At 38.4% G+C, this 72089-nt stretch overlaps 1 protein-coding gene across 7 annotated transcripts; it reads left to right on the top strand.

Annotated features, from left to right (window-relative positions):
• The first annotated feature begins 19331 nt into the window (after positions 1-19331).
• On the top strand, positions 19332-63884 carry MYSM1 (Myb like, SWIRM and MPN domains 1). Of its 7 annotated transcripts, none has more exons than XM_009209487.2 (21): positions 19332-19460; positions 23791-23869; positions 25763-25833; positions 28579-28656; positions 28747-28770; positions 29911-29989; positions 33735-33833; positions 35824-36584; positions 40984-41114; positions 42477-42580; positions 44687-44764; positions 46346-46434; positions 49266-49320; positions 49614-49664; positions 50371-50445; positions 51068-51256; positions 52666-52798; positions 56776-56881; positions 57063-57117; positions 58141-58295; positions 61103-63884. In XM_009209487.2, exons 1-21 carry the CDS (start codon positions 19393-19395, stop codon positions 61251-61253), a joined length of 2631 nt encoding a protein of 876 aa, XP_009207751.1. In that variant the 5' UTR covers positions 19332-19392; the 3' UTR covers positions 61254-63884. The 7 variants fall into 7 exon arrangements, 6 of the variants coding, with proteins under 6 accessions (XP_009207751.1, XP_009207747.1, XP_009207753.1 ...); XM_009209483.2 differs by having other exon boundaries at positions 57060-57117; XM_009209489.3 differs by lacking the exon at positions 29911-29989 and adding an exon at positions 29668-29737 and having other exon boundaries at positions 57060-57117.
• The last annotated feature ends 8205 nt before the right edge of the window (positions 63885-72089 follow it).

The raw sequence follows: 72089 nt of genomic DNA, 5'->3' as shown, positions 1-72089 counted from the left end.
GATGGCAGAAATTAAATCATTTAGAAATTGCTATAAGAAAGTAAGAAGTGTTAATATCTTTTCATATTAATCAATGTACGATTTGGTTCACAAAATATTTTTAACTGCCTTATTTTATTTAATTCTCGAAGCAACATTGTAAATGAAGCATTATTCTCCACTCTCCTGTTATGACCCAGTGTGTCAGGACCATATCTTCAGTTCAGGGCCTGGCATTCAAAGGTGTTACATGATTCATAAAAGAGTGAGCAAATGCTTGGATAAGTGGAAATATGGTTCCCAATTTTCAGGGTGCTAAAATCAGTTCAATGGAGTTAAGTGGCTTGATCCAGGAAATACAGTTTGTAAGTAATGAAGACAAACAGCTATGTCCTCTGAGTTGACACTTTGCTTTGGATTTTACCAAAAATGAAAGGAGGCAAGAGAAAGATGGAAGAAAAGAGAGAGAAAGCTAAAGGGAAATAAAGAAAAAGAAAAGAGTAAGCAGAGAGCTTGCCATTTTTCTGGGATATATCATTTGAAGGGAAGGAAACAAGTGCACACAGGATTTCCTCACCTCCAACTCCTCAGGGTGTAGCATGGCTGATACAGCAAAGGTTCTCAAAGACTTGGCGTCTTTCCAGAGGCAAAGCACACCAGAGTAGGCACTTGTACCCATGGCCATTTGAACTCCAGAGCTGCTTCACATCACTTTCCCACTGGCAAATTCCTGACGCTGATACTCTCTCTGGGGTCATGGATACTTCTGTAAATGCAGATCATTTAACAAACCCAGACCAGCAAAGCTGGTTGTGTTTATCAGGAGCAGAAAGGAGTGTTTTTTTCCCTCAAGTCATTCTTATGTGATTTTAAACTTTCCTGCTTGCACAACCTGAAGGGAAATCATTAGACTCAAGTTGTTATTTGGTTTTATTTATTTTTAAAATCATTCTGCAGCTTTAGAGTCCGTCTGTTCTACTCATGTAGCAGGGGAGGATGTGGGCAGGGCCAGATGATCTCAGATATAAAGTGAGACGCAAGAGTGTGATATTTATCTCAGGCTGAGGCTGACTGCAAAGGGCCATGATGGCCAGAAATGACAGAGCCCTCCTCCCTGGGCTACACAGCATGGGCTGGTCCCCTGTGACCTTCTTAGGCACAACTGACAGCAGAGCTGGACCCTCACTTGAGTGGGGGCTGCTATGAACACTGACCTACAATGGCTGTTAAGGTCAAAGCCAGAGGAGGTTTGTATGCAGCACTGCTGAGAAAGTCTTACCCAAGGCAGTGACATTTTTTAAGTGCCTACCATGCCCCAGACCCCTGGCAAGCCCTTTCCACTTAGGATATCATTATTTCATTTTGTCTCATACCATTTCATCTTTCCAACAGCCTTTTGAAGTAGAGGTTCTTACCTACCATTACAGATAGTGAAACTGAGGCTAGGGAAGATGAGGACCTTCTAAAGGCAGACTGCTAATAAATGGCACAGCCAGAACTGCCAGTTCACTTTCCACTCCAGCATTCACTGTTCATGCCAGCGAACATCACCTTTTTCCTTCTGAGAATCCACCTAAGTTCTTAAGTTAGAACAAGCCGTGATCAGACAAAATTGAAATAAAGATGAAATCCCTGCTGTGGAGTGTGAGGGTGGGTGTGGGTCTACAGGCTCTCCTGGGAAGGGCCTCAGATGACTCTGTGCTGCCTTCCCAGGCCCAGGCAGTCTCAACCCCAGGTCAGGATGGGAAGATGCAGAGGTCCAAGGGAAAAGGGGAAAGGGGCCCTTGCTCTGGGGCTAATGAGGTATAACCACTGCACCCCAGGCGACGGAGCCTTCCAAGGTCTCTGGCTCCTTTTATGCCAGATTCAAGCTAATGCTGAAGAATGCTAGTGGTCATACTATATTTTCAAAGGCTTAGCCAGATCAGTAAGAAGAATGCCCTGGAATCTTCACTGATGCAGTGAGGTCTGTTTCTAAGACATGGGGCTTAGAAGCCAAGAATCTTACTGAATATCATCTGGGCTGCTTAACAGGGGAAAATCACAGCAAGTTCAAGGTGTTGGTGACTGTGATGGAAATGGCTTTAGTGAGCATGAAATTAAATCAAATAAAAGAGTGGAAAACCTTGAAAAATCCCTTCCCTTCTTAAATGAAAACCACAGAAAATGTATATGAATAATTCCTTGATGTCCAATTTTTTCTTCCAAAGTAAATCCCTTCAAAGGGTTAGAACAGTTAGGGACAGCATGTGGCCTTCAAAACACACCCTCATATGTAAATAATTAACACAATATCTGACCTTTCAAAATTATTTTTACTATCATATTTACCTAAACAATGACTTTCTAAAAAGATTTCTTGGCTTTGTCATAAATGTGATAGAAAACAATACGTGGCATGGAGTTTATACGTAAAACACATTGTGGAAGATCTTCTACACTTTAAGTCCTCAAGTCAGAATAAACAAAAAGATGGCAATATGAGATTTTTGTTGATGCTCTTAGTAGATCTATTTTAGTATATTATGCAGAGTTCTAAAACAGATGATGAAATTCTCATCCTATGAAATGTCCTATGTCTGAGGTAGGATATTAGGAGCTGTGCCAAAATAGGTAAAGATAGAGACCTTGATGTGGCTTGGATGTGGTCTGTGTCCCCACCAAAATCTCATGTTCAATTGTAATCCTCAGTGTTGGAGGTGAGGCCTGGTGGGAGATGACTGGATCATGGGGGCAGTTTTTAATGGTTTAACACCATCCCCCGGGTGCTGTTCTCAGGCTGTTGACTGAATTCTCAAGAGATCTGGTTGTTTAAAAGTGTGCAACACCTTCCCACCCCCACCTTCCTCCTACTGCAGCCATGTAAGACGTGCCTGCTTCCCTTTCACTTTCCACCATGATTGTAAGTTTCCTGAGGCCTCACCATCCATGCTTCCTATACTGCCTGTGGAAATGTGAGCCAATTAAATCGCTTTTCTTCATACGTTATCCAGTCTCAAGTAGCTCTTTATTACAATGCAAGAGCAGACTAATACAGACCTGTTCAGTTTAATTCAACAAATATTTGTTGAACATATATGAATCGTATACGTATGAAGAATGGTACCAAGTGTTAGAAAGAGCCAAAGTTGAACAAGTCGGATCCCTGCCTTGAGAACCCATAATCAGGTGGGAGAAATAACTTTAAGCTACATATTTTCTCACATCTCTGAAACCAGGATGCATCTTACAATTGACACTGTGTCAAAATGTAATTGGCAGAGGTTTTTTCTCTTTCAGGGGCACATAAAATAATGGAATAACTTACAATCCATTACAATGGATTTAGGTTTGATTAAATATGGCGGTTATTACATAAGATAGGAGACAGACAATGCTAAAATAAAGAGGTTTGAAATTCCCTTTCAAACCTAAAAGCACCACCCTCCTTGTGAGAGTATCTGTAGTTAAGTCCTTATGAGTAAATAAGGTAGTGAAGTGAGGAATGATTATACAGAAGCTCTTATAAAATTTTTTGTTCACAATAATAAAACAATAAAAATGCACATTTTATAAATTTAATCAATAATAATGAATATTACACAATCCATTTCCATTTACTTTTCTTTATTTCCTTGAAATTTTTTAGGATCCCCCTCTTTTAGTCACACTAAGATGGTGGTAGTAAATTCGTTTTACTCACCGGTAGATAATATGCAGCTACGAGCAGTTTTATTTTCCAGAACCTGACCTCTCACTTAAATATTCCATCTTATTTTGACTGCATGGCTCAAAGTTATTGTCATAGGTCACTGATTTCCCAGAGATGAAGAACAATGTAGAAGCTCGAGAGGAGAGCAAACAACAAACATAATTTTGGGTGAACATTTTTCCAGTATTCTTAGCTCAGTATATCTGATAGGTATTTCTCAACCAACAAACCTTCCTACCAGTAATCTCCTCCTCGGGCTCTCCATATACTCCATGCTTCAGTCACAGTAGATTACTGCTAATCCCTAAACACATTCTGTACCATTCATGCCCACTGACCTTTGCTCATATTTCTCCCTTTGCCTGGAATGTTTCTCTATCTCTATTTCTCCACTTAAAAAACTCGTGCTCAACTTTCAAAACCCAGGTCAAACATTACTGTCTTAGCTTGGGACCTCCCCAGGAAAACAAAACCTGAGATAAGGCTTGAAGATCATGATTTATTTAGGAAATGATCGCAAGGTTTATGGAGGAGGTGGAAAACAGTGAAACGGTGAAGGGGAGAGAGTCAATATAAAATAAAATTACTGTTTTGTTCCCTTCTGTGGGCCACTGGAGCTCCACCCAACAGGGACCACTTGAGGATCTGCAAAGGATGGACTTCAGAATTGTTACTTGCAGGATAGATGAAGGGAACATTCATTCACCAGTTCCTGCTCCCCATTGGTCATCAGTTGCCTCATGGTACATTAACACCTTCATTTTTCCAGGTTGTGCATGAGCCTGAGGAGTCCTAGTGCAGAAAGGGAGAGATGCACAGTGCTGTCAGTTTGCACTTGTGTGAAGCTTGTTGCCATAGCAATAGCTAGAGTAAAAGGTGTGCTGAGATGATGAGAGGCAGTGCACAAGAGGTCACTTTCCTAACATGCACAGAGTTAACTGTGCCCCATAAGACCTCCATGCTGCCAAGTACAGACCTCTCTCACACAGCACTTGTCTTGTTGCATTGATGATAAATAGTTTATATATTGAGTATGAACTCCTTAGCACTGATGACAGGGTCTTGTTCACCTCAGTGGCATAGTAACTAACACACAGCTATAGTCTTAGGATCTCTCAATGGAATGAAAATTCAAGTTTTAAATGAGTGGGTAATGTTATAGCAGTGAGTCTATTTCTCAAGCAGTTGATTGACTGTTCAAATGAAACCTTATAATAGAAAGGAATGCAGTACAAATAAAAGGAAAATAAGTCAGACAGCTGAAAACAGTTGACATTGATAAAGATCTGATCATTCGTGATCATGCGGAAAAGGAACTATTTTAATAAAATTATCGGTTGTAGTTGGTGGGATTTTTTTCTTAAAAAACCAGACCTCCCCCCAAAATCACATATATATTACTGACCTCTCCATATATACAGCAATCGTAAGTAAATTTCAGTGAACTCACATTGCTAAAATCTATATTTAATCTCACTAGATATCTACAATAACTCCCCAATTCACTCAGAACAAAAGCTAATTGTCTTTACAATGACAGTAAAGCCCTAGCACATATGACCCTGTTGCCTGTCTGTCTTCCTCTACTACTGCCCCCGCTGTTGCGCACTTCTCTCCACTTCCCTGGCCTCCAATAGGCACATTCCAGCTTGCAGTCTTTGCACTGGCGGTTTTTTTTTTTTTCCACTTGGAGCTCTTTCTTCCATTATCAGCTTGGCAAACTCCTTCACCTTTTCTTTCCTTTCTTTTCTTTTCTTTCCTTTCCTTTCGTTTTCTTTCTTTTCTTCTTTTTTTTTTTTTTGAGACAGATTTCACTCCATTGGCTTGGCAAACTTCTTCATCTTTTCTTTTCTTTTTTGTGACAGAATCTCACTACATTGTCCAGGCTGGAGTGCAGTGGTACAATCTCGGCTCACTGCGACCTCCGCCTCCTGGGTTCAAGCAATTCTCCTGCCTCAGCCTCCCAAGTAGCTGGGACTACAGGTGTGTGACACCATACCCAGCTAATTTTTGTTTTTTTTTTTTTTTTTTGAGACAGAGTCTCGCTCTGTCCCCCAGTCTGGAGTGCAGTGGCCGGATCTCAGCTCACTGCAAGCTCCGCCTCCTGGGTTTATGCCATTCTCCTGCCTCAGCCTCCTGAGTAGCTGGAACTACAGGTGCCTAGTTTTTTGTACTTTTTAGTAGAGACAGGGTTTCACCGTGTTAGCCAGGATGGTCTCGATCTCCTGACCTCGTGATCTGCCCGTCTCGGCCTCCCAAAGTGCTGGGATTACAGGTGTGAGCCACTGTGCCTGGCCTAATTTTTGTATTTTTAGTAGACACCGGGTTTCACCATGTTGGCCAGGCTGGTCACAAACTCCTAACCTCAAGTGATCCACCAGCCTCGGCCTGCCAAAGTGCTGGGATTACAGCATGAGTCACTGTGCCCGGTCACTCCTTCACCTTTTCAAGACTGACCTTATGTCACCTTTCCAATAAGGCCTATCCTGAATCCCCTATTTAGAATATATAGCCCTCAACCACCACACCAAACTCCTCCTCTCCTTAGCCTGTTCTTTTTCTTTTTTTTTTTTTTCCTGGCACTCAATCACCTCTAATAAATGTATAATTAATGTTTTTATGTCTCTTTTTTATTTTCTTTCCCCTCTGCTAGGAATGTGTGTTTCCACCAGGGTAGGAAACTTTGTCATTTTTATTCATTTATTCATTGGTGTATCCCAAACATTCATAGCAGTGTCTGGCACAGAGCGGGTGCTCAATAAACACTTATGACATTGACTTGCGTATCTTGACGCTCTGGAGGTAACAATGTGCTTCATAATGTAGAGGGTGTGTCAGTCATCCATTCCCCAAACACTGACTGGGCACCTACAAAGGGCCAGCATGAATAACTTAGACACAGTCTTTGTTTTCAAGGAGCTCCCAGGCAAGTGTGGACACAGGCAGGGCCACCGATGATTATAGTTCAGAGCGATGAGCACTCTGCACAAGCATGCACAGTGGCTATAGGGTCACAGAGGAGGGAGGGGTATGCATGGTTAGAAAGATATTAAGTGAGGAGACTACTCCAAAGCTGACTTTTCTTGCAGAAGGGGAGCTACCTAGACAATAAAGAGAAGGGCTAGACTAGGTTTTGTGCTCATGCATTCTTTTTGTGTTTGTATATACATATATTCTACCATGCATGAGCTATAGAAATGGGAGACAGCACAGGTTTACATTCTTCAAAAGTCTTTTAGAATCTACAGAATGAGCTGTTTTCCTAAGCTTAGTTATTTGCTTTCTGTCTCCCTTCATTTCCCCTAAAAATATAGGCTCTAAATAGGCACTAGAACTTCAGAGCTCTCTCCCTCATCCATGGGAAGGGGCTTTGGGACTCTATTTATGTTAACAATTTTCCCCTTCTCCATCAGGTTTTGTATTTTTATCAAAATCATGCTCCAATTTCTTGTCTTTATTTTTACTTGTTTTTTTAAAAATTATAGTAAAATACTCATAACATAATATATACCAACTTTATCCATTTTAAGTATACAGTTCAGCAGCATTAAGCACATTTACATTGTTGTGTTACCATCACCGCCATCCACAGGACTCTTTTCATCTTACAAAACTGAAGCTCTGTAACCATTAAAACCAACTCCCCATTTCTCTCTACTCCAGCCTCTGAACTATAATTCTATTTTCTGTCTCTAGGAGATTGACAACACTACGTACCTTCTATAAGTACACGTTACTTGTCCTTTTGTGACTACGCTGTTTCACTTAGCACAGTGTTCTCAGGGTTTATTCACGTTGAAGCGTACGTCAGAATTCCCTTTCAAGACTAAATAATATTCAATTCTATGTATATGCCACATTTTGTTTATCCCTTCATCCATTAAGAGGTAATTGGATTGCTTCTACCTTTTGGCTATTGTGAATAATGCTACTGTGAACACTGGTGCACAAATATCTCTTTAAGTTCTTGCTTTCCATTTTTTGGACATATACCCAGAAGTGGAATTGCTGGATTATAAGGTAATTCTATTTTTAATTTTTTTGAGGAACCACGATACTATTTTCCATAGCAGCTGCATTATTTTACATTGCCACTAATGCACAAAAGTTGTAATCTCTTCAGAGTCTATCCAACACTTGCTATGTTTTGTTTTTTTGAGAGTAGCCATCCTAATGGATATAAGCTGTCAGTTGCTTTTAAAATCTTATCTATCCATAGTTTTTCTCACTTAAAGTATCCATTGATTGTCTGTTTATAAAATAAGGTTTCTGTTTTTAATTTTTAAAATCCTGGCCTTATTCTTTCCAGTTGATTCCTTCACTCATTCAACAAACAATTATTAAGTGACTACTGTGTGTTGTGCTAGGTGCTGTGGATACAATGAACAGAGGTGTGTTCCCTGCCCTTAAGAAGCTCATGGCTGGGTGTGGTAGCTCACACCTGTAATCCCAGCACTTTGGGAGGCCGAGGCAGGTGGATCACCTGAGGTCAGGAGTTCAAGACCAGCCTGACCAACGTGGTGAAACTCTGTCTCTACTAAAACTACAAAAATCAGCTAGGTGTGATGGCCGGCACCTGTAATCCCAGCCACTTGGGAGGCTGAGACAGGAAGAATCACTTGAATGTGGGAGGCAGAGGTTGCAGTGAGCCGAGGTTGCACCACTGTACTCCAGCCTGAATGACAGAGTGAAACTGTCTCCAAAAAAAAAAAAGAAAGAAAGAAAGAAGCTGGTAACTGGGGCCAGACAGATCTATCAGAAAATAAGAACACAGAAGCATTACCCGTGGAACTAAGGGAGGAGACCACCCTTCATATCGTCTTATGCCCAATTTCTGCCTCCAAAGAAAGAAGAAGTGAAAACTAAAAGGCAGAAATGAAATCCACAGGCAGACAGCCGGTGCCGCACCCTGGGCCTGGTAGTTAAAGATCGACCCCTGACCTAATCGGTTATGTTTTCTATAGATTACAGACATTGTATATAAATGCACTGTGAAAATCCCTATCTTGTTTTGTTCCAATCTAATGACCGGTGCATGCAGCCCCCAGTCACGTACCCCCTGCTTGCTCAATCAATCACGACCCTCTCACATGCATGCCCTTAGAGTTGTGAGCCCTTAAAAGGGACAGGAATGGCCCACTCGGGGAGCTCAGCACTTGAGACAGTCGTCTTGCTGATGCCTCGGGCCGAATAAACCCCTTCCTTCTTTAACTCAGTGTCTGAGGAGTTTTGTCTGCGGCTCCTCCTCCTACAAAATGAGAGAAGGACACAGACCAGTCGGCACAAACTGCAGGTCAGATGTAGCCCATGTAAGTGTTTGTTTGATTCGACAGTGTCTTTAAAAAATTTAAATTGGTTTTCACAAATTAATTTTTATTTCTGACTTCTCTTAAAAAACTCAGAAGATCCAGCAACTCTGAGCCAGAGTTGCAGAATGGCAACATTAGGCCAGAGCTGAGTCAGAACCAGCCCTTTTAGCAGGAGAGAGGAAGCCCTGTGAATGGGGACGGGCTGCGAGTAGGGGAAGTGGTAGGGATGTCAGGCAGAGGGTATATTTTGATGGTGGTACATGCTTAACTAACCAGCCAACCATATATAAACCCATATGCATTCCAACAGACCCATTCTTCTGTTTTGCCTATAACAATGTTCAATAAATGTCTGTGAAATGAATAAAAACATGATCAAAGAATTTTACTCCTGAAAGAGATCATTTTATAGGTCATTTAACCATCAGAAGTCTAAAGAGGCTGAGTAATTTGCCCGATGTAACACTAACATGAGTCTGCAGTGGTTAACAGATTGTACTAAAGGCTTTGGGGAACACAGGGTAATTATACAACACAGAACAGTATAGTGGGCTTCTGTCATTCTGCCTGCTTGACATCCTTTTCTCCTCTCTGAAAATAGCACTCTTATTTTGCTTAGAGGGCTACAATTCCTTCTTTTTTCATGTGGCCCTGGTGGAACTGAGTCCATCTGGCATCAGGAATGGCATGAGATCCAGGCCCGGTCAACCATACCCATCCACCTGGAGCTATTGGGAAAGAGGTATAATTTTTCCATGGGGGTTGCTGAGAAGAAAAGATTAAGTCTGAATGATGCTGTTGGTACCCAATCTAAGACAGCATGATGTAAATGAAAAGATGATAAGTTACATTACCTTGGGTAAATTGCTTAACTATTCTGAGCCTTGGTTACCACATCTGTAAATGGAAATAACAATATCTACTTCAAAGGGCTGTTGTCTGGCTGGAAAGAAATAATGTATGTAAAATGCCTGGCACACAGTAGGAGCTCATTAATGCTGGCATTCTTTCTTTCCCTTCCAGATAATGTCAGATGGATATAGCATTACTGTAATTAAAATGTAAGAAGTGCATTGGCAGACTTTCCTTACAACATATTGAGAACAGCTTTTTCAGTAGCTACCTTATGTGATTTCAGGGAATTGGGGAGGGAAAAGAAAATAAAATGCAGCTTGCTTTCCTGGAACAATTCAAGCCATACCCAATGCCTGCCAAGTGTAACCCATAAGTTGATGTCTGCATCCATCTATTATCTCACCTCTATATAGATAAAGTGGTTTTCCTCCCTGCCCACTAGCTATTGTATTTTTAAAATGGAAACGCTTTTGAATCCCTGGCAATCATGTAGCTGACAGTTTGGATCATAACATAATAATAACATTAGGAGCAGCTGTATGACACTTCCTGCTTTGAAAGCATGTTACAAATCTGAGCTAATTAGCATGAATGCTAACATGCCAGCTTTTTATGGATTAATATTGCAATTATACTTTGCTTTTTCAATAAAAATACAGTGTTTTTTTTTTTTTTTTACTCAAAATGGGAGAAAACAAGAAATAAATAAGCGGCCTTCCCAATGGATTCAAACACAATGTCGTAGAAATATGAGACAGACCCTTTATTGACTGAATGTTCCTCTAACAACATCCGTGAGGATTTACAGGTATGGCATCTCCTGTTAATTTTGTTTTAGGATCAACAAAGGAAATAGAAGGTATTGATGGTGGCAGAAAAGGAACTTGTAAAACTGAAGACAAAGTTCCAACCTTTAAAATATACTTTCTACTTATTTCTAGACGAAGCGCCTTGAACGAATCAGAAAATTGCCTACTTATAATTTATTCTTAAACAAAATGAGAAAATACCAGCTCATATGATATTGCAAAATACCGTATTCTTTCCATTGTAATATGAAAATATAATGCAGTAACTGTAGAGTCAGAAAGACTTGGGTAGGAGTCCCAGCTCTGATAGTTACCAGCTGTGATGACTCTCTGAATCTTGTTATCCTCACCTCTAAAATGGGGGCAATACTACTTACTTGGTAGGATTCCTGGGAGGTCCAAGGAAGATTCTGCCTTATACAATATCTGGGATATGACAGGTGATTATATTAGTCCTGACCCACCCTTTCTGTTTATAACTCTTCTTCCTCCTCTTCCAGTCTAAAATTATTCTGACATTAATTCAGTTTGCAGGAAAGCAGAGTACCATAATGCATAAAAATGTTCTTTCCTATGTAAGTGTTATGTATTTTTAAATATACAATTCTCTTTTTAAGGGGACTAGGAATAAAAAGTTCATTTTGATGAGAAAATGTATGATCATCTGAAAAGGTTCCTTTTAACATAATGTGAAACTGAAGAGATACCTCACTTGGATTTGGCAAGTGTACCAAATCCCTTGGTTCTGTGTACAAAATTAGTAAAAAGTGATGTGACTAGGTATAAAGTAGAAAGGTTGCCTGGAGCATACTTAAAAAGCCTATAGACAGATGTGTGGGGCAGGGAGATGAAGAGAGGTTGGTCAATAGGTTCAAACATCCAGTTAGACAAAGGGAATAAACTCTAAATGTTCAATAGCAGAGTAGGTAGCTATAGTTAACAATAATGTTTATTTCAAAATAGCTGGAAGAAAGGACTTGAAAAGTTCCCAGCACATAGAAATAGTGAATACTCAAGGTAATGGATAGCCTAAACACCCTAACTTGATCATCACACATTCTATGCAGGTAACAAAATATTACATGTCCCCACAAATATGTCCAAATATTATGTATCAATACTTTTTTAATTGAAAAAAAGCCTGGCTTATTCTCTCAATGTATAAAGTGGTCAGATGTCAGGAGGCTGACTCACTCTACCTAAAATGCTTGCAAGACTGATGTAGGCACCAGCTTGTCAAATTTTTCCTTGCTTTTAGAATCTTAACTGCCACATGTCTATAAAGCTCACATCAGTATGAACAGTCCATTCTCTTGTTTTATTTATTTATTTATTTTTTGAGGCAGAGTCTCGCTCTGTCGCCCAGGCTGGAGTGCAATGGCGCGATCTCGGCTCACTGCAGCCTCTGCCTCCTGGGTTCAAGTGATTCTCCTGCCTCAGCCTCCCAAGTAGTTGGGATTACAGGCACCCATCAGCATGCCCGGCTAGTTTTTGTATTTTTAGTAGAGATGGGGTTTCGCCATGTTGGTCAGGCTGGTCTCAAACTCCTGACCTCAGATGATCCGCCCACCTCGGCCTCCCAAAGTGCTGGGATTACAGGTGTGAGCCACCAAGCCTGGCCATTCTCTTGTTTAGTGAGAAAATAAATCACAAAATCTGAAGGTTGCTTTTTGAGTGTGGAATCAGAACAAGGAGAGTTAGAAATGCTTCCAGTGTAATGGATTCATGCCGTTAGTCATGGCCTTCTGGAACCATTTATTCAACAAATATTTATTGAGTGCCCACTATACAGCCATCACTGCTGTGGGCTATAGGAATGAAGTAAGAAACAAAACAAAGTCCATCCTTTCACAGAGTTTATCTTGTCATAATATAGGTGGTCTGGCTAATGGGATGGAAAATATTAGAATCTTCCTCCACACTAGAACCAGAAATTTGTAACACTATAGCTTCCTATTCCTTGGACATTGCTTGGAAGTGCGTTGACAGCATTTACTACTGTGAACTTAGATGTGTGAATTCATTTGGGCCTGAATGTCTTTCCATTTATTTGTTTACTTGGATAGCTCTGCTCTGATGAGGTGATCTCACCTTTTAACTCTGAAGACAATCTGTTGTTTTTTATTCACAAGTTCTGAGGGTCAACTCTCTATAGATCCAAGAGCTGAAAAATTGTTTACACACACACACACACACACACACACACACACACGGCAGTCTAGTGTGGGAAAAAATAACATTAGCTTTGAAATTGGCTTTGGTTTGAATTCCTGCTCCATTAATTCCTAGTTCTATGTCCTTCAGCAAATTAGCAACCCCTCACAACCCCTTTTTATTGCTTTAAAAAATAATAATAGAAGTAATATATTAATATGTTTTTACGGTTAACGTTCAAACTTCGTTTTATTTTACTGATTGTATTAGGGTTTATACTACATTTTTTTTTTTTTTTTTGAGATGGAGTCTTGCTCTGTCTCCCAGGCTGGAGTGCAGTGGCACACTGCAAGCTCCACCTCCCGAGTTCACGCCATTCTCCTGACTCAGCCTCCTGAGTAGCTGGGACTACAGGCACCCGCCACCATGCCTGGCTAAATTTTTGTATTTTTAGTAGAGACAGGGTTTCACTGTGTTAGCCAGGATGGTCTTGATCTCCTGACCTCGTGATTCGTCCACCTCGGCCTCCCAAAGTGCTGGGATTACAGGCATGAGCCACTGTGCCTGGCTATACTACATATTTTTAACATATAACAGTAATAGCACTTTCAAGTGATATTATATCACTACTTGTATAGTATATGAACTTTACAATATAGCGTTGTAATTTCTTCCTTGCAATTTCTTCCCTCCTGGACTTTACATTACTGTTGCATATAGTCAAATTGTTCCTTGCTTTTAGAATCTTAACTGCCACAAAGCTCACATCAGTATGAACAGTCCATATAAGTACATATATATAACATATATATGTTATAAATCTCACACTATGTTATTTTTGTTTAAACAGACAATTCTCTTTTAAAGAGATTTAAATATTAGGAAAAAAATCTTACATATGTACTCATGTAGTTACCTAATTCCCTATCTCTTCTTTCTTTTATGTAGATCTGGATTTCCATCTCATATCATTTCCTTCTGCCTGAAAGATGTCCTTCAACATTTCTTGTAGTATAGGTAGATTGAGAACGAATTCTTTCAGATGTTGCATATCTTTAAGAAGCCCTTACTTTGTCTTCATTTTTGAAAGGTATTTTTAATGAGGTATAGAATTCTCAGTTGGCTGATTTTTTTTTTCCTTTCAGTACTTTAAAGACGTTGCTTTACCCTCTTCTTCCTTCCATTCTTCTCAACATGAAATTTGCTGTCACTCTTATCTTTTTCTCTCTGTAGGTAATGTGCCTTTTTTTCTTTTTTCTTTTTCTTTTTTTTTTTTTTTTGAGATGGAGCCTGGCTCTGTCACCCAGGCTGGAGTGCAGTGGCGCGATCTTGGTTCACTGCAACCTCGGGTTCAAGTGATTCTCCTGCCTCAGCCTTTCAAGTAGCTGGGACTACAGGCATGCACCACCACGCCCAGCTAATTTTTGTATTTTTAGTAGAGACGGGGTTTCACCATATTGACCAGGATGGTCTCGATCTCTTGATCTCGTGATCCGCCAGCCTTGGCCTCCCAAAGTGCTGGGATTGCAGGCGTCAGCCACGGCGCCCGGTTACCTTTTTTTCTCTGGTAAGGTTTTCTCTTTGTTACTGGTTTTGAGAATTTGATTATGATAGGCCATAGTACAGTTTTCTTTGTTTTTATTTTTTTCCTGCTTGGGGTTCCTTAAGTTTTCAGGATCTGTGAATTTATAGTTTTCCTCAAACTTGAAAATGTTTTCAGTCATTTCTTCAAACATATTTCCTGACCTCCCCACCCTCTGCTTTTCAGAGACTCCAACTGCATATATACTAGGAAGCCTGAATTTATCCTATAGCTCAGTGATTCTCTGTTTATTTGTAATATTCTTTATTTCTCCATGTGTTTAATTTTGGCTTGCTAATTTTGTTATGTGTTCAAGTTCATGAATCCTTTCTTCTACAATGTCTAACCTGCCATTAATCCCATCCAGTGTATTTTCATCTCAGGCATTGTAGTTTTCATGCCTAGAAGAACAATTTCATTCTTTTTGTATTTTCCATGTCTCTATTTAACTTTTTGAACATGTAGAATACAGTTATAGTAAGTATTTTAGGCTGGGTGAGGTGGTTTATGCCTATAATCCCAGCACTTTGGGAGCCTGAGGCAGGCGATCACCTGAGGTCAGGAGTTCAAGATCAGTGAAACCCCACCTCTACTAAAAGTATAAAAATTAGCTGGGCGTGGTGGCGGGCACCTATAGTCCCAGCTACTCGGGAGGCTGAGGTAGGAGAATTGCTTGAATCTTGGAATCAGAGGTTGCAGTGAGCCAAGATCACGCCACTGCACTCCAGCCTGGGCGACAGAGTGTGACTCCATCTAAACAACAACAACAACAAAAACTGTCTTGATGTCCCAGTGTAGTAATTCTAACATCTGTGCCACTACTGGGTGGGTTTCAGTGGATTTTTTTCCCCTCATTATGAGTCATATTTTCCTACTTCTTTGCATGTCTGGTAATGGGATGCCAGGCATTGTAAATTTTACCTTGTTTAGTGCTAGCTATTTTTGTATTCCTATAAATATCCTTGTACTTTTAGAAGAAGAGGTGTATGCAGTGAAGTTACCAGGAAACAATTTGATCCTTTTGGGTCTTGTCTTTAAGATTTGTTCAGCAGTGCCGGAACAGTGCTTTACCCAGAGCTGAGCATTCTCCACTACTTGGGCGATACCTTTGTGAACTCAACATACCTGAGACAAGTCTCAATCAATTTAGAAGATTTATATTGCTGAGTTTAAGGACGCACCCATGACACAGCCTCAGGATGTCCTGACAACATGTGCCCAAGGTGGTTGGGGTACAGCTTGCTTTTATACATTTAGGGAGACAGGAGACATCAATCAATATGCGTCTGGAAGTTGGGACAGCGATGGTGGGGTAGGGGGTTTCCAGGTCTTAGGTAGATAAGAAACAAAAGGTTGCATTCTTTTGAATGAGCTCAATTCCCACTTTTAAATGAGCTCAGCCTCTCACTGAATACAGTTTAGACTGGCTCAGCGAATCTGCATTTTTACATAGACTGGCTCAGTGAACCTGCATTTTTACATTAACAATAGGGCGAAGAAGCAGTCAGATATGCATTTGTCTCAGGTGAACAGAGGGTGACTTTCTGTCCCACCTGTGAAGAGGAGCTATCAATTTACATTGCCAGGGTGAAACTCAACAGAACTGTTTTGGATAAAGATCTTGAGGTCCACAAGGAATTTCCTTGTGGGCAAATTGTGAAGGAGATATGTAGCTTTTTTTTTTTTTTTTTTTTCCCTAATATTTGCAGCTATCTTATTTAGGAATAAAGTGGGAGGCAGGTTTGCCTGACATAGTTCCCAGCTTGACTTTTCCCTGGGCTTAGTGATTTTGGGGTCCCGAGGTTTATTTTCCTTTCACACCCTTCAGATTGTCTACCTGAATCATGAGGATTTTTCAGTCTGGCCAGTGGGAATAGATACTATTCCTGGCTCTGTGTGAGTGCCCAGCATTGCACTATGCCCTCTAGTATTTTTCCATTGCTTCTTTCTTTAAGTTAGAAACAGGGGTTTTTATTTTGTATTCCCCAAGGTCTAAAGTGGTACTTTCAAATTTTGACTGACCCATGTTTTCTTCAGAAGTACAGTAAAGGAAAGGGTTCATTCTTTAAGTGCCCCTCTTCCGAGATCCCACAGCAGTTTGTAGGTTCTCCATCATGAAGTTTATTATTATGATTATTACCATTTTAGCAGACATCTGTAGCAGACAGACACGGAGCTTGTTACATTGTTGTGGAATTGGTTTTTGTTTTTTTTTTTTTTTTTTTTAAGACAGGGTTTCACTCTTGCCCGTGCTAGAGAGCAGTACTTCTCAGGCTCAAGTGATCTGTTTTATTTCATTTTGTTTGTAGAAACAGGATCTCACTATGCTGCTCAGGCTGGTCTTAAATTCCTGGGCTCAAGCAATCCTCCCACCTCAGCCTTCCAAAGTGTTGAGATTGTAGGAATAAGCCACAGTGCCCAGCCTGAAATTGCACATTTGATTGACTTTATGAGGGCAGAGACTGAGTCAATCTCATTCAGTGCATCAGTACCAAGCACAGTAGGAATGCTACAAGTTTAATGCAACACTAATTCTGAATTATTCATTCTGCTTTCAAACTCCTTGGTGAGAAATGAGTCTTTCGACAAGTCCTAGCGTTGCAGGGTTATGGGGAATTTTAAACAGTAGACCAGGCCTCTGGAGTTCATCTGCATGTGAGCTCATAGCTCTATCCTGTTGGAAGGAGTTAGACCTAGACCCTTACGAGCCATTTTCACATAAAACCAATGGACCCAGTACATGGTGTGGGGTGTGTACGGGAAAGCTTTATGCCAGTGTCTCTGTTCAGGGGTGTTTTGAGATGAATTGGCAAATCTGAATTCTGTACAGGTCTTTCCTTCCACATATATTTTAATGCCTACTGATACCTGGCACTGGACCAGAAACATCTTTGCTTCTGCATTGCCAGAGATGCTGTTCACATGGTATTCTGCATTATGCTCTAGAAAGCACCATTCTCATTTGATATGATGTATATCCAGACAGCCCTGCCAGGGTCCCCATCCCTGCCTGCTATGTAAAATCAGTGAAAAGCATATCCGTTTTACATTTGTTTTGATGATTTAGCCCATTACGTCTTTTTAAGAAACCCTAACCCTGCTCTAAATTAAATTTAACAGACATCTTCAAGTGCCTACTCTGTGTCAGGCATGGTGTTACCAGAGGGACTGGTTACTGGATAAGCCCACTGACAACAGAAGTAACACCCCCATGGTGGCCTGAGAATGGGCCCTAGCAGTGTTTGGTTTCTGAAGTGGGCACTCTCTCTTTACAATTCTTTCTCTCCATCTTTTGCCATCATATTCAGAGTACAGCCTGAGAACAAAGGTGAGATGGGACAAATTGGGAAAAGTGTGAGAAGTGAGGTCATTTAATTAATTAATTACATTCATTCATTCATTCCTCTGTTCAATATTTATTGAGCATCTGCTATGTGTCATACACTATGCTGAATATTGGTAGCAGAAGGACTAGCAGACATGGTCTTTGTCCTTAAGGAATTCACAGTCCAGGGCAGGAAGCAGACGAATGAAAAATTACAAGGTGTGAGTGACAGATGCTAAGGCAGAGGAATGCAGAAGGGCAGAATCTAATTTCTTTTTTTTTCTTTTTTTTGAGACGGAGTCTCGCTCTGTCACCCAGGCTGGCATGTAATGGCGTGATCTCGGCTCACTGCAACCTCCTCCGCCTCCCCAGTTCAAGCGATTCTCGTGCCTCAGCCTTCTGAGTAGCTGGGACTACAGGCCCCCGCCACCACGCCCAGCTAATTTTTGTATTTTTAGTAGAAACGGGTTTTCATCATGTTGGTCAGGATGGTCTCGAACTCCTGACCTTGTGATTCGCCCTCCCCGGCCTCCCAAAGTGCTGGGATTACAGGCGTGAGCCACCGCATCTGGCCGTCAGTATCTACTTTCTTGAGAAACTTTAAACTAGACAGAAGTGGGGTTTATCCTCCAATTTCTAACAACGTGATTTCTACATGGTGAGCACTCAGTAGAGAGTCAACAAAGCCTGGATTCTGTTCCTAGCTGTCTTTGAAGCTACGTGTCCTTGGGCAGTCATTTCAGCTTTCCAGGCCTCAGTTACCTCACCTGTAAAGTATTAATTGGTGATATTAGCTTTGCCTGCTTCACTGGAATATTGTAAAGATTAATGGTCATGAGCGTGATTTTTAAATTGCAAAGACATCTACAAAATAAATTACACAATCATAAGTTATATTCTTAAATATTTGTTGAATTTTAAAATAAAAGTTGTTCAGCACTTAGGTGAAATGCTGAACGACTTCACATAAGGGCTGCACGACCCTTTTCTTTAAAAAACAGAGAGACAGAGACTTAAATAACCAGCAGGTATGCAACCTTCACAGTTCACAAAGCAGGTCTGGCTTGACTTTTTCATCAGCCCAGAAAGATGTTGCTGTTATCCCCATTTTATCAATGAGAGCAGTGAGATCCCGAAGAATTTGTGCAAGAGCGGAAGCTCTTAAAAGCCCAAGCGGGCCCGGGCCTGGTGGCTCACGCCTGTAATCCCAGCACTTTGGGAGGCCGAGGCAGGCGGATCACCTGAGGTCGGGAGTACGAGACCAGCTGGGCAACATGGTGTAACCCCGTATCTACTAAAAATACAAAAATTAGCCGGGCGTGGTGGCCCGTAATCCCAGCTACTTGGGAGGCTGAGGCAGGAGAATCGCTTGAACCCGGGAGGTGGAGATTGCAGTGAGCCGAGATCGCGCCACTGCACCCTAGCCTGGGCAAAAAGAGTGAAACTTTGTCTCAGAAAAAAAAAAAAGCTCAGGCGTAGGCCACTTCCCAAGGTCTCTACATGTCAACAAATTAGAAAAGACGAAGCCCCAGGCCTCTGGGGGCGCCTTTGCTCTGGAAACCCCGCCTCCCGGCAAGGGAGGGGCTGGACGACGCTTCAACCCCGCCCCGTGACGCGTTAGGCCCTGCCCCCGGGCCATTTTCGTCTCGCGGGATCTCTCGGGAGGATAGACGGGGTCAGGTCCCATCATGGCGGCGGAAGAGGCTGATGTGGATATCGAAGGGGACGTGGTAGCGGCGGCGGGGGCACAGCCAGGGTGAGGCTTACAGACCGGGTCTTTCTGGGGCGGAAAGGGGACTGGATTCAAGGAGAGGGCCCTGGGAAAACTGCAGGTCCGGCCAGGGAAAAGGGAACAGAAGACTATCGCCTGGGCCAGGGTCTCCTGTGGGCCTGGGAGGCGCCGCGCCCGCCGGCTTGTCCCGAGCCCAGCGGGCAGGGGGTTACCTGGAGCTCAGGTACTCCTGTGTCGCTTTCACCTTTTGCCGGATGCTGTGAGGGCACCGATTTCGCCTACGACATTGCGTTTGTTTTACATTTAGATTCCTTCTTCCGTTCCCTCCTTTTCAGGATCTCCTCAACTGTAACTAGAACAAGAGCGGCTACGGACGAGACCTGAGCACAGGGACTCTTACCCTGTGGCTCGCTAGGCGTGTGACTTTGGGCGAGTCGTTTCATCCCTTCCACATGGGGATAGTTGTAAAACTTCTGAGAGGCAGCTTGACTTAAAGGGGCCAGGTTTTAGAGTTGGACAGTTGTGGGTTTTCCTTCTGCATTTGCTCGCCCTACCAGTTAATAGCAATGTGACCTTGGGCAAGATACTTAACTTGTCTGAGCCTCAGACTGCTCATATTTAAACTGAGAGTCATGATATGTGCCTCATGAAATTGTGAGGATCAAATGAAATGATTGTGAGATATGCTTAAGCATACAGTAGGTGCCCTCTAAATGTATTCTTTACCATCCTGTTACCCTCGGGGACAGTACTGTGAGAATCCAGTGAGGGATCACATTTTTAAAAAATACCTCTTCCAGCAGAACAAACAGCCTAGTGTGATTTGACACGGAACCTCCTTTGACTCCTTGCTTTCTGAATGAAAAATGAGTCTCCTTTTTTTTTTTTTTTTTTTGTATTTTTAGTAGCGATGGGGTTTCACCATGTTGGCCAGGCTGCTCTCGAACTCCTGACCTTGTGATCCGCCCACCTCGGCCTCCCAAAGTGCTGGGATTACAGTCGTGAGCCACCGGGCCCGGCCATGAGCCTCCTTTTAAGTCATGGAGTCTAGCCATGGAGTCTAGTCATTTAGTCTAGCCATGACTATACTAGCCAGGAATCAGAAGACCTGAGTTCTAAAGTCAACCATCTATGTCTATAATTGTGTACAATTTCCTTAGAATTGTATTAGCTTGAACCATATGAAATTGCCAATATTTAGACCATTTTTGTTCTATAAAGTGGCAATTTCATGTAGTTCAGCTTAATATCAGGGCCTCTGTGAACTGGGGAGAAGTGCTAACCCAGCGCTTGAGGTACTAACATAGTGTGTTTAGAAGTGTATCATGAACTTTAAAGCCCTATAAAGACGTGAGGGGTAATTAAACTCATATGGTCATTGTCCCTCAAAGCTTTGCAGATGAGTAAGGAGCCCTTAATAACAATACTTGTTGACATTCATGCAATGTTTAAATCTTCACCAAGTGCTTTTGCATGCTTGATTTAATTTACTTTTCACAACAAGTTAATGAAATAGGTTGGCAGGGATACTTATCTGCAGTCTAGAAAGAAATGGGCTGGCCTTAGAAACACTAAACATTGATCACCTGAGGGCATTGGCGGTATGCTTCTTCCATAGATTTATCTTAATTTTTCTGATTGTGCTTAATTTTTCCCACTTTTCTTTTTCTTCCTATTTTAGTTGAGGCCTAGGTCTACTCAGCAGTAGCACTCGTGGTAACAAGCAGGATTACAAAGGTTATTGGTTCCTGGTGATGGTTACAACCATTGTCTTATACAACCCCAAGGAGTATCATTAATATTATATTCTGGTAAATAGTGCCCAGTGGTGTTGGAGCTCCAATCATATGGAATTTAGTGTAATGGTACTCTGAAGTATGTAGTTACAGTTGATGATAGCATCTGTGAAACCCTTGAGGATTAATTTAATAGACACTTGTAAGCACTTGGTAAGTGCCAGATGTCAAAGTTAGAAGGTGGCATTGAAACTTTTTGGTTTCTCTTCTACTTCTACCATTCTTTCTCATCCTTCTTTTCTTAATGTTCTTTACATCCTGGTGTTGCAAGGAGTTTTCTCATCGGACTTTTATTCACTGACCACACAGTCCTTCTCAAGACTTCAACTTCTCTTTGTTAGGTTGAATGATACGAAGTTTTACCAGTGTTCAACCATTTTTGACTTGCCAGCTGATGTTTCCCAAATCTGTTACCAACCCAGATCTCTCTTAAGTGACAGATCCATTTATCCAGTTCTCTGAATCTATCTGTACTTGGATGTCCCACAGGCACCTCAGTTTCACCTTATAAGTTTTCCCCACCAAATCTGCCTCTTTACTGTACCCTAGTATAGTAAATGTCACCTACACACACCCAGTCACCCAAAGCACAGACCTAAACTTCACCATTCCTTACTTCCCTCCTTCTACTCCTCTACCCTATCAGTTATTTAGGGCTGTTGATTCTGTCTAAATATCTTCTTCACTGTATTCATTTCTTCCTGTTCTCACTGTCCCATAGCTCTAAGTTATTGTCGCTTTTCTCTAGTATTTTTATAATCTCTCCCTCTTAACTGCTCCTTGTCGTCTTGGCCCCCTTCTGTTCTATTCTGAAGTTAGAGTAATCTTTCTTATATCCAAATCAGATCATGTTATTCTCTTCACTCCCCAGTTGGTTTTTTGATAAAAATCTTCATTTTTTAACTTCCAGAGATCTGACTGATCCACGCCCCACCTACCTTGTTCATTCAGTCCAAATTGATTGAGTACTTTCTACATGCCATGCACTGATATATAACAGTGTATCAAAACCAAGTCTGTGCTCTCATAGAACTAACGTTCTTGTTAGATGACATAAACAGCAGTCTTATACGTATGTCAGGTGGAGATGGGTGGAGAAAGATAAAGGAGGGGAGGTGAATGGTTTGTCAGCTTTATCTTTTACATTTATCCAGGAAAAGTATGTAAGATTGGAAGCTACAGGACCTCAGAGGCAGTATGAATATACTAGAAGGACTGGATTTGGAAAGTGGGAGAAACAACAGAATTGGGGCAGGTTAAATGGGGGTTGTGAAGAAAAAAGGGCAGGCTTGGATTTTTGGCTTGGATAACTAGGGAGATGGTAGTGCCACTGAGTGAGATGGTGAACAATGGAAGAGTAGCAGATTTGGGAGGAAAGGTGATTTCAAGCTTTAAACATGCTAATATGTGGTAATCAGGCAGATATCCAGAAGTAGCTACCAGAGTATGAGTGTTGCTGATTCTTCTTATTGAGGAATAAAAAGATTTCTACAGTGATCTTGAAATGATAGTGGTTCTACTTTCTGAACTCTTGGCAGACCTAGTTATTTGAGCAAAGGTTTCCTTGAGCTAATACAAGTCTCAGAATCCTTTATTTAGCCTTCCTGGTAGTCTCTTCCAGGTCATAGTTGGCATTTAAGATTAAGCCTATTTGCCATTAACAATTGAGAGAAATGATTGCTTTTAGAGAATAGTTCATTAGTCCCACAATTTATTATAACTACTGCCTAATTAAAGATTCAAATTTATAAGCCTGTTGAAAGGTTTTTACAGTCTTAGAGATGGAAAATTCTTACCACTAGACTAGGTCTAGAAAAAGTCAATAAGCAAAATATTAAATTTATATCATGGATTGAGCCCCCCAAAACTTATTCAGCCTTTTCAAACATGGGGTAAACAATGTAACTTTAAAGAGTTTTTATGAGCTTAATGAAAAGAGTGAGATAATTAACAAAGTTTGATCTCCCGTGGACATTGAAAAGCCTCCAAATCAAATTAATTTTTTAAATTGTATGAGTTGTTATTAAAACCACGTTTTTCTTATCTATTCACTGTACTGCCCTTTGAGTATTTTCTGTTTTGGTTCTGTCATCTAGTTTTTTTTTTTTTTTTTCCATTTTATGGGTGGTGCTATTGATGGTGATTTTTATAATTTAGATACAGCTAAAAGGTTTAATCACAAAGTTGAATTCCTGTATACACATGGGTACTGGTACTAATCAACTGAAACTGCATTGTTGGTTCGTAGTCACAGAGCACATTGCGATTGCTGCTTTGGGGTATTGTTTTCCTCATGAGATTGTTTATTCTTGAGAACCAAAAGAAGTGAGCAGTCAGACTTGATGTTTCACAATTGAGATGGGGTAGCTTAGCACTACCATGTATTTCACAGGCCAAAGAGGTAGAGCAGGCATTTCCACGATGTTAAATCTGTTTGTTAAGGGGAGAAGGGAACTAAGCAAATGCTTAGTTCTGTGCCTAAGCTTCTGTGCTATGTGAGTTACATTCATTAACCAGTATGATTTTCACTTATATACTCATTTTCTTAATTATTACAGAAGTGACAAAACTACAGCATCAGTTTTACAAAAAGATCACTATCTTGATTCATCTTGGAGAACAGAGAATGGCCTTATTGTAAGTATTTTATAAAAATATCAGGTGCATTAAGCTGTTATTTATTGCCTAGAGTGCTGCTTTTTTTTTTTTTTTTTAAACTTAGTGCTAGTTCTCAACTATCACAGATGTAATATTTTTCTTTTTTAGAAATTTAGAATTTTTCTTACTTTAGAAATAGAAACCTCCTCTTTTGACATTGAAAAATGGCCTGTTGAGGAACAGGATTGGAGCCCGCTAGATTTAGGTACAGATCCTTGCTGTACCACTTCTCAAATTTGTGACCTTCAGTTTCTTTACACCTAAAAAAGTGGTAGGTGGGCAAGGTGGCTCCTGCCTATAATCCCAGTGCTTTGAGAAACCAAGGCAGGAGAATTCCTTGAGCCCAGGAGTTTGAGTTTGCAGTGAACTCTGATTGTGCCACTGCTCTCCAACCTCGGCAACAGAGTGAGACCCGGTCTCAAAGAGAAAAAAAAAATGGGATTATCACAGGGCTTATTTCTTCATGTAGTAATTACTTATTGAGTACCTATTGTGTGCCAGTCAGTAGGTCAGGCTTGGAGAATATGCCTATAATGAAGACAGACATGTTCCTGCTCCCAAGAAGCTTATATTCTAAAAAGGAGTTAGATAATAAACAGGCAGACAGACTAGTAATAGATTTTGAAGGAAATAAGCAAGATGCTGACTGAGAGTACCAGAGTGGGAAACCTAGTTTAGATTTAATTGTCAGTGCGGGAATCTCAGAGGAGATGAGATTTAAGTTGAAATTGATGGGAAAAAGGGTAGATATGTGAACAGTTAAAATAAAAAATTCTAGGCAGAAGGAACAGCAACTACAGAAGCTCTGGTTGAAGGCCAGTGTCTAGAATATGGTGGGAAAGGGAGGAGTGGCAGCATGTGGCAAAGTTGGAGAGGCAGGCTAGAGTTCTGTCATGCGGGACTTATGAGTCGGATTATGCTAAAGGGTTTACGTTTTGTTTTAAAAGAACTGGGATATCATTGAAACATTTCTTATAGATTTAATAGAGATTAGCAATACATTTTTATAAAATTAATTTTGGGTACTGTGGTAAAGACTGGAGGGAAGTAAGAGTGGAGTTAAAGGGACCAGTTAGGAAACATTCACAGTAATTGAAGCAAGATTTGATGATTGGGACTTGGCCTGAGGTAGTAGCAGAAGAGATAGAATAGATGGATTTGAATTATATTTTGGAGGTAGAACTGGTTGATAGATTGGATATGGGCATCAAAGGAAAAGGAAAGAATCCACAGTGATTCCTGAATTTCTACATGGAATAACTTAGTGAGCAACAGGGCCTTTTGTAGAGTTGGGAATGCAGAGGGAGAAGCAGGTGGCGATAAGTGATGGTGAGTTCTGTTTTAGATATGTTGAGTTCTAGAAGCCAATTAGATATCCAAGTACAAATATTGGATGGGCTGTTGGATATTATGGTCTAGAGGTTGAAGAAGAGACATGAGCTGAAAATATTTAACCTGGAGCATTGAAAATGAGTAGGATCATGGAGATTGTAACTGAGGAAAAAGGAGAGTTAGTGGCGAGTTTTGGAAAGAGGTTAAGTGTCTAACAGAGCGTCTGATGCCTAACAAATAATTCCTTTTTTGCGTGGCGATTATTACCTCATCCTGGGCAGGAGCATGAGTCTGGGAATCCAACAGACTCGGGTATAAAGTCTCTGCTCTTCCACTTAAAATGCGAGTAGTGCTATAGTCGCTCCGGTAAAGTATTAATGCCTATCTGAGTGTTACTGTGGTAATCAAAAATATGTCTGTGTGCTCAGTAAATGGTGGCTGTCATTTGTAATCATTATATCATGTATTTTTCTTTAACAAAACAGAAGATAATTTCAAAAAGCAATAATAAAAAGAAAAATATATTCTCCTTTTTAATAGCCTTGGACCTTGGATAACACCATCAGTGAAGAGAACAGAGCTGTTATTGAGAAAATGTTGTTGGAAGAAGAGTATCCTTTAATGATGATGAGGAAAGTACAGGTTTCAGGGTGAAAAATCTATAAATGCAAAAATTACAAGAGGCCACTGTTTACTAGATGGATTTTATTCAGCCCCAGACTGCTATTATATAATATCGTGTTGCCTATGTATGCAAAAAGCAGCATTTTATTCCTTGGGTTCTGTTTTACTGCTACATCTGAGATCTGATTGCATATTTTGAGTTTCTGTCACTAGCCAACTGTTTATGATATCTGAATATTGAGTAGAAATGATAGAATATTTAAGTCACTTTGAACCTTAAGTCCAAGCTTGCATTTTTAAAGTTATATAAGCTGAAACCCAGAGATGTTAATTTGTCCAAGGACACAGAGTTGGAACATGTAAAAGTTCTTCTCGCTTCATAATTTACAGGTGTTACGTGGGAGGAATCTAAATAAAAAGCACAAAACAAATACTATAGAACGAATATTTTTTTTCCCTACATTTGTGGATCCTTATTTATAGCTCAGTTTTCGTACACATAAAAGGAGAGGATTGAACAAAATGATTTCTGATTTTATGATTTATAAAGATAGCTAGTCATAGTCTAATAAGTAGTGGTTTATTAACCTCTTTCATCTTCATTTTATGGAGTTCTCCTCACTAAGCCGGAATTTCTCTGTTCCCACGATTTCTACTTATTGCCATGTTGATTTTAGAGTGTCTCTGTACCTTTAATTATCATAGGTTAACCCCATTTAGGCTTTCTTATTCTCTAATTCTCCCTAGACATTGCAGTTGTAGCCTAGATTATTGCTCTTCAGAGAAAGTCACATATAATTTAAAATTCTCCGACATCCTCATTTAACGCAAAGGAAATTAATTTTAACTATATATTATATAACCTAAAATATTTTAAATATTCTCATTTTAACATTTAATCAAGATAAACACATGAGATAATTTTACATTCTTTTTTTTTTTTTTTTTTTTTGAGACGGAGTCTCACTCTGTCGCTCAGGCTGGACTGCAGTGGCCGGATCTCAGCTCACTGCAAGCTCCGCCTCCTGGGTTCACGCCATTCTCCTGCCTCAGCCTCCCCAGTAGCTGGGACTACAGGCACTCGCCACCTCGCCCGGCTAGTTTTTTGTATTTTTTTAGTAGAGACGGGGTTTCACCGTGTTAGCCAGGATGGTCTCGATCTCCTGACCTCATGATCCGCCCGCCTCGGCCTCCCAAAGTGCTGGGATTACAGGCTTGAGCCACCGCACCCGGCCAATTTTACATTCTTTGTTTTGTGCTAAGTCTTTGAAATCCACTGTGTTTTTGTTTTGTTTTGTTTGTTTTGTTTTTTGAGACAGAGTCTCACCCTGTAACCCAGGCTGGAGTGCGATCTTGGCTTACTGAACCTCTGCCTCCCTGGTTCAAGCGATTCTCCTGCCTCAGCCTCCCGAGTAGCTGGGATTACGGGCACACACCACCACACCTGGCTATTTTTTTGTATCTCTTTTTTTTTTTTGAGACGGAATCTCCCTCTGTCGCCCAGGCTGGAGTGCAGTGGCCGGATCTCAGCTCACTGCAAGCTCCGCCTCCCGGGTTCCCGCCATTCTCCTGCCTCAGCCTCCCGAGCAGCTGGGACTACAGGCGCCCGCCACCTCGCCCAGCTAGTTTTTTGTATTTTTTTTTAGTAAAGACGGGTTTCACCATGTTAGCCAGGATGGTCTCGATCTCCTGACCTCGTGATCCGCCCGTCTCGGACTCCCAAAGTGCTGGGTTTACAGGCTTGAGCCATTTTTTTGTATCTTTAGTAGAGATGGGGTTTCACCATGTTGGCCAGGCTGGTCTGGAACTCCTGACCTCGTGATCCACCTGTGTCGGCCTCCCAAAGTGCTGGGATTACAGGCGTGAGCCTCAGCGCCCAGCCAAAATCCACTGTGTTTTATACTTAGAGTACATCCTAGTTCATGCAAATAGTGTTTCCACTATTTGCTCAGAAGTCACACATGTGATTGGTGGCCACTGTGCAAGTCTAGATAAAACACAAGTAGTCAGTGGTTCACTTCTAGATATGGAAACAAATAATGAGAGTATCTTTGTTTCAGCACCTATTCCTAGCATGGTACCTGACATATACAGTATACAGCCAATAAATACTTGTTAAGTGAAGAATATCTCAGGCTAATCTTAAAGTATTTCATTAGACTAGTTTTAAGAACTTTAAGAGAGAAGTTCCCTGGTAGATTTGATCTAAATGTTTACTATTTTTATTAAGGTAGAGAAGATCCTTGGATTCTTTTCTGTAGGCTTTAGAAATGTGAAAAATTATTCCAAAATTGCCTTGGACAACCAACCAAATTTATCTTTTACATTCTCCATATGCTTTGGAAGAAAATATTTAAACCAGGGTGTCCAATCTTTTGGCTTCCCTGGACCATCCTGGAAGAAGAATTTTCTTGGGCCCCACATAAAGTACACTAGCGATAGCTGATGAGCTAAAAAAAAAAATCGCAAAATAATCTCATAATATTTAAAGAAAGTTTACGAATTTCTATTGGGCCACATTCGAAGATTCTGTTCTGGGCCACATGTGGCCTGCAGGCAGAGGGTTGGACAAGCTTGATTCAAATGTGGAGGCTGTTTCTTCTTGTAGTCACTTCTAATTGCGAAGACAAGGGAACTATTAATAACATTTATGTAGCACACCTTTTGTATGAGTGATGTAAAAATTACATGACCGTAATATTGTTTAAAAAGTTTCCTTAATAATTACACAGATATTATTTATCTAAAAAATCACTACCGGAAAAAGTCTGGCTTGATCAAAAGGAAGATGATAAAAAATACATGAAGAGGTAAAATCAATTTATAATATTTCTAAAAGTGTGGATTGTATTTTTTGAAACCTCACATGCTTCCTTATTTTCTTTTTTCATGTGATGCAGTCTGCAGAAAACAGCAAAAATCATGTATGTACTTGTATTTTATATTTCTAAATCTGTTTTCATTAGTTAAAAATTATGGAAGAATTTTTTTTTTTTTTTTTTTTTTTAATTATAGTTGGCCTGTGGAAAAGCCCTCTTGACCTTGGGTTATACAAAAACATAAAGTAGATACAAAAACAGGTTTTTTGGTAAAGATGTTGGAATGGCACAAGTATAATTTTATCATGTTATTTATTTGCCAGAATTTCTTTTACGGCCCTACATAGGCAGTTCTATCATATTGTGAAAAATATGGTTGTCTAGGGATTTATGGGGAAATTTTGAGAAGCTGTTATGTAATATATTGGAATTGACTTGATTTCTTTTATTCTGTCAGTTAATTTTCACTTATTTTCAACAAAATTTTCATTTGGATTTGTGACTTTCAAAAATTATCTGGAGAAATTAACTATTTTAAAAATATCCTTTCCCTAAAATTGAAAAAATGTTATTTAGCATTTATGAATTTGGAAGTTTATGGTCCCTTAAAGGGTGGGTTTGCATATTTGCAATTGCCCAAGAGGTTGAGTACTGAGCAGCCTTTTGCTTTTGTATTTTGCTGAATAAACAACGAAATGAAATTAACAAAAGGATTAATGGCTTGCTTAAATTAAATTAGTGAGCTTCATCAGTTTTATTTTCAATTCCTTGAGATAATGAATTTTAAAAACAGTAAATATAATGCTGTAGTTTTTGACTTCTTTCCTATCTTAATATTTACATGGATTTACATGAAAGAACTAAAGAGAGTATTTGTGGAACCGATTTAAACTCTTACATGCCTTTCAGGATTTGGGAATGTATTAACACCTGCTGCTTTGTATCCAGTCTAAGGGAGCCTATTTGTTTGTTATCACATTGACTTCCTTTAATGTCTTTTAGTGTTATCCTCAGACCCAAGGATTATGTCTTTTGGGGCTCCCATCATCCTGAGCTAGAGACACGTGACAGGGTAAATCTCTGCCCCCAGGTAGAGGCTGTAGCCTTCTTGTTTTGTTTGTTTATTTTTAATTCCTAGACTCAAAGTATTGAATTTAGCCCATGGCAATCTATAACCTTTAGTTACATAAATATGGAATGTTCCATTTCAGAAATTTTTTTTGCAATTCCTTTTTTTCCCCTCAGGGTACATTCTCCTACAAAACCAGCCAGTTACTCAGTAAAGTGGACGATAGAAGAAAAAGAGCTGTTTGAACAAGGGCTGGTAAATAGAGCAATTTTAAATTTTTAGTAAAATAATTCTAGAAGCAAATATTGGTAAAGTTATAAGGTTAAATTAATTTATAGAGACCTGAATTTTCTTTTTAATTACAGTTTTAACACCTTTAGTTCTTCTGTAGTTAGAGTAATGATGTTTATAGTGTAGTGCAAGAGAATTCCTTTTAACTTAGATCTAAGGTACTAAAATACTAAAATAGATTTAGATCTGTAGTTTTCATTCTTTTGGTATTATAAAAATCCAAGAAATTGAGGTATATCTGTATACATGACACCAACTACCTGGATTAAAAGGCAGAATTATTTAGTAGTCTCTTTTTTTTGAAACAAAACAAAAACTTGTATATTTGACACTGTTGGGGGTGATCAGCTGAGTTTTTATTCAAATTCAGCATTGTATACACTGTCTAAATATTTCAGCAACTGTAAATGAAGACCAGAAACTTTTGTGTGTGAATGTCTATTACACTGAAATCCATTTAAATGTTCACAAGTTGCATAATGCAAAAGATATGTATTCTGGTTTCTAATTCTGAAAATACCCCTTAATATGAAGAAACTTTAAAAAAAATACTTAGGATTTTTTTTTTTTTAATTATTTTACTGTCGAGATTAGTTTATATCTTTTCCTTTAAGGTGCATGTTACCTAGTAGTGTTCTAAGTAATTTTGAAATTATGTGTATTTATACATTACATATATAGAATATTTGCATATATTAAATTTATGTATGCTAATCGAAGTATCATTAACGTTTCTACAGATGATGAGAATAAAATGTTTGTATTTGTAATTTAGTCAACACCATGACATCTATATACTGTATGATATTCTTATATAAATATATAAATGATCTTGAGGTTTTTATCTCTTCAAGACTTTTTCCTATACTGATGATTTTTTTAATATTGATATTTCAGTCTGTTGTGTGATTATCATTTATATGATCTAACTTTAATTAATCATTTATTTAAGATTCCTGACAACTTTGGTGTTTTGCCTCTTATCAAAGAGCAGATACAGAATGTTAGGTTTTAAAGGGAAGGTGAGGGTTAAAGAAGGACACACACATACAGAAGGAGGGCAGCTCAACAGCAAATACAGTCTTTATGTCCAGCATAAAACCTACAGAAGTGGGGGACCAACCTAATGCCAGAGCCCGCTGCTGCTTATAGCCTGGGGCAATTTATAGGTATGGGCAGAAGAGGTCTGGGCAGCAGGATATTGATAAGATGTTTCCATCATGAGGCAGTTCTGGCCCTTGTTCCAGCAGGATGTCATCATGTATTCTGGGTGTTTTTTGGACCTTTGTCGAGCAAGATAGGATAGGGACGTTTCTTTAGTTGGGCCTTTGTTTGTCTCGTGGTCAGGTGGTTAGGCAGGATATTTCTCATGGCCTGAACACCTGTGAAATGTTTCACTTTGACAAAGGTCTGCAAAATAGCAGGGAGCTTACAACATGGTGCAGTTTGTGCTAACACATACATACATACATATGCAAACAGATTGAGTTTAAGGTTCATTTTTTTAGGTTGTTATTTTTTATGTTGGTGGTACTTATGGGGACTACATTTGCATGGTTTAAAATTCAAAAGGTTCCTAAAGTTAAAGGGTATTAAGTCTTCTCACACTCATCTTAGCCTTCAGTTCTCTTTGCCTGGGGTAAGCAGTGTCTTCTTTGTGTTTTCCTCCAGAGATATTTGTCCATATATAAGTAAATATGTATTTATTTATATAGTGATATAGAGACCTCTGTTTACATTAAGGGAGATTTTAAACTTGGAATGTTTGCTTACACAACAAGCATGGAATTATTGGTTGTATTCTCAGCTTTTTTTAACCCATTGATTATAGACATTGCTTATAAGTTTGCTTATAGACTGAATTCTCTCAGGCTTGGGAGTAGGGAATTGGGTGGTACTGAATGATGAAGAAAGGCTTTTTTCCTTCCCTTTTTTGGGCATGGGACTCTCCCTTTGCTCTATTTTGAAACTGGTGAATTCTTCTTTGCTCCTTTTTTTTTAACTTTTTTTTTTTTTTTTTTTTTAAAGAAACAGGGTCTCGCTCTGCTGCCCAGGCTTTGAACTCCTGAGTTCAGGTGATCCTCTTGCCTCAGTCTCCTGAGTAGCTAGGACCACAGACACATGCCACCGTGCCTGGCTTCTTTGCTCCTCTTGTTCGTGTTCTTTCCCCAATTTTTCTAGTACCCAAGTCCCTACTCTTCTACCAATCATACCTTAATCCAGATCTGTCCTGTCTCCACAAATGTTCCATGCTACCTACCAGTGTTACCTATTTGTCTTCATCCCACAATAAAGATAAGTAGTTCTTCAGTAAAATTGATCTCAGCTAGGTGTTAAGAGCAATCTTAAATAATTAATTTATATTTACTAATAATTTTCAGAAGTTCTTTAAGAAATTGTCCAAATGTCATGTTTTCTAATGAATATCAGAAATTTACTTAAATTAAGGTTTATCATTTGGGTCAGATCTTTGAAAATGATTTGCTGCTGTAAGGCATGACTGCCTGGGCTGTAAATCTGACCCTAGGGCCAACTTTCCTAAGTTGTGGCTAGTTTTTTGTTTTTTGTAGTTTTAAGAATTCTAAAAATTTAGAATTATTGAGCTACGTTAGGAAGTAGAGAATATCTTAAGTTGGGGATATTGCAAAGAGGCTTTACGTATTAAATTATAGTTAGACTTGATACCCAACAGTCCCTTTTAGCTGTCGAATTATGTGTTCCTTTCTGTACTTGAGAACACTCAGGAGCTCCCTCACGTTCTCATTTTTTTCCCTCCACAGCTTCAGTGTTATGAGGTATATAGCCTTTGACACCAAGATGTGGGAGGTGTCAGAAGACATTAGTTGGAGGGTAGGCAACATAATGAGACCCCATCTCTACAAAAAATAAAAAATTAGCCAGGCAAGGTGGTGTAGTCCCAGCTACTGGAAAGGCTGAGGTGGGAGGATTGCTTAAGCCCAGGAGGTTGAGGCTGCATAAGCCGTGATCACACCACTGCACTCAGCCTGGGCAACAGAGTGAGACCCTGTCTCAAAAATGAAATAAAAACTGACAAAGACATTAACAGGGAAAACCAGAGTTTATTAATGTGTGCAACATATACACATGCAAGAGAAACTCTGATGAGTAATGAAACGGGTAGTTAGAACTTTGGGGCTTATAGCATCTTAACAAAGAAGACATTTGTTGCAGGACGTCCTCATTTGTGATTTAGTCTTTTAGGTCAGTTCACTGTGATACCTGACAGAGTAAAATCTGCTGCAAGACACCTAATGGATATTGCAAAATAGGGAATCTGGGTTAAAAAAAAAAAGTGTTGAAATTAGCACAGAACATGTTCAGTCGATCATATAAATGGAAAATGTAACCTATCCCCCTTTCAGGCACTTATTTATTTTAAAAAGTTATTTTAGATTTGGAACATCATAACTTACAATATGAATTCGTACAGTTAGGTGATATCTTCATTTAGATAGGTGTTCTTTTTAAAAAGTAGTTTCTAAATCATTTCCATCAGTTTTCAGTAGTTCAAATTCCAAAAGAAGAATGTAGGCTTTGATTTTAAGAGCATAGTCTATATAGAAGACTTTATTGTGTGCTTCAGAAAATAAAGATGTATTTTTTTAATTTTTATTTTTTAATGTGGTAGGTGCTTGGACTATTCATAAGTAAATCAAAAGCAATTTTTTTTTCAATTTTAATAATACAGGCTAAATTTGGCCGAAGATGGACCAAAATTTCAAAGCTAATTGGAAGCCGCACTGTTTTACAAGTGAAGAGCTATGCAAGACAGTATTTTAAAAATAAGGTAAGCAGAATATCAATATCCTAGTTAATAATGATAGTATTTAGAAAAAACAAAGTAAGCAGAAGTATTTCTTTCATTCAGGCATTAAAGTCTTACTGTTAAAAGTTTTTAAAGTATTTTATACCCACATAGTACTATACAAAACCTCAGAACATATCTCAGTGTTTTGAGTATTACCATTAAATAGATATCATGTTACTCTATTTAATTTTATAAAGTTAAATGGACAAAACAGTAATTGCTCAAAAATATCCTATAAAGCAAATTGTATTTCAAAGAGAAAACCTTAGAGATCTTATCTTAATGTTTCCTCTAGAAAATAACTTTTCCTTTTGAAATATTTGCATTGTAGAAACTTTTAAGAATTATTAGAGCTTAGAGGAGGTAAATGCTATCCTAATTCTAAAATCTGTTAAATAGCAATGAAATTTTTACAGTTGTTATGAAGAATTGTCTGAAAATTTAATAAACTGCAGTGTTAAGAAAGGTTTGTGATCTGGTTCCTTAATGTTTCAAGTAATTTGTGCTATATGCAACCATGTCGTTTTGATATTTATAAGTTTTTAATATATCCTCTTTGAAGCCTAGGAACATAATTATATAAAATTGGTGAGTGACTTGAGTGAAATTTGATATTATCTTTTCATGTAGATGATGAGTTCTACCCCATATGTAAGATTTGTTTCAGTGTTATCTAGACATAGGTGGTAACTAATGGAATGGATTCATCATACATCGATTGTATGCTCCATTTTTCAACGAGACAGAAGCATTTTCAAGGCAGCTCACCAAGGTTTAGTTAATACCTCAGAACAGAATAAAGCTTAACTTGGTTATTCTTACTCTTAGGCTTCCAAGATACATGCTGTGTATCTTGGAGTGCCAGTTTCACTCAAAGACCTGGGGTAGAAGGATACATTTTTCATGTTGTAACAGAGATTAGTATATTATGAAATCAGTGCAAAATTTCATCTGAATTTTTAAAATTATAGACAGGATACTTAAACAGCAGGGATGTGAAAAGCTGTTTCAGGCAATATGTCCAAATCTCTTTTTCCCTCCTGCTACCCTTTTATACTCTACATAATAAGCCAGTTAACCTCAAGTATTTAATCCTGGAATTCCGTTGCGCTACAGGATCTATAAATAACCTCTTTCTGAGAGCTGTCATATCCTTTATGTATGTTAGTCATTTATAAGACTTTTTAAAAACTTTGTATATAAGGATTTTATTTCATGTTATATTTGCTCATTCACTTTCATTATCTTTTGTTGTTGTTGTTACATTACCAGATATTTATATCTGTAATAGCAGGTATGGGAGATAATTTTATGGCTTAAAATATAGTCTCTCTTTTTTTTCAAGTATCACATTAAAATATCATCTCTATATTATAAGCTCGTTAAATAAGCCTGCAAAAGACGGTTTGTTTCTGTTGTCCCTTGTTTAAATGAAAGGTAGTTTTAATGTACTCAGTGAAGATGTCAGATTAAGGATTATTTTAGCATTGTAAGAAACAATCAGCTATGGTATCAGATATTCTGAGAAATAAGCCTTTAAAAATATTTCAATATATTGTACAATACCTTAGTATGATAGTTAATTTGTTTAGTCCATATGGTTGATCTGAGCCAGGCTGCTGTTTTCAACTTAATATTGAAAAATAAGTAGTAGTTAAATATAGGTCATGATTATTTGATTAATACAAATCACCAGACCCATGAATTAGTTATATAGTTATAGAAATTTTAAATGGTGATCCTTTACATTTGAAATGCGGTTATAGTCTCCAGTCATACCACCCTGAATACACCCGACCTTGTCTAAAATGCACTTGTAAACCCTTTAAAGAAAAGCACATTGAAGGTATAATGTACCGTTTACACGTACTGAGTTTAATAACACTGTATTTATCCTTTTTTTGTGTGTGCCAGTGATTAAATTTTTAAATCTTAATATTATGGGGATTTTATTTTGATATTTAATAAGGTCAAATGCGGTCTGGAGAAAGAAACACCCAATCAGAAGAACGGCCATAATCTTCAAGTTAAAAATGAAGATAAAGGGACAAAGGCATGGACACCATCATGTTTAAGGGGACGTGCTGATCCCAATTTGAATGCTGTAAAAATTGAAAAGTTATCTGATGATGAAGAAGTAGACATCACAGATGAGGTGGACGAGTTGTCTTCTCAAACACCCCAAAATAATTCTAGCAGTGATCTCTTGTTAGACTTTGCTAATAGTAAAATGCATGAAACCAATCAAGAATTCATTGCTTCTGACAGCCAGGAAGCTCTCTTTTCCAAGCCTTCCAGGGACTGTCTTCAAAATGAAAAGCAAGATAAAATACTTTCAAGCTCAGAAATTATACTGTGGACTGAGAAACAGAGCAACAGTGACAAAAAATCAGTCGAATTAAATGACCAGAAATTTAATGAATTGATTAAAAACTGCAACAAGCAAGATGGAAGGGGAATAATATTTGATGCCAGGCAGTTGCCTTCTCCAGAGCCTTGTGAAATTCAGAAAGATTTGAATGATAATGGAATGCTTTTTCCTTCTTCTTGCCAAATGGTAGAGGAAAGTCATGAGGAAGAAGAGCTTAAGCCACCAGAACAGGAAATAGAAATAGATAGAAATATCATTCAAGAAGAAGAAAAACAAGCAATTCCTGAGTTTTTTGAGGGGCGCCAAGCTAAAACACCAGAACGCTATTTGAAAATTAGAAATTACATTTTGGATCAATGGTAAGAAAGAATTATATTTTATATGTTATTTTAAAACCTGATATTCTGAAGTATTTTAATTAAGCCTATACAGAATTTAGAATTTTGCTAGTAAATTTAGAGATCACTACAGTAGGGAAGATTTAAGATTTCTCGTAATGAATAAAAAGCTTTGGTAAACATTATCACCTATAACTCTTATAACCCATCTTTTTGCCTATTCATTAGATTGTGGGCCTGGAATAAAAGGGATAGATGATTGCTTTTTGAAGCAGTCTCCTAGAACAGTGTTAGGAAGATATAGAGAGAACACCACTGCATGGGAAAAGGGAAATAATTCCTTCAGGTTTATCACATGCTTTGAGTACAAAGAAAGAAAAATTTGATGACAGCAATAGTATTAAATGTGGCCAGATTGCAGAAACATTTCTCCTAAATAGTGATCTTAAAGTGCTTTTAACTTTGAACTTGTGGCAATAATGTGCTATTAATTTCTTCATCCAGCTTTATCAGGATACAGTTTTCTGATAGTAGAAGCTTATTCTCTAAATTGTCAGTACTACTTATTTGAATTATTTAATGAGGGGTAGGGAACAAACCCCAAAATTTCCCACCTTATTAGCCTAATTTGAATTTTTTAAAATAGCTTAATTAAACCATCATTAAACATTTATAATTGCTGGCTGGGCACAGTGGCTCATTCCTGTAATCCCAGCACTTTGGGAGGCTGAGGCAGGCAGGTCACTTGAGGTCAGGAGTTTGAGACCAGCCTGGCCAACATCGTGAAACCCTGTCTCTTCTAAAAAAAAAATGTATATATATATATATATAGCCGGGCATCGTGGCAGGTGCCTGTAATCCCAGTTACTCAGGATGCTGAGGCAGGAGAATCTCTTGAACCTGGGAGGCAGAGGTTACAGTGAGCCAAGATCGTGCCACTGCACTCCAGCCTGGGCAACAGAGCGAGACTTCATCTCAAAAAAAAAAAAAAATGGTAATTGCTAATACTGTTTCAGAAGCTATCAGATTGTATAGGGCCATCTTTACAGAGAGCTTCCTAGTTCCTTGAGCAGGGGTTCTGCTTTGTCCCTTGTTCTCTTTTGTATCAAAAGCCTTCCTGTCCTACTGCAGTAACTTTCTGCTATAACCTAGAAGGGTTACCAAAGGAAAACAGCTTGCTATAATAAATCAGTAACCTTCATTTTACCCACACAATATAAGTCTTTGGTTTTTAAAGAGGGCTGTATTCTAAAAGGAGGAGCTTTGTTCTTTTTCTTGACTCTTAGTTATGTTACAGATGGCGGAGGTGCTGAAAGTACAACATGTGGGTCAGTGTGGCATCATAGTATAAAGAATACTTGTAAGGAACAACTCCTGACTTTACATAGTGCTTTACAGTTTTTAAAGAGCTTTCCTACATCATCTTACTTGTTTTTTTGAAACAATCCTGTAAAATATGCAGATGGTATTATGTTTATTTGCTAGAGAATGATTCTGAGATCAGGAGAGGTTTAGGGACCTGCCTTTGATTATACAACCAGTTATTGACACATGAGGACTAAAGTCCTTCATGTGTCTATAAATCACTCTTTTATTCTACATGGCCTAATTCACACTATTGATAAAGACTAGTTAAATTAGATTTCTATTGGTATCTACTTTTGTTTTTGGAAATAAGAGGGCAAATGGCCAAAATTTAAGGACCTTGAAATAATAACTAACTCAAAAATGTCCATATTGGCCAGAAGCAGTGACTCACAACTTTCATCCACATACTTTTGGAGGCTGAGACAGGAGGATTACTTGAGGCCAGGAGTTCAAGACTAGTTTGGGCAACATAGCAAGACCCTGTCTCTATAAAAAATTTTTAAAAACCTAGGTGCGGTGTTGTGTGCCTGTAGTCCTAGCTACTCAGGAGGCTGAAGCAGAAGAATCACTTGAGCCCAGGAGTTCGAGGCTGCATTGAGCTGGGATCATGCCACTGTATACTAGCCTGGGCAATAGAGCAAGATCCTGTCTCTTAAAAATGTCCATATGAATGATCACTGTATTCTTGTTACTTTAATCAAATTCTATATTTGTTACTTTGAATTTTGAATTCCAAATGAGGCAGATTAATTTATATAGGTACTATAAATTATATGGCAGTAGTTTCCTTAGTCATTTGCCTTGGTTCATGAAACTGGTTAGGTATTGCTGTTTCATTATGGTTATTTAGCAGAACATTGTGAAAGCAAAATTGTTTTGAACAGGAACTCACATTTGTTCAGAAATAGAAGAGAGTGAGTGGTTAGGCACTGGAGGTGGTGTTTAAAAAAAAAAATAGAAGAGTTAAAGTTTTAAAATAAGAAGCCTGCCAGATTTGTTTATAGATAAAGATCCTTTTCATAAAAGCAGATGCAGTTGATTCCCTGGTTAGGGGAATATTTTTATTAAAATAGTAACCAGTACCATTACTGAATGCCTCCCGAATACCATGTACTATATTTAAATCATCTCCAATCTTTTTGACAACCTCGTTCTCACTTTATAGATAAGAAAAATGAGGTTCACAGAGGATAAAAAACTTGTTCCAGGTCACACTAGGTAAAGGGGATATTGGAGTCTGCAGTCTTGACTCATTATTTTCACACTTCCATCTCATGGCCTTGACCCTGACTTTTCATTCTGCCTTGGATGTTCTTCCCCCATATTTTGGCAAGTGTTGCTTTCTTGTCTCGTTGAAGTGCGGGCAAGGGAAATTAGAGGCTTATCTAAAATATCTCACATATCTCCTCCGTTTCATTCTCTTGCTCTGTATTTTATTTTCTTCATAGAACTTACTACTACCAAAAATACTACATTTTTATTTGTGTACTGTCTCTTCTCCCCTCAACCCCCATGATAATGCAGGCAACATGAGGGCAGATATTTATCTGTTTTGTTTGTTGTTGAATCTAGTTCTTAAACAATGCTCAGAATATAGAAGGTACTCTGTTAGGGGGGAAAGATTGAACATATGAACCATCATTATTCCATGAACAGATATTTTTAGAGTCCTTACCATTTGTTCAGCACTGCTAGATTACTGAGTTCTGTTTAAAGCCTTTTACTTTGAGTAGTCTTCAGTTAGCTCAGTCTAGTTTTTTTCAGACTCCTTTGGTTTCTTGGTAGCCATACTCTTGCCTGCTTTATTGCCTTCATTTGTACAATTTTGTTTCCTTTTCTTGCAAGACACCCTGAAATCTCAACGTTTCTATGAAGTTGTGATACACTCCCACATCACAAATTATTTTTACCCTCTATTCTGCTTAGTGAGGCCTACCCTAAACACCCTATCTAAAGGAGTCTATGCCTGTTTGTCCCAATCTGTCCCCTTGACCTTCTTACTTAGCCCTGTTGCTACCTGAAAGTGTAATATATATTGTTCATTGATTGTTGACAGTCCCTCCCTTTAGAATGTAAGATCTGTAAGGTTAGAAATTTTACATTGTTTATCTGTGTATCTCTAGTGCTTAGAACAATATATTTATGGAATAAAATAATGATCACGTGAGAAATACCCATGTTATATGAGATATGTGAATACCTAAATTTATAGTATCTATACTTGAATCCTGATTCTTTCCCTTCCTTAAGTAAGTGCCTTACTCTGATCCTCTTGTTTCCTTATTTCCAAAATGAGAATCTACCTTGTATAGTCATAAAGATTAAGGATATGTAACTCAGCACAGTAATCTGGCATAAGCACTCAGTAATTTGTTTCTACTAAGTTTTTTATTACTCTAATTTTATGTTGTACCATCTAGCAAGGCACATTAAGTATATTCAATAAATACATGTTTTATTATATAAACCTCTTGTTTCTTTCATAATCTTTGGGAGTTTCTTGATTCGCCTTTGGAATCCCTTATAGTGTCTGTTTCTGTTTTTCACTGAGAGTAAGCACTTAATATTTGTTGTCATCATAATTAAAAACAAATATAAAACGTTTAAACATTTATAAGATAGCTGATAATTGAAAGACACTGTTAAGTAAAATAAGAGTAGATGAACCTAAGTAATGTATTACAAATTGGAAACGTCTAATACTAAATCTTTTCTATATATTATCAAAATGCTCTTTGTAATTAAAGATTCAGTTTGTATCTGTACATAAATAAATTTCTGACTTCAAGGTCCTGGGATAACTGGAATCTATGAATTTAACATTGGGGAAGAAATATTGCTTGTAAAAAATTACACTAATTTTATTATTTAAGGATATTTTATTTCAGAAAAAAAGTACATGGGTATTATATATTAGTATTGTATTTGTTACACATTTATACATTGAAAGGGGTTAAAATGTAAAGATATTTCAGTATTTAAAATTTTCCCCAGAAATCTTTTTTCACGTTTTTATTTATCCAAAATAATTGTACTTCCATCTCTTAATTAGGGAGATATGCAAACCGAAATACTTAAATAAGACCTCAGTACGTCCTGGCCTGAAGAACTGTGGGGATGTTAATTGTATTGGACGGATTCATACATACCTCGAATTGATAGGAGCAATCAATTTTGGATGTGGTAAAAATAAAAACCCAACATCTTTTACTTGATATTTTTTATCCTTACAGCACCTATTCATTTCTATGATGGTTAGAATTCAAGTAGTTCTAGGTATATAGAATTCAGAGATGCTTTAACATTATGAAATAAATGTTTTACTAAGATTTTACTGTTGGTTAAACTGTGCTTTCATTTGACCTACAACGAAAATTGAGAGTATAATTTTAAAGCTAAAATATTCAATCTAAGTAATAGAAATAATTTAAGAATACAGTTCTTTAGCAGATAAAAGTAAGATTATTTTATGAAAAGTCTAAAAATAGCCCATTTAATTTGCAAATACTGTATTCATGCTAGAAATGCTGCCTAGCAATGTTTAAATAAAGGAAATAATTTGTGAGCCTCTACACTTAAATGTAATAAAAGCGTCAAAATATTTTTCATGGAAGACAATTTCTTGTACCTTAGTTTTTTCAAATTGAAAGTTAATGAATATACATATTTTAAGATATATTTTACTCTTTTTTTTTTTTTTTTTTGAGACAGAGTCTTGCTCCGTTGCCCAGGCTGGAGTGCAGTGGTGCAATCTCTGCTCACTGCAACCTCCACCTCCCAGGTTCAAGTGATTCTTTTGCTTCAGTCTCCAGGGTAGCTGGGACTACAGGCGTGTGCCACCACGCCGGGCTAATTTTTGTATTATTAGTAGAGATGGGGTTTCACCATATTGGCCAGACTGGTCTCGAACTCCTGACCTTGTGATTCACCTGCCACAGCCTCCCAAAGTGCTGGGATCACAGGTGTGAACCACCGTGCCTGACCTCTACTCTTTTCTTGAATTAACATGACACAACCATTCATAGCTACAAAGTTATAAGGTACATAAAACCTTGTAACCCATGGTTTAAGAATAATATATTCTGTGTTTGTCTATGGAAGTGAGACCACTAATCAGAAAATTTTTTGTCAGATACGATTTTCTTTTATATTGAGCTAGATAGAATTTAATTTGGCCTGGAATCTGTCCTTCATTTTAGTGTCTTTGTTTTCCCAAAGCCTTGAATATTGAGACTAGCTTTTCAGGAAAACTAAAGGATTTTTGCTTCCTCAGCCACCAAAAGAGAAATTAAATCATGTTTTCTGTATTGGACTGCCAAAGTTAGTAAAAATTAAATTACCCGTTTTCCAAATATTCCATGTTATTGAGATTTTCTTATAACAGCATTACTTTTAATTTGAGGGCTGCTCAGTAGCATATCAAATATATGATTGTGAAATAAGAGTCATAGAAGCTCCACTATAGTCAGTGTACATGTGTCTTTCTATTTAACAAATGAGTTTCACAAAATAATAGATGGTTTTGTCTTTCCTGAATTCCAATAGAACAGGCTGTGTATAATAGGCCACAAACAGTTGACAAAGTACGAATCAGAGACAGAAAAGATGCAGTAGAAGCATACCAACTTGCCCAGCGTCTGCAGTCTATGGTAAGCAGTCATCTCTCTCAGTGATCTCTCCACATTGCTGCTTACTAACTATTTAGTGCGGTTTACCTACTTCTCTTGAGCTGTTTAATAAATGGCCATTTAGTAGAAAAACATGTTTCCTCTTGTATTTCACCTTAGCAATTTGCTTTTCTTTGTTTCATTCAATTTCATGTTGCTTTCTAAGGCAAAAACAAACCTAAAAACCCTTAAAACGTGCTAGCAAACTTGATGCAGAAGCATGTTTTCCTAAAGTGGTCTTGGGATGCTTTGTTTTAATTTATAAATCTAATGTGTCTTTTAAAAGTATATAGTTCAATTTTTTTTTTCTCTCATTTATTTTTCTTCTTTTAAAATTCTTAACCTTAAGAATCACCTTTTTGGAATAACTAGCCTTTTTTTTTTTTAATTCTTGGAGTCAGTTTTATAATATTTTAAAATTTGTAAATCATACTTTAAAAATAAAGTGACCTGCTAGGAGATAAAGAAACATCTTGTGAGAAAAAACAAATAAAAATGTGATCCAACACTCTTTTTTTTTTTTGAGATGGAGTCTCGCTCTGTCGCCCAGGCTGGAGTGCAGTGGTGCGATCTCAGCTCACTGCAAGCTCCGCCTCCCGGGTTCACGCCATTCTCATGCCTCAGCCTCCCGAGTAGCTGGGACTACAGGTGCCCGCCACCATGCTGAGCTGATTTTCTTTGTATTTTTAGCAGAGACAGGGTTTCACTGTGTTAGCCAGGACTTAATGATCCGCCCGCCTCGGCCTCCGAAAGGGCTGGGATTAGAGGTGTGAGCCACCGCGCCCTGCGGATCCAACACTCTATAAGGCAGAGTCATAATATGATCTTGTTAGTTTTACTAATGGATTAAATTAGTAATAGGTAAGATATGAAAAAGAAAGTATAGGTGCTAAAATAGCCGTTTTTTCGCATTTAGGCTATAAAACATTTCTATCTAAATTTACTATCTTAAAGGATGTTATCAATTAGAGTTGCTGGATATGGTGCTAGTCATACAGTGTCCTTTGGGAACTGGTCCATTTTACAGGCGTCACTATTGAGATTTGCAAAACTGGATTTTAATAATGTAGTCAACCAACTTTGTAATTTTTCTTTTTTTTTTTTTTCTGTGGCAGAGTCTTGCTCTGTCGCCCAGGCTGGAGTGCAGTGGCGTGATCTCGGCTCACTGCAAGCTCTGCCTCCTGGGTTCATGCCATTATCCTGCCTCAGCCTCCCGAGTAGCTGGGACTACAGGCGCCCGCCACCACGCCCCAGCTAATTTTTTGTATTTTTAGTAGAGACGGGGTTTCACCGTGTTAGCCAGGATGGTCTCAATCTCCTGACCTTGTGATCCAACCGCCTCAGCCTCCCAAAGTTCTGGGATTACGGGCGTGAGCCACCACGCCCAGCCCAACCTTGTAATTTTTCATTATTTGATCAATTAGGCCATCTCCTTTCTAAAGCTGGAGATAGAATTATTTTGCTTCTAGTTTTCAATATTACACCTCTTGCTGCGTGTTCTTGCAGATTTTCTACCAGAAGTGGTTGAAAAGGAAGCCATTTTCTTGGTGGTTCTTTTTGATCTTAAAAATATTTTTGTTCCTGCTCGAGAGTCTGAGGCAGGAGAATCACTCAAACCTGGGAGGTGGAGGCTGCGGTGAGCCGAGATCACACTGCTGCACTCCAGCTTGGGTGACAGAGTGAGACTCCGTCTCAAAAAAAAGAAAATTTGTCGTAGTGTTTTAGCTCCTACATGATGAAAGGAAATATAAAAGCTAAGAAGAAATGCTAGCAAAATATAGAAAATCATTACTGATTTTATTTTTTAAATAGCCCTCTGCTGCCAACACCCGGCCCACACCCTACCCACCTGGTACTGGTGCTCCTGCCCTTACCTCGCCATCACTGATTTATGATATTTGTAACCAGAGTGCTAACTATTGAACATAAATTAATAAAATTTAGTCAGGCATAGCCAGAGATTACACTATTTAAATTGATAGATTAATTGACTTTTAGATAATTATTGTTTTCATTTTGTGTGTTAATGTGCTGTGATTTCTCCATATTAATCTTGCTACCTTTTGCTTTACTTTAATCTCATCGCAGCGTACAAGGAGACGTAGGGTCCGAGACCCATGGGGAAACTGGTGTGACGCAAAGGACTTAGAAGGACAAACGTTTGAGGTAACTTTGACCTTTCAAATGGCTCATCGATGAAAACTGGTTTTTAAATATATATTTGTACATCTTAATGTCATATGTGTTGTACTTGTTTCATACATTAACATGTATGCCTTCATTCCCATGTTAATTTGTCTAAAAGTCACCAGTAAACACCAAAGTAGAAGGCATTGGTGGTGCAGTTAACTAGGAGTTTAATTCATTTCAGAACTTTGGTTCTCTGTCTCTGTATTCTTGTCTCTAACTCAAGATAAGAGTGTCAGGAAGTTGGTATGCCCAATTCGTTTCATTAAACATTTATTGGAAGAGGTTCTGATATACCAATTAAAATATTGTTCTAAACATTGTAACAGCTAGTGCAGTAGAGTGAATAGAATGTGTGAATGTGTACATACTGGCTTTGTTACTTTGAGCAACTACTTAACCTCACAGAATCTCATGCTTTTTTAACTTACGAATTGTGAGTAATAATAATACCTCCCTCAAAGGATTGTTGTCAGAAAAAAATGAGGTAGACTATATAAAGGTCCTAGTACTAGGTATTCAGTAAGCCTTGTGTGCACAAGGTGCTCCACAAACTTGAGTTGTCTCTCTTTCCTCCTCCGCATTTCCTGTCCCCAATTTCTCACATGAGTACTATTCTAGGCACAGTAATTACTAATTATCCTTCCCATAAGGGGCTTGTATTTCTAATAGGAAAGACAAAACTTATGGTAAGTTCAATAAGGTTGGTCCCAAGAATTGTAAGTTTCTCCCAAAGGGTGTGATCAGGGCAGGTTTCATAGAGTGTGTGGGGTATAATCTGATCTGAAGGATCTGCAGAAGAATCTCAAAATGGAGATGAAAACACTTTAGGCTGAGGGAACAAAGCTGGAGACATGGGAAAATACCAGATATACTCTGGAAAAGGTGCATAGTTCATTTGGACTAGGATGTAAGGTTGATCATAGAAATGGAATAAATAGAGATTTACTTTATTTTATAAACACTCATAAAGGGCTTCCTGTGTGTCAGACACTGTCAGTATTTTATAAACATTAACTCAGTCTTCAAAATAATACCATGATAGTGGTATTATTGTTTACTTTTTATTATTACTTTTGTTGTTCCCATTTTTAAAGATGAGGTAGCTGAAGCATGAAAGCTTTAGAATTTGCCTAGGGTCACCAAGCTAGTAAATAACTGGGCCAGACATTCTAGATCCAGAATCTGTTCTTAATCATTACTCTGCACTGTCTCTCAGTTGTGAAAGAAAACTCAATACAGTAGAATATGTTAAGTATAAATGGGAAATGAAAGACTCAGGTGATTCTGAGGTTTTTGAACCTGGGTGACTGGTACCATTGATTGAAATGGGAAAATCAAGAGGAGTAAATTTTCAGTTTGGGATGGCCGTATCTTCTGAAACGATTTTTAAAAAATACAGTCCAGCCTTTCTACTTGTTGGTAGCAAAAAGGAAACCCATCTATATCAGTTTAGTCTCTCTTGTCCTCACATGCCCTTAAATTTGGTTTTAAAGGACTATTTTTATTCTGCCTCTTAGTAGTTGATGGACTCCTTAATCAGTTGGCATTTTGTTTTAGCATCTCTCTGCTGAGGAGTTGGCAAAAAGAAGAGAAGAGGAAAAAAGCAGACCTGTTAAATCTTTAAAAGTGCCAAGACCAACAAAAAGGTATAGTGTTATATAAATGTGGTTTTTAAAAATTTGTCACAAATGGCTAGATAATGTATGAAAAAATATTCAATAGCTGCATTATATTGTTCACGTTAAGTTAAAAAAATACTGCTACAATTTTTTAGATTTTTTTGTTTCACTGATTATGAATTTGGGAGACCTTGAACAAACATTTTAAATTTGTTCAGATTCATTGAACATATGATCCAGCATATGTTGTAAAGGGGCCTTGTTTAGAACAGGTTGGTCATTCAACTCTAGACACTATGGACAGGAAACTTCATGAAATGACCGAGTTTTCTTTGGGTGGTACTAATTGTTAGCAAGTTGTTGGCATGGTGGTTGTTTTCTAATGCATGTATAATCTAAAATTTGAACCTTTTAAAATTAATGGTCACCAAATAAGTTAAATGCCCCAATTTTCTATTCCCTCTTCCTGCAGATGTGCCATTGAATAGACTGTAGTTTTGTCAGTGTACCTTTTAAAAAAGATACCCAGGAATGCCACTAGATTTTATTTTTGCCTGATAAATGTCCTTGGGTAAACCTTAGGTTCTCATTTATAAAACAATAATTAAAATAACACTGTTAGCTGTGTTTTAAGCACTTTATTAGCTCATATAATCTTCATGACAACCCTGTGCATTAGTTAATATTCTCACTCCCATTTTATAGGTGAGGAAACTGAGAGGCGTAGAGAGGTTTAATAACTTGCTCACACTGTTAAGTAGTGGAGCTGTTGATTTTAAACCCAAGTGTTAAGATTAAGAATTCATACCCCTAGTCATTACATTATATATTACCTCTCTAAAATAAAAATTTAAACTTACACAGTTGTCGTGAGACTAAATTAGATAAGCTATGTGAAAAATAGTCATCCATAAGCTGGGACTCCTCATCCAGTATCCAGATAATTGATTTTCTGCCTCTATATGTGAGACTTACATTTATTGTGATTTTCAAGTCGCTGTCCAAGGTCTTCTGGATCTTTTTGAGTCCAGATCCACTTTTCTCATTTTAGCCTTTGTAGCACTGCATCAGTAACATTTCAATAAGCTTGCCTTTCCTGCCATTAATCACTGATTGAAATGTTTAATTGGAAATGTAAACCTCATTGCATATATTTAAACAATGAAGACATTCGTTCTTCAATCAGCTATATAGATTACCACAATTAACCCATATATCTTTATCTTATGCAGAAGGATAATCATAACAGATGTCTTGTTTAATTTCAGATAAAATATATTTTAAGTCTTTAGTTTCTAACAGATCATTCCTATGAATAGTGTCTATAATAAGGTCTACTGATCATGACTTTTCATGAACTCATTATTTTGCTTAGTCACCTCTTCACTTGGTTAAGGATCACAAATCAGCTGTTTCATAATTTTTTCTAGAATTTTACTACTACTCAACATCTAATTTGTCCTTTTCTGCAGTCTGCTTTTTTGTATTGTGAAACAAGCTCAATAATTGTCCATTTCTAGTCCTTCAATAACTTTCCCATTCTCTGCAGTTCCTCAACAAACATTGACAGCGGTTCCATATCCGTGGTTCTTAAGTACTCCAGGATGTTCTTTCTGTGCTATTTTCTCATCTATCTTGGCCTTCAGTTTCTTTTTTGTTGATTAAACACTTTCTAATTTAAAGGTCTTTCTTTATCCAACAACTATCTTTGAATGTCTACGGTATATGTCAGGCACGGTTCTGATCACTTGGGATACATTATTAAGCAAAACAAAGTGTTCTCTTGAAGCTAACCATCTGTGGTTGAATGAGAATGGAATTGCCCTGCTCTCTTCCGGTTGTGTTAATGCGAATGTATTCCTGTGTGTTTTTCTTTCCCTGAAGATAGCCTAAAAAACCTTTTTATTGTTCTTAATATAGTTTTCAAGCCTCAATTCTTTACTCGTCAAAGACTTTCTGATATTTCTCAGATTTATGTGTGCTTTTGACTTTGCTTAGGTTCTCCCTTTTTCACCTCTTTTTACTTTTTCACTTCTTGTTTTTTGGAGACGTGGTCTCACCCTGTCACCAAGGCTAGAGTGGAGTAGAGTAGAATGGTGAAATCATGGCTCACTGCAGCCTCCAACTCCTGGGCTTAAGTGATCCTCTCACCTCAGCCTCCCGAGTGGCTGGGACTACAGGCACACGCCACCACGCTCAGCTAATTTTCAAATTTTTTTGTAGAGATGGGGTTTCACCATGTTGTCCAGGCTGGTTGTGAACTCCTAGGCTCAAGGAGTCCACCCACCTTGGCCTCCCGAAATATTGGGATTACAGATGTGAGCCACAGCACCTGGCCACTTTTTCACTTTAATATAAGAGTTTATCATAGGACTAATACATTAATATCTTTACCAGAACCGTTTGTCATTCATTCATTCAAAAAAAGTTTTAAGTTCCTACTCTATTGTTGGCACATTATTGAACTGACAAGTGTTTTTGATAAACTTCCATCTTTCTTGAACTTTTTTTGGGGTCTCATAACAGATAATTATATTTTCATTGAACTTTTTGAAATCTCCTTTTAGTGTGGGACATATGTCTGATAGTTTATAGTGTCCTCTTTGAGTGTAATAGGAAATTAAGACAATGGAGTAACTTTATCTCAAAGTTCTTGGGTTTTTTTTTTTCTTGTTAAATCTAAAAGAACAGTGCTTCTTTCAAAAGGGTTTATGGAATCTCCTACAAAACTCTCCTAGTTTAATATTTTTCTCATTTAGACAGAATTTGGGTTCAGATTATTGATATACACTTTCAAATTTGCAAATGTTATTTTCCTAATCTTATTGATATTGAAAATAATTTTTTTTCTTTTTCAGCTCATTTGATCCCTTCCAACTGATACCTTGTAATTTTTTTAGTGAAGAAAAGCAGGTACTATTTATGCGTTAATGAATGACCCTAGACAATCCCCGCTTCCCCCTGTCAAACAGGAAATACTTACTCTTTTTCCATATGTGCAAGGCATGACTGAAAATGAGAGACAATTTCTCCCTGCTGGGGTTTTAAATCATAATGTTTTTTAAAAATCTAGTTTGTGCTGAGCTTTGGTTAGTGCTGAGAACTTGGTGGGATGGATGAAGGAGAACAGGGTGGGCATTCCAGGTGGGGAGAACAAAATCTCTGTTTTTATGGTCCCCCGTTTTGTTTTGTTTTTTATATTTCAGGAGCCATTTCAGGTGAAAGTGGCTTCAGAAGCACTTTTAATAATGGATTTGGTAAGGATAATCTATTGTGTTTACTTAGTTATTCTGATTTCTACTCTTGTGTATTTTTATTGCAGGCGTAAGACAGAGTATGGAAGACGTGTATTTTGGATCTTAACTATCCTCTTTTACAAGGAATCTAAAAATAAGTCTTTTCTTTTGGAGAAAAGCCAAACAATTGCATGTTTCCATATTTTAGAGAAAATAAATTAATGTGAGTTTTTGCAGACTGTTTACCATCATTAACCCTACTTTAATTTTCTAATATCTGTGTCTGCCACCTTTTAGATCACTGAAACAAAGCACAACTCCTGTAATTTGGAGGGTTTTTTTGTTTATACTAAACTACCAGTACCTCCAACAGTTTTTGTGTTTGTGATGTCTTTGTGTAGAAGGATTTAGAGTGATTTTTACTTTGTATCCTTACATAGTACCTTCCTTGAATAGGAAGAGTGTATCTTCATTTTGCAATTGCAAAAGTAGAGTCTGAGAATTTTTAAGTGTTTGGTTGAAAGCTTCTCAGCCAGCAGTGAAGATAGACCTGAAATAGTTTCTGTGCACTGATCCTAGCATCTAGTTCCTCTCCTATGCTACTTTATTTTATAAAAGCATGATGACTGTACTTACAAATGACTTTCTTACAATAAGTGAGTTTTGTTATTTTTTTTGTCAGGTGGGTTTGTGCGTTTGGGCTAAGTCTGTCTTGTATTTCTTTTAGCATGCTCATGTTTCTATGGCAGAAGTGATTGGTCTGTTAGGAGGAAGATACTCAGAAGTTGATAAAGTAGTTGAAGTAAGTTCTCTCTTTTAAAAAATGTTTTAGTTATTTAGTCCTACTACCATACCAAATATTTTTATAGAATTCAGTGAATATAATTAAAATATATACTTTACCTATGATATATATGAGAATATGCAAATGTAGCAAGTTATCTATTCCCAGAAGTAACTTAACATTCCATATGCCAAGCACCTTTTTCTTTTTACCACCAAGAGAGAACATTGCCAGGCCTTGGGTCCTCATTACCTTTATTAGCAAAAAACTACAACTTTTAAGAGGCCAGAAATATGTACTAACACTTGTAGTTGAAAGTTTGTATGCATCATTCTATTGAAATTGTTGTCATAAGTAACAGGAGTCATTGAAAGAATACCTTTGTACGGGTATTATGTGGGCTGACCTGGAAAACTAACCATTATTATGACCTTGTTTGAGTAGAAAAATGCATGCTAAGTTCCTAGCATATAATCAGACTTTTGGAGTATAAGTCATTTGCAAGTTAAAGGCGCCTATGATATTGTCAAATAAAAGTCTTGGCCTTGAAAAGTTTCTGTATCTCTGAAAGAATTATAACATTAGAGTAATAGAATTAACAGGATTTTAGTATAATCATTTGAGGATCAATCGTTTATAGGTCTGTGCAGCAGAACCATGTAACAGTCTGAGTACAGGACTACAGTGTGAGATGGATCCTGTATCACAAACACAGGCCTCAGAAACCTTGGCTGTTAGAGGCTACAGTGTTATTGGATGGTATCATTCTCATCCTGCTTTTGATCCTAATCCTTCCTTACGAGATATTGACACACAAGCCAAATACCAGGTATTACCTGTATATTTATATTCTGTAAATGGTTGCACACCCCCTCAGTGCTCCCTTTTAAATAGATAAACTTTAAACATTTTTTGTATTTCATTTCTAATTTTCTTTATAATGGGGGTTTTATCTATTTATTTTTCTTTTTTTTTTTTTTTTTTTTGAGACAGAGTTTCACTCTTGTTGCCCAAGCTGAAGTGCAATGGTGCAATCTCGGCTCACTGCAACCTCTGCCTCCCAGGTTCAAGCGATTCTTGTGTCTCAGCCTCCCAAGTAGCTGGGATTACAGGCATGTGCCACCACACCCAGCTAATTTTTTGTATTTTTAGTACAAATGGGGTTTCACCATGTTAGCCACGCTGGTCTCAAACTCCTGACCTCAGGTGATCTGCCCGCCTCGGCCTCCCAAAGTGCCGAGATTATAGGCATAAGCCACCACACCCAACCAAAAAAAGAAAAAATTATGTATACTGGGGGTTTTAAAAGAACATACATTTTTTTTTTCTGATTGAGAGATTGATAATTGTTTGTGTAAACATTTAGAAAGTCAGTTATTTTATTAAGTACAGACAAGCCATGAATGTTACAGTGATAAATACTCCCAGAGCCTTTAAAAATTGATGGGAACAACTAGGACAGGTACTAAATATAACTGAAATAATAAGAGACATAATGTATTTTTTAATAGCTGGAGAAAAAGTTTTATTTTAATCTGGGATTTTACATTTGATATGTGACTGGGTTTGCTGTAGGGTATTTGTAAATTATTACTGTATTGATAAGAATTACAGATGCAGGGTGGTGAATATAATTAGTGAATATATTCATGGCAAATACAGATTGTGTAGGCCATTTTTTTATTTTTAAGGGTCATTTTGGATTTGGTTGAACACATTTTTGCCTGAAAAATGTACAATGTGAAATGAATATTTAAGGCATTTGATTTAGTTGCAGTTTGGATGTGAATTTTTTTTGTTGTTTTTTTTTAGAGACAGAGTCTTCTTACTCTGTCACCCAGACTGGAGTGCAGGTGGTGCGATCTCGACTCTGCAACCTCCACCTCCCAGGTTTAAGGGATTCTCCTGCCTCAGCCTTCTGAGTAGCTGGGGTTACAGGAATGTGCCACCACACCCAGCTAATTTTTGTATTTTTAGGAGAGATGAGGTTTCACCATGTTGGCCAGGCTGGTCTCAAGCCTGATCAGGCTGACCTGACCTCAGGCAATCCACCTGCCTCAGTCTCCCAAAGTTCTGGGATTACAGGCGTGAGCCACCACTCTGGGCCAGATGTGAACTTTTTAATGCACCTTTTTGTTCCTGCTTTTCCCCATTAGATGTTTAAAATGTTAGTATGGATAAATATTGGCTTTTGAGTTTATGCAGTTGAAACTAATTATATTTTTCTTGTAATTGTAGAGCTACTTCTCCAGAGGAGGTGCAAAGTTCATTGGAATGATTGTTAGTCCCTATAATCGAAATAATCCCTTACCATATTCTCAGATTACCTGTCTGGTTATAAGTGAGGAAATTAGCGCAGATGGCTCTTATCGTAAGTTTTCAACAAAAATAACTTTATCCTATTTCTGCTCTCATTTATTTGACTCATACAAATCAAAAGATTTGCAACTGTGCAAAAGTATTTAATGCAAGAGTTTGTGCCCTCAACTAGGGAATCATTATTTGGGTGCCACCCTAGTGCAGCCACCCTCTTCCCTTTCTTAATCTCCTGCTATATTCAAGTCCCCACTTTTGTTACCATGGCCACTGGGCAAAAGGATTGAAATATGGGGAAAAGTTTTGGCCAGGCAGTGTGTATGCTAGGCACTGGAGATGCTGCAGTAAACAAAACAGTCTCTGTTCTCATGAAAATTTTTTTATAAATGCAGACTGGCTTTCTCTGTGATGGTATGCAAATGAAAAAAAAAATGACCACCAACTCTCTGTCACCTCCCAGTTTAGGGGTTAACAATGACTAACTCAATTTGTATATTTCTTTGCTCCCATTGTATCTCAGGAAAGAATTTGATTGGCATAGACCATCGTTTGACTTGATTCCTCCGAGGTTTATGTCCACTTGTAGTCCAGTCATTTCTGCGTGGATAGGGAATTAGTATAGCAGACTAGGAAAAGGAAGGGAGTGTGGCTAGAAAGCAAATAATCAGAGTAAACAATAGGCTAAATAACTCTAGGATATTTATTCTGTCATTACTACCACTGCTCTAGGTCAGGTCCCCTGGACGCTGCCACTACAGTTCCCCCACATTGTACTCTTTCCCATTAGATCATGAGATCTTTGAGAATAAATACTGTATTGTACCCATTTTTCTATCCAGTTTCTAGCACAAGGCCTGGCATAAAGTAGATACTAAATGAATGTTTGTTTAATAATTAATTTCTCTTCATTCTTAATGATCTCACTTGGATGCCTTATATTTTATAAAGACTTACCAGCACTGCCCCCATGTTATTTAGTATTAGTTGCTCTATTTTTTATGTATCTGCAACACTTTATTCCTCCCTTCATGGTCACTTTGTCTTTTAATGCAATTTATCTATTTAGCAAGTCCTAAACAAATTGTATGCCCGAAGAGCAGGGACTATGTCTTATTTGTCTTTTTCTCCAGTAGCACCTAATAAATTGCTTTGCATCTAGGAGGTGGTCAACACTATGTGGGTTTTTATTGAGTTAATAATATTGGCATTAACTTTAGTCTGGAATGTCCATTTTGAGCATAGCATGTAATACATAATACTCTTAAGCTCAGTACAGTTTTATAAAAAGAATCGCAATTGTTCTCTCTTTAATCATTTTATAATCTCACAGACTGCTAGGTTTTGGTAATGAACCTCAATTCTGGTGGTGTCCAATACAATAGCAGTACATGTGACTTTAAATGTATGTTGATTAGAATTACATGAAACTTAAAATTTAATTCATGGAATTCTACTCTGGCCAAATGAAGTAACAAGAACTTGTCTGAAACTACCAAAACACTGGACAAAGTATATAAAATAATGGTATTTAAACACAACATTGAGCAACAAAGGAATACAGTTGCTAAGATATGGGAAACAAATGAAAAGAGCCCGAAATTACCCTAGCTTACTGTTTAAGAGGGTTTTCAGATATGGCACAAGAAGGAGAAACCCACCCAGAGTCAGGCAGACTCAGTTAAGGTGATGGAGATAAGGAGACCAAGACAGCTGAGTTCGTGAGACAGCGCCCCAAGAGAACAGAAAACAGAATGGAGAGTGAACTCTGGAGATTTGTAGAAGGGTATCCCTGGAGTATTTGGCAAAATACAGATCAGCACATGCATGTGAAGAAACTAGCCCAGATGGGAAAGAACCACTTGAAAGCATTAGAGGGAACTATCCATGATGCTCCCATGAGCTACCATTGGACACAGCTGTCTTGTAAATGACTTGTCCACGCTTAACGCTGCATATTAGATCTTAATCCTGGGTCTTTTGCTTTGCCCTTAGAAATCCTCTGGTGCAAGAATTAAGGTTTTCTAGAAGCCATGGGATACCTTGTGCTACAGTACTTTTAACTCAGGTCATATATTTATAATCTCTCTAATGGTTTAATGTTTTCTTTACTTGTGACAGGGAGGAAATATATTTAGTGATTAGTTTTCTTCTGATATTTTAGTGGATAAAAATATTCTCTATAAAAGGAAACTTTTATTGACTTTAAAAGTACCTTTTTTTAAATTAAAAAATATTCTAAAAATACCAAATAGACCTGTTTATGATTTGTGTGTGTGTTTTCATGTTTTTGCATCAGCATAGATTGAAAATGCATTATTTACCTTTCTTTATTTTCATTTTCAACTTTCACTGAGAGCAGGAGTCACTCTACTGGAATCAGATCCCAGCTCTGACATTTATTGCTTATTTTACCTTGGGCAGTTTACTCTCTCATTCTCCTTTGCCACATCTGTAAAATGAGAAAAAATTACTACCTTGCTTACAGTAGGTATATGGTTGTAAGGTGTGTCAGTAATATATGTAAAGTGCTTAGAAATATTAAGTTTTCAATGGATAGTTATGATTATATAGCTGGTATCCGTATTTAGTAAGTAATCAAAGCATGTCAAGTAAGTGATCGTTATCACCAAAAGGAGTTTGCTTACTACTCCATGTACTATAATGTGTCACTCTTTAAGTTTTTGGAGAAGAGGAAAATTGAGCAATTAAATAAAAAAGATCAGTCATCATCATCAGGCTTGCTGTCCCCGGTCCTTCTTCTAAACACCTGAAAAAATACCTTTTTAGAGCATATTGACAGTTAAGCTATGCTTTATTTCATTATGAGGAAACAGTTGTATTTTTCCCTTTTTTTTTCCATGACTTCTGATTTGCTGGCATTTTATTTATTTGAAAAGCCTTATCATGGTAGAAACCCAGTTGAGAGGCAGTATTATGTAAAAGTTAAAAGCAGAACTCTCGAGTCTTACTGCCTGGGTTCAAATCCTGCCTATGCCTTTATATCTGATTATGAGCAGGCTAACTTTTCTATGATGTAGTGTCCTCATCCAAAAAAAAAAAAAAAAAAAAGGGCAGGGGGCTGGGCGGGAATAATGGCAGCTACTTCATTTAAGTGATTTCACATAAAGTTTTAGGTGGCACATAGTACACATTGTAAGTGTTACTATGATGGTATCAGCCTTTGGTAATGAATCAGCTGAGCTTTTAAAAAAATGCTACAGATACATTTGCATGGGGCTCTTGAAGGATATGTGAAAAATTGCTAAGATAGCTCATTGTTTCGTATTTTTTCCTTTCTAGATGAATATATGATGTCCACCCCTTGGGCTTCTTTCTTTCCTCCAGAGTTTAGTGTAACAACTTTGACTCAAAGCAGTTGCTGCCTCCCTAGAGTTCATCCTATCCTCTTGTCTAGTCTTAGATTAGCTCTTCTAGGGAGGTGGAATGAGTTTGGGCTCAGAAGTGAGGCGAACCTGCTGGGTTTTAACATCTATGTCCTGCCACTTTGCTAGCCTAAATATGTTTTTTAATGTATCTCAGCTTCAGTTTTCTCACCTGTTTAAAAAAAAAAAAAAAGATACGGCATTGTTGTAAGCTTAATAACCTGTATATATGTGTTTTTTAAATTATCACTTGGATGGCAATGTGTCTCAGTTTGTCTAGGATAATCCCAATTTAAACCTGTGGTTCAGGCATAATTATTCATAGTACCTTCTTTCATTCAAAAAGTCTCTTGGTTTAGGTGATAAATTACATGATCATCCTATCATAGTGCCATGCATAGAACTGTCATGTAAATGGCACTTCTACTCTTCTTTATTATTATTAATAGCTTGGCATTAATATGCTTAGTGGACCAAGTACAGTCAGGCAATAAATATTTAATGAATGCCCACTATGTTTAAAGTGCTGTTCAGCTGGTCTACGAAGCTGTGGTTGTAAAAACACTGAAGGGAATTTTAATTATAATTAAAAGGAGATTGGCGAGTTAAGAAATAGTTGATGAAAATGTGCTTCTTTATGCTTTTCTAGGCTTACCTTACAAATTTGAAGTACAGCAGATGTTAGAAGAACCTCAGTGGGGATTAGTATTTGAAAAGACAAGATGGATAATAGAAAAATACAGGCTCTCCCATAGGTATGTACTGTAGTTTGAGATGGTTGCACATCTGCAGTGTTGCTCATTAAATTATGTTTCAGAGAAAACCCAAGTTAAATATAAAATTGTGATGTATGGCATCTGTGATAGTTTATTACGAAACTGATTAGTTTATAGTATTCGTTTCATCAGTTTGTTTTCATATTTCTTCCTACAGCAGCGTCCCCATGGATAAAATCTTTCGCCGGGATTCTGACCTGACTTGTTTGCAGAAAGTAAGCTGCCTTCATTTTAATTGGTTCCATTGTTCACAGATTCTAAAGCTATTCATCTCAATGTGTTTTCCCATGATGCCTGATACTTTATGGATAATTTTCTGTATATTTTATTACTTTTTCCTTTGGAAAATTAATTTCTAGGAGATAATTAGTAATGTGTTTTGTTGCCCAAGCTTGCACATAGAAAAAAATACTATTTTAGAATAAATTTGTCAGTGTCGGCTGATAAATTTCTTAGCAGATTATTATTGTACATAATGGAGAACATTTTTCTCATTTTATTAAATTTGGAAGTGCCATGTTTCCATTTTAGCCTTAACAATTGATCATTTTTAAGAATGATGGTATAACTCTAACAATTACATTTAAGTAGTCATTTTATTTAACTTTCTAGTAGGAAATAAGAGTTTTGAATTCTATCAGTTCACTTCTAGGTTTTGCTTCTGTAATGATTGAAGGCTAGTAGATTTGTAACATTTATCTTTTTTTTTTTAAATAGCAGTTGGGGATAGAAAATTTAAACGTTAAGTTTCTTTTTAATATTTTTTACTCCTCTGTTATATCCACTTTTTTTCTGTGTTGTTGAAAAAGTATATGCACATTTCCAAGGAAGTAGACTCTAACTAGCATCCTTATTTTGAAATGGTAGAATCCTATGTTTTTATGTTCATAGAGTTGTGTGTGTGTGTATGCTCAGGATTATTTTGCTTTGTAAATGTGACTACAAATGGAGAAAAGTCACAAATATGTCCAAAGTAGAAAGTGTCACATAAACAATCTCAGGTTTGTCTCCTTATGTAAAATCATAAAGGTACTAAGCTGAGTGTTCCTCAGCAGCAATTTCCTACATTCCAGCTCTATGACTATTAAACACAAGTTAATCTTCAGCCATTTTTAAGGAGAGTGTTTCTCATTTGAGCATTAGGAAATGTGAGGTCTGGAAAGGGAAAAAATCGTGATAGTGATGCAAACCCTCATACTTTTTCTGTATTTAAATATAAAACTTTTCTTTTCAACTAGCTTTTGGAGTGTATGAGGAAGACTCTGAGCAAAGTGACCAATTGCTTTATGGCTGAAGAATTCTTGACTGAAATAGAAAATTTGTTCCTTTCCAATTATAAAAGCAACCAAGAGAATGGAGTAACCGAAGAGAACTGTACAAAGGAATTGTTAATGTGATTATTTTAAAGTTAAGACATTTTAATCTTGACACAGTAGATCTTACTTTCAAAGTTATAACCTTGAAGTGATTGTGGTTAACATTGGCACAGCTTTGGTATTTTTTCTCTATTTCACAAAATTCAAACTTTGCCACATAAATCCTGTGAAAAGGAAGAGATACAGATTTGCTTTTATACAATGATGATCAGAGTGTTCTGCAAACCAGGGTCCACCACGGTGTTCTAGACCTTTACTGAGCGATGCTGTAGGCTGTGAAACTTAGGAGCCTGGTCGGCTTTACTGTTGTGTTCAGCTTGGGATTTGGACTATGTCTCTAAGTCATTTCTTCCCTGAACTAGTCACTTATGTTCCGCTGTGGTATCTCATATTTCATTTAGAAGCACTTCGATTCTTTCCATATGTTCTGGTGAGATGTGTTGATGGTTATAAATGAGATATGGATGGGTGGTCACTGAGATAATTAATGTGGTTTAGAACTACTGATTAATAAATCTAACAACAGGAGGCCAAGAGAGGCATGACAAGAAAATCTTAAAAACAGGAAAAACCCAAAGGAGAAATTACCAGTTTCTAATCATGGATACTTGCTTCCATTTCATTGTGTAGCAAATGCCATTTTCTCAGCTATCTGAAAAATTTTAACTAATTTTACACACATAAAATAATTAGCTTCAATTGTGTGTCCACTTACATTAGTAGGTTTGATAAAACCTCATTTAACTGGAACATAGGTAATCATAACTCTCAAACTGTTTTTTTCTACTACCTACTATTAGGAGAAAGAGGCAAATGATAATAAAGCTGGAATAAATCAGAGATTTAATTTTTAGAACAGCCTTTCAGGACATACTACATATTCAGCCCAGTTTCATATGCTTTCTGAATCTATAATGGAGGTCAGTGAACTTTTTTAATGTAAAGGGCCAGTTTGTAAGTAATGTTGGCTTTTCAGGCTGCATGTGATCTCTACAAGACATTCTTCTTTGTCTTTTTTTTTCAGCCCTTTAAAACTATAAAAACCATTGTTAACTCACAGGCCTCATAAAACATAGGTTGCTGGCTATTATTCTCCAACTCCTGATCTAGAAAATTTTAAACATTAGAATTTTGTTTTACATTTGTTAAGCCTTACATCATCTTTAAATGACACCAAAACTCAGAATTGTGATCTGCATTTAAGCCCATTTTAAAATAAAATAAGCAGTCATGCTGCCTCATTTATTGAAATTCAATAGATTTCCGTTTATTTCTTAGTAGTCAGAGAATTGATTTATACCTATTCACCAAGCATTCTTACTAATGTTTCCTTATATCTTTTTTTTTTTTTTTGAGACGGAGTCTGGCTCTGTCGCCCGGGCTGGAGTGCAGTGGCCGGATCTCAGCTCACTGCAAGCTCCGCCTCCCGGGTTCACGCCATTCTCCTGCCTCAGCCTCCCGAGTAGCTGGGACTACAGGCGCCCGCCACCTCGCCCGGCTAGTTTTTTGTATTTTTTAGTAGAGACGGGGTTTCACCGTGTTAGCCAGGATGGTCTCGATCTCCTGACCTCGTGATCCGCCCGTCTCGGCCTCCCAAAGTGCTGGGATTACAGGCTTGAGCCACCGCGCCCGGCCAATGTTTCCTTATATCTAAACCAGATTCATTCTATATTTTTGCTTTGTTTGTAATCAGTAGCCAATGAAGAATAAGGAGTATTGGAAGAAGCAGTGAGCCAGGTTTAGGTGACCTGGTTCTTGTCTCAACTTTGTGGTTTGGGGATGTCAACACAGTTTACTTTCCCTGAGCCTTAATTCTTGTGTAACTGAAGTCTAACTTAACTTCTTAATGTCCTTCCAGAACCAAAATTATATTTGTTCATTCTAATTGTTGGACTACTCATGTGAAGTTTGTATTTTCAGTTAATACAGTTTCCAAATTAACATACATTTAAAAAAAGTTTCAGTTAATACAGTTTACAAATTAACATACATTAAAAAAAACACACACAGAAATTTTTCCATTTCTCTGTGTGCACTTAGGATAAACAATGAAGTATAGCTTATAAAACAATTCGTTTGAGGGCTGAGAGTGTAAGAGTAACTATACCAAAAGTCAGGAAACCTGAGCTCTTACCCTAACTCTGTTACCAACTTTGCTGTGTGACCTTAATCAAAACACATAACCTGAACCCCACACTCACCAGTAAATCAAGGGCCTGAATTTTATGGCTTAGTATTCCCTTCCAGGCTCAGAAGTTGCATGATTCTGTGAAAGGCAGTTCTTGATTCCTTTGTACTCATCTTCTTTTTGACTTGTTTCCTTATGATATATTGGTGAAAAAATACAGAAAGTGTTTTATATTAGCTTTCTTGATTGACATTTCCCTATAATACTGATGAATTTGGGTAATGGAAAGTAATGGAAGTTGTTAAAAGTACTGCTCTCAAATCTGAGTTTCCCTGTCCTGTGTGCCAATGTTTAACCGTATTTGCTAATCTAAGCCATATTGTGAGGATCTCAAGGATGATACTTGTCAAGAGTTTGGGGCCTTGAGAGCACAATTTTCAAAGTAATATTTAGTATTTTCTGACTATAGAGTTCATTTGTCTTGTAAAATATATTTTAAAATTACAGAGAAGTGTGAAGTACAAGTATCTCAGTGCTACTATTTAAAAAACGCAATTAGTGTATAAATCCTTCCCCATCTTTTTAACAGCATAATTTTAGTATGTTAACATTGGTTACTGTTTTATCTCTTCTTCCATCATTTTCCCTGCTTCCTTTTTCTTTTGTCATATTCTTAAAACAATTTTGCAACCACAGGTACCCACATTGCTGTCACTGCCAGCCTTGGGCTACTACCGAGGATAATGGAGCCAGGGCCTTGGAGAAGCACAGAGGAAGTCTAGAACTGAGGGGGCCTATGACACAGGAAGTTCAGGATGCAGGGTCTCAAAGGAACACCTGCCTCTAATGTTTACAGAAGTGAAGAAAGGACTAAGGGACTTAAAGACATGCAGGTGTCTTCATCCTGATTCTGTCTTTATTATTGCGCAATGGCTATAAAATAATGAGCTTAATTTTTTTTTGTTGTTTTCTGGGTTGGCTAATGGAAATCGACGCTAGCACTTCCCCAATATTAGACTTACCTAATTCCAAAGTAACATTCAAGGAAAGAAAAAGCAGTGGAACAGGATCAGTAAGCTCAGACTCTCCATCTCCATTATTTTAGCCTTGACCATTCTTCTCTAATCCTTTTAAATTATCTTCAGTTTCCTGTTCAAATTATATGGCTTCAGTTACAATTTGTTTGACCCTGTATTCAGAGCTGCAGTATGATTGTTGTGGGCCCTAGGTAGTTTTGCCTTCTTAGACCCCTTCTTCCATACAAAATTTAAAGTGATATTTTACAATTGTGTTTGTATGAAATGAATGTATTAATATTTTAGATTAAAACGTTTTGTTTAGTCTAGAAGTTCAGTGTTTTCTTATGAGGCTAAAAAAAAATTAAAATATTTTTCTGGGCTTCTAAAATACTGTGGGCCTTAGGTTACTGTGCGTAACGGATAAGTTGGCACTGCCTATATTCTGAAGGGCATCACTGGAAAAATAGCAGTCATTATTCTGTCCCCTTCTCCCACTAGCACAGTTCTTGGGGAAGCCTTTGCCACCCCATGCAAGAGCACTATAGTTTCCACGGTTATAGATCTATAGACTTGAACTTCCTTCCCAACCTAACCAAAACTCACGCGGGTTACTTGGGACCATTCATCTTCAGAAAAGATAGGAGGCAGTGGTTTCTTTTAGTCTTCAGATACTTTGTTCTGGTCGGTCCCTAATCTATAGTTTTGAAACTCGTGCCGCACTTGAAAGGGAAACATCCTACTACCTTTCTTTGCTCTCCATTTCCCACAAACCCTTTCCTTCATCGTCACTCCCTCCATTCTTCTCAGCATATAGATACAAGACCCTTCTTTCTATTATTTGTTGAGAGCTAGGCCTGTAGAATAGAGATGAACAGACCATTCATGTTTCCCTGAAGCTATTTAATGCTGCTCCCAGTCTTCTGTCCATACCATTCCTTCCCTGCCCCTAGGAGTGGGGTTGAGGTCTGTGACATGCAGACTGTAAGCACAGTCAGAATCTGCAGCTCTCAACCCAACAGAGACTGTGGCCTCAACATGCCAACCGGAGCAGGTCTCCTCCTCTGCATTACCTTCCTCCCATTTCTCTTGCTGAGTCCTGATGAGTTGAGCTGGAGGAACTAATAGTCAGGATGCCCTGGAATTGATGCTGCTCTGTTTTGTGCTCACAAAAGAGCCGTGTAACACATGACCACCTGAGTTGAAGCCATCCAGTTGCAAGTCAACAGACAGCAGTTGATGGAATTCTCAGTAGAAATTCAGTAAGGGTGCCCACATTTTTTTTTTTTTTCCACCTATACTCTACCAATAGCTAGATTGGTCTAAATCTAGAGTCACTTATATGGTATTTAGGAAAACTTGTTTTATCCAAGCACAAAGAAAAGCACATACATTTTTATGATCATCTGCTTCGTCAGGGTAAATAAATGATTTAAAAAGAATTTTGATCAGCAGCTCTAGTTTACCAGTACTTTAATATTAGTTTTCTTACAAATTAATATATTTTGCAGTATTTCCAGAAAATCAGTGTGGGAGAATAATATAATTTAGGATATATTTCCTGACCTTTTCTTAAATGGCTTTATGTGCTATTCCCCCACATTCTGCTTTCTCTATTTTCTTTTTTATTTAACCTATAATTATACTTTCTAGTATATTCTGAGTCTATCTTCTAAGCCACCTTACATTTTTCCTGGAACAAGAGAGGGAATAAATATGTTGTCTCCTAAATCAGGAGAAAATAAAAATATCCCAGGGGAGCTGTGATTATGCCAAGAGCTCTAAACAGAAGTTTGAGAAGGTAAAATTAAGTTATAATGTCTGAGTTGTTTTTATTTTCTTCCTTTGATGTTTACAAAGGTATCCATAAGAACTTTAATTTCAGGGAAAAAATGCCTGATTTGCTCTTTTTGACGTTTCCTCGTCTCTTAAGAAGTCAGTTAAATATTTTTCATAGTTTATATTCCTATTTCATAGATTACTGTAAAATGTGTTTAAACCTACGAATTATAAAATAGTATTTAGATTCTAGCATGAGTTAACTAGATCAATCATATATCTTTAGGTTTGTGGATTTGACATGTAAATTATGTGTTGTGTATAAGTTACTAAACATACTGCATGGTTATTGATAAACTTGTTGCTTGTTTTTTCCAAATGCTATCAGTGTTTGTGGACTTTCTAAAATTAGTGTGAATTTTGGAATGTTCTGTAATAAAATATAATTTCAACTATTTTGTACATTTAAACATGCCATGTTGTATATGTCTGTATTTAAAAATATTGTAAATATCTGCATTTTTAGAATTATGAAAGATTTTCCTCAAAAATGACAGAACTCTCCATACTTAATTGTGACACATTATAAAATATCTGATTTTAAGCTTTTGGATTTTATCTTGTTCTAAAAATTAAGTTTAAACATGCTGAAGATTCCATAAAAATAAAATTTTGAAAATAAAGTGATCATTTCGATTCTTTCTAAATTATTAGCAATATATACATTGAATTGCAAAAAAAAAAAGCCACATATTAATTTATCAAAGATTTATTGTGCATCTATTATACAGAACACTGTAGGGGAAGCAAAGATGAGGAAATCTTGGTTTCTTCCCACAAGAAGCCTTATCTAGTAAGTGGGAAAACAGATAAAGCCCAACATGAATAGCTAAGACACTAGGATGCAAAAAGACTCCCAGGGTAATGGGTGGTTAAACAAATGAGAAAATTCTCTGGAATATGAGCAGTGAGATCAATTTCTGGGGAAGAGAAGCCGCCTAATCAGATTTGGTTAAATAGCATCTGTGGGAGGATGCTCCAGAGGGAAGTGTTTAGCATAGGTGTGGAGGTAAGGAATGAAAATGGTGCGAGTTTTGGTTAAAGGGTAGAGTATATGACGATGTTCGTTATGAAAGCAATACACATTCTGTCAACGAAAGGCTATAGAAGGTGTAAAGGAAGTGAAAATCTACCTTAAAAGCAGTATTCACTCATTTATTGATCTTCAACTTTCCAGTCTGTATGCAAAACCTATAAATTTTTTTAAAAACCCAACAGAACCATACTGTGTATCTTTAACTTCTGTAATTCTCATTGAGGACATCTTTCCATGTTGGTGCCTAAAGTCTCTTCATCCTTTACAGTAAGTACATAGTATCCTGCAGTATATATTTCTCTTAATTTATTTGATCTGTTTTCAGATGAACTTCAGGTTGAATGATTTTTTCTTTTACACAGTTAATACTTCTCAGAAGAGTCTAGAACCTTCGTTCCTAGATCAACTATGTACCCTTTAAATTTTGTTAGTATCTGCAGAAAAATTTTTAATTCCTATAAGCTAATTTTCCTTGCAGTAGTACAGGCATATTCTATCTTGTTATAGAACCAGTTTGAACTCAGGCACCTAAATGATAAAAATTTAAGTGGCAAAGTACAAGAAATAGTAAATCCAATGCAGGTATTTCTGATTGGGTCGCCCTCCTGGGCTGCTTATCTTCAATAGGTTCCTTTCACATTAGTGTTATCCATTGGAGGACAAGGGGAACGAGGAAGAGTGGAAGGTCACGCACCTGGTACCTAACTACTTTGGAAATACTTTGGCTTGGAAATACACATGGTTTTTGCTGTTCCTTTGGCAAGAACTAAACATACAGTGCCACCTGAATGCAAAGGGAGCTGCTAAATGGAAAGGAAATATGAATCTTTGTTAGTGACTTGTTATGTCTGCTACAGATGGCTTGGGTTGATTTTCTAAAATATTATAAACTCATCTTTACATGGCCTTTAAACTACTGTACTTGAGACCCCATGTTCATAAAGAAAAGTTGACATCAAATTTCTTTGAAACCAGAGCTCTAATATTAAAATGGATAACTTATCCCCCTTTATTCAGAGAATTTTAAAGCTGGAAAAAGTATTGTTCAGGCTTACAGTTCTATATTTTAATAGGAAACAGGTTCCCAAAAATGAAGCAAGTTGCCCAGAGTGATAGCCAAGTTTATATCAAGATCACCCCTAGAAAGACCCCAGCTCTGCCACCTAACCCAAGTGCTCTTGCACCATCCTTTTGAGTGATTTCACATTATTTTTCAGTCTCATAAAGAACTACTCAGTGTTTTATGCGAGATTCAAATATTAATATATGTTTTAATTTAAAATGTAATTGTCCCTTTTAGAACTGCAAGATCTTATCAATGCCCAGAACATGACTTTTGTGGAACAGTTGACTAAGGAATTATTAGAAGTGATATAATTAGTGAGACTTTATTAGCTTTATCAAAGATTAACTTTTTTGGCATTATCTAAGAGTAACAAACCCAAATCCTCGACGTTTACATGCATGTCCACAAAGCCATGTCCTTCAATAATCTTAGTGAAAATATTAATGTCTATGGCCACTAGAGGGTGCTCTGTCACAGTGTATCAGCACTGCCATCTCAGCCCAGTACTGTTGTCTTGCCTAAGAGGCAGAAAAGACTGCACGTGTAACGGAATTTGTAAGCACTAATGCATTCACTTTTCTAGTTCCTTGAGGTTGTATGATCTAGGGATGAGTTTCCTTGTTTCATGGTATCTCTAGGTTAACTATCTTCACTTTTGTTTATAATAGTAACAGCCATCCATTGACACATGTAATATCCATATATTATACGTAAATACAGAGCTAAAAATGCTTTACATACAGTGTCACATTTAGTTTCCACGACAACCTTGCAGGAAGAATCTTACCACCCCCATTTTAAACTTAGCCATAGAGAGTGTTTAAGTAACCTGCCCAACGTCATGCAGCCAGAAGTGGCAGAGAGAATTCAGATTCATATATAATTCTAAAGCCAGCTCATTAAGCTATTATGTTATTGATTTCAGAGCTGGAAGAAACTTAAGGAACAATTTAGTTCAGTCTCCTCACCTTGAGATGGGAGAACTGATACCCAAGTCCAAGTCACAGACCCAGTCAAAGCCAAATTGGGAAGTCAAAGTGTGTGCATTCCTTCTCCTGCGGTCTTGGGCCACGCCTCATGGCAATCCTCGCCTTCTCTGAGCAACAAAAGAAACCCTGCGCTCATAGGTCCTGTGTCATGCCTTACCCAAACATGGTAGATGATACCAAGGGATTGTCTGTTACCCAGACAACAGAAGAAATGGACCTTGTGGATAGAAATTTTGCTCTGACATGGTTCTCTATTCTCTATTCATAAGAACCTCTTACATTGTCAAAGGGAATTAATCTTCCTGCTTCCAACAGGCCCCACTCCATCCTCTACACTGAAGCCAGAGGGATTTTTTTTTTCTTTATGAAGCATAAATCTGAGCACATCACTTCTGTGCTTAAAGCTTTTTTTTCTTTTTTCTTTTTTTTTGAGACGGAGTCTCGCTCTGTCGCCCAAGCTGGAGTGCAGTAGCGTGATCTCGGCTCACCACAACCTCCGCCTCCCGGGTTCAAGCCATTCTCCTGCTTCAGCCTCCTGAGTAGCAGGGATTACAGCCATGTGCCACCATGCCCAGCTAATTTTTGTATTTTGAGTAGAGATGGGGTTTTACCATGTTGGCCAGGCTGGTCTTGAACCTCTGACCTCTTGATCCACCCGCCTTGGACTTCCAAAGTGCTGGGATTACAGGCGTGAGCCACCGTGCCCAGCTGCTTAAAGCTTTTTAATGACTTGGCAAGCTTTCTGCACCACTCCTGACACGGAAGCACAGAAGACCCTTACAATGTACCCCTCTCTAGTCTAACCTGCCACTCCTGCCTTCAAATACACACACACTCCTCCTGCCTGTGCTTTTCACCCCAGCCACTCAGCCCATTTCAACTGCCCATCTTGGATTAGACAAATCCAAGATGAGCAGCTTCACCCCTGCAGGCTCACCCCTTTCCCCATGCTTGGACAACACACCTTCCTGGTCCCAGCCTTCTTCAAAATTCAGCTTAAACATCACTTCCACCTGGAAGCCTGCCTGCCTTGAGTCTTCATTCACTCCAGATGGAGTTGACTGGGCCTCTCTCACACCCTGTTCTTATCTCTCTCAGCCCCAGTCACACTGCCTTCTGCTTGTTTTCTTTTCTTTCCTACTACTTCTATGAGACGGAGCTTCTGAAGGGCTTGGGCCCTGCCTTCTCACACTTCATATCCCCAGTGCCTAGTATAATACCTAGCATAGATTAGGAAGGCACTTAACTGGTGGCAGCTTGATGAATGGATACATAATTGAATAAGTGAAAGAAAGCAAAAAGAAAGAATGGAAGGCGGATTCTTGGGGAAAAATTAGTTCTATGACAATCAGATGCTCGATTTCCTGTGAGGAGTAGAAAATAACTGAGACAAAGCTGTTTGTTCTGAAAAACAAGCCCCAAAGTCTAGGTGGGAGCTGAGAGCCCCAGAGAAACCGCATCTCTTCATTAGCTTAAGTGCAATGAGCACTTCAAGAGACCTGAATCAACTGATTAGCAAGGGCAGCCTACTCCAGAATACATCTATTCTCTTGCAATTTTCTCAAAAACAGGTGAGATTGTAACACTATAAACATAATTGCATTTTCTAATCAAAAGTGCAACAAAACTTGGGTAATTATGAGGCGGCAGCGGTGTTACCACTTTATTTCCTGAGTATTTTTATCACTATGAGCTGGGTTGTGGGGGGTAGTAACTGCTCAAACATTTTCATCCATCACCTTGTGTTCTCTTCTGTGGGGTTTATACATGGAGAAAACAAAATGAAAACGGAAAACAAAAAAAACAGAAAAACAAAACAGGCAAAGGGGTAGAATTCATTTAAAGATGACTAAGGTGGCTTAGTCATGCTGGATTTGAGGTCCAGCAGTGGGATGGGTTCTGCATTCTCTGGGCAAGCGATTTTTCTGTCAGGCAAACAGGACTAGGTGCACCATCCGCAGTCCTGGCTGAGGAGAGCCAGGAGAGACTGGTCCAGCTCCAGCCTATACCCAAGCCCTTTCTCCACTTTGAAAGATGCCTGTGAATTGCACTTCTTTTCACCCAGGAAACCAATGCAGCCCAGCTTCTCGGCCCAGGGCCTAGTGCAGGACGATATGTCATACTCTGAGCAGACCCAGAATGCAGTTAGTTACCCCACCTCCTTAGGAGGGAGAACAACAATAGAACCAAAATAGCAACGCTAAAAAGCAGACCTTTGGAGCACCTGGGGGCCTTTTGCTGTTGTTGCTGCAAAAGGAGAAGGAGAGGATTTTGCCGTGCCCCTGGGGTTTACGCGTTCAACAGCCCTCCCTCCTGATCCAGGGACCCGGGACAAGCTGTGGGACCTGCAGGGCTCCATGTGGCATGAAGTTCCTTCTGGTTTTGCAGAGAGGCAGGGCTGTACAATAGGAGACCTGGATTTCTGGTCAAAAGCTTTCTTGGTGAAATAGCCAGATCTGGACAGGAAGAGAAGAGAGAAGAGGCACTTTAGTCAGAAGGTACCCCGCAAGCAGTGGCACAGTGCCAAGAAGTGTAGATTTCCATGGGGCTGGTGTGCATTGTGTGTGGCTAGGAGTCAGGGGCCACAGAATGAGATGTGGACATGGGGTCAGGTCCCCCAGGGTGTCTGATGCTATTTTAGAGAGGGGTGTATTCATATTCCTCATGAAAAGAGATTCAGGCAGTCAACAGCCAACATCTTCAAATCCTAAAATGAAAAGGTTTCTCTAAGCCAGTAGTATTCAGACTTTTATTTACCTGGAAATCACTGTTGAAAACAAATCTTGCATTAAAACCAAGCGTACAAAACAAGTAATAACCAAAAAATAGAAAAATACTCAATTGGATATCAACTGATAAATGGATAAATTAAATGTGGTCTATCCATACAATGGAATGTTCAGCCACAACGAGAAATAAAGCACTGACATATGTTACAACATTAACGAGCCTTGAAAACATTATGCTCAGTGAAGAAGCCAGACATAAATAACCACATATTGTATTATTCCATTTCTAGAAAACATCCAGAATAAGCAAATCATAGATAGTAAAAGTAGATTAGAAGTTGCCAGAGTCTCAGGTGGGAAGGAGGGATTGGGGAGTGACTGCTAATGGATACAGGATGTCTTTTTGGGGTGATGACATGTTCTGGAATTAGTGGTGACAGTGTCAGTTGTACAACCTTGTGAATATACCAAAAACCACTCCAGACACTAAAAACCACACTTAAAAATGTTGAACTTGATGGTCTATAAATTACATCTAGAAAGAGAGAGAGAGAGAAACAGACAGAGGGAGGGAGAGAGGGAAGGAAGGAAGGAACAAAGCAGAGCCCATTTGGCTGAAAGGAGGAGGCACTGGGAAGTACAGTGGCCCTTATGGCTGGCCTTGTTTATTTCCAATGTCTGTCCAATCTCTCACCCAAGTTTTAAGCTTGGCTTCCAGATCCCTGGGGAGCCAAGTAGGAGAAAAGATACAGACACCTCAAAATTGAGCATGTAAACTTTTACCTAATCCTCTCATTTTCCCCCACTCCGGAAAGGTTCTGCTTCACTTTCTCTAGAGACTGACCAGGCAGCGACTGCCCTCTTGGGGGTGGGAGGGTCAGTAGCCTGCTAAGGAAGCAGGAAGCCACTAAGGGATAACTACATCTTAAACCCACTTTCTCTCTCTCTCTCTCTCTCTCTCTGTCTCTGTGTGTGTGTGTGTGTGTGTGTGTGCGCGTGCGCATGTGTGTTTGAGACAGAGTCTCACTGTGCCACCCAGGCTGGTGTGCAGTGGTGTGATCTTGGCTCACCACAGCCTCCGCCTCCTGGGTTCAAGCGATTCTCCTGCCTCAGCCTCCTGAGTAGCTGGAATTACAGGCATGCACCACCACGCCTGGCTAATTTTTGTATTTTTAGTAGAGATGGGGTTTCACCATGTTGGCCAGGCTGGTCTCGAACTCCTGACCTCAAGTGATCCTCCCCTCTCAATCTCCGAAAGTGGTGGGATTACAGGAGTGAGCCACCGTGCCTAGCCTTAAACCCACTGTCTACCAGCTGTCATCATTCTATCCCCACTGACATCCCCAATTCCAGATGTCCCTGGTGATACAAATTCTTGAGCTTTGGGGGTTCCACAAGGTAAATCAGGTCACTTCTTGGGGGTCTGCTTCTCCCACTCTCCAGACCTGCTAAGTCAGACCCCATGCATTGTCTTTCAAAACAAAGCCCCACTACTACCCTGCTGTGCTTGAGTGATGTTTCAGGAGGGCATGGAATTTCATTGTGCATGACCAGTCCTTTATCTCTAACCCAAATCCAGCATGCTTTTCTATATTTTCTACATTCCCTTTGATTAGCATATATTATTATTCTTTTTTAAGAGACAGGGTCTCACTCTGTTGCCCAGGCTGCAGTGCAATGGTGTTACCATAGTTCATCACAGCCTTGAAGTCCTGGGCTCAAGCAGTCCTCCCACCTCAGCCTCCCAAGTAGCAGCGACTAAAGGTGTGCACCACCATTCCTGGCTAAGTTTTAAATTTTTTATAGGACGGGGTGTCATTATTTGGCCCAGACTGGTCTTGAATTCCTAAAGTGATCGTCTCGCCTTAGCCTCCCAAAGTGTTGAGATTATAGGTGTCAGCCACTGTGCCTGGCCACATTATTTTTATAATCAGAAAAGAAAAAGCAATGAGAGGGAGACAGATGGAGATTTTGGAGGTGGATTGGAAGGACCCTGGAGGCTGCCTGCAAGCCGGAGTGAGGGCCAGGCAGGAACTGACAAGACTCAGAGAGATGGCAGACGAGGTGCCGTTGGAAGAGATGTAGAGTCAGATTCCAGAAACAGGCCAGAGAGTGATCAGCCAGAGTGGAAGTTGCTCTGCTCTGCTCTTTGGGGAAGGGATTTGTCTTCAAGCCATGACCACAGGGCACATGGGGAAAGACCAACTTTCCAGTGTCCAAGTGGGCATGCAGTATAAGTGAGGCCTGACCCAGTGACCAAATGCCCACTGGCCTTGAAAACTGGAACCGCTTGGCAACTTTCACCCTACTCAGACTCAGCCCTTCTGGATATTCTGGGATCCGTTTTGACTTTAGTAGGGAAGGAGTGAGACATAGAATATCTTGGGCTCTGGAGTCTTTAGTATCTAGTCACCCCAGCCACAGATTCCTCTAGAACAGGGGTTTTCCCAAACCCCAGGCCATGGACCAGTACCAGTCTGTGGCCTGTTAGGAGCTGAGCCACACAGCAGGAAGTGAGCAGCGGTGAGCATTACCACTTGAGTTCCACCTTCTCCCACATCAGTGGTGGCATCAGATTCTCAAAGGAGCACAAACACTATTGTGAAGTGTGCATGCAAGGTTGTATGCTCCTTGTGAGAATCTAATGCCTGATGATCTAAGGTAGAACAGTTTCAACCCAAAACTGTCCCCTAATCCCCGGTCCATGGAAAAATTATCTTCCATAAAACCAGTCCCTAGTGCCAAAAAGGTTGGGGACCACTGTTCTAGAACTCCCACCCCAATCCTAATAACCATCTGGTAGATAAGGCCCCACCTTAAACCCCAATCTAGCACCTGTCTACCCGACACACCTCTAAGTCCACATGTTGTTTCCTGCCCCTGGGGCCTCCCACCGGGACCTAAAATCTAAGCCAGAACCCAAGCTCTTCCCTGTAACCTGTTGCCAATCCTCTCTAACAGGCCTTGTCAAGTTTCTCCAGAGCCCTGCGCATCCAGAGCCAAAGTCC

This window comes from Papio anubis, chromosome 1 (genome assembly GCF_008728515.1).
Source record: "Papio anubis isolate 15944 chromosome 1, Panubis1.0, whole genome shotgun sequence".
Lineage (NCBI taxonomy): Eukaryota > Metazoa > Chordata > Mammalia > Primates > Cercopithecidae > Papio > Papio anubis.
This window is presented reverse-complemented; position numbering and strand designations above follow the sequence as displayed.

What these genes read in the sequence shown, in the direction of transcription:
- MYSM1 (XM_009209483.2), top strand. Translation starts at nt 19,393, where the DNA reads ATGGCGGCGGAAGAGGCTGATGTGGATATCGAAGGGGACGTGGTAGCG. An exon ending in GAACAGAGAATGGCCTTATT is followed by an intron (nt 23,870 to 25,762) that starts GTAAGTATTTTA and finishes CCTTTTTAATAG; the next exon opens with CCTTGGACCTTGGATAACAC. An exon ending in TTTTTAGTGAAGAAAAGCAG is followed by an intron (nt 49,321 to 49,613) that starts GTACTATTTATG and finishes TTTATATTTCAG; the next exon opens with GAGCCATTTCAGGTGAAAGT.